The sequence below is a fragment of the Physcomitrium patens genome, chromosome 10 (assembly GCF_059467195.1).
Source record: "Physcomitrium patens ecotype Gransden chromosome 10, ASM5946719v1, whole genome shotgun sequence".
Taxonomy (NCBI): domain Eukaryota; kingdom Viridiplantae; phylum Streptophyta; class Bryopsida; order Funariales; family Funariaceae; genus Physcomitrium; species Physcomitrium patens.
This window is the reverse complement of record NC_143419.1, coordinates 13,458,620-13,530,708: the sequence shown is the minus strand read 5'-3', so window position 1 is coordinate 13,530,708 and position 72,089 is coordinate 13,458,620. Positions and strand designations below refer to the sequence as shown.

Below are 72,089 nucleotides of genomic sequence, written 5' to 3'. Positions count from 1 at the left end.
TGCAAAGAAACTTACTGCCCGTGAAATATTGAGAATATGTATCGTTTAATTTTCAAAAGAATTGAAATATGATTCTATGAAACTGTAATAAATAGCAATAAGATGTGCACATGTTACACTGTCATCGAGACCTTTTGAAGTTTTTTTGAGGGTTTCCACGAAAAATTAGTATGCTGTTTAAAAAACTGAATTGTCAGCATGGATTCTGTATTAAAGATATAGAATTAGCAAAAATCTAAATCTTAAAACAACCATAAAATGTTGATTTTGAATAAAAGTTACATATATATATATATATATATATATATTTGTCAATGCATCGGTTATAGACATTGAAATTTTCTAAAGCAGAAGATGCTGGGGTTTGGTTTTTAAGATGATTATTTTTGATGTTGAACTTCAAGTACGTCAATACAAAAACACATGCAATACATACATCAATATATATATATATATATATATGTATATATATATATATTTCCAGAAAAATAATCATAAAAATAAAACAAGTCTTTTGAATGAATTGAGTGGATACATATTAACGGGTTTTGTTTATGATGCATGTCAGCAAAGCTTTGATAATTCATAACACTACAGTGCACTTTAAATAATGTAATTTAAAATTTTATAATTTATCTTATTTCAAGAAAAGAAATGTTATATTTCTGTGTACACAGGAAGAGGAAAAATAGTTGTGTGTGTTTGAAAAACTATGAAAAAGTTAATTTAGCTAGACAAATTTCAAGTCATGATTATGAGGAAAATCTACAAGCATCAATTAGCTTAGAAATGAATTAGTAAAGCCATAATAACATCAATATTTTTCATTATCATGTTTTCAAAGTGTTTCACTTAAGCTAATCATCCTCTATAACAAATTAAATGTGATGATTGGATGCTTTTAAAGGCAACGATAAAAAAAAAATTGTAAAATAATATCAAGTTGGAGGGACTAAGTGCTGTAGTATGAAAAGCTTTTAGTGAACATTCATCTGTTTCTTTAAACAAACATTTTTATAAAGTCGTTTTTTGTCAAATTCAAGCCCATGATTTACATGTTTCAGGAAAATGTGTTCATCAACCCACATAAACTCATAAAAGTTGCTGGATTCCTACTTTAAAGTATTATATAACATTAATTTCCACAAAGAAAAACAAATCATATATATAGAATTAGAGATTTAAGTCCATGATCACTCACTAAAAACTTTGTGAGTGTTTCATTATTTGAAATGACAAGCAATGTTCTTGATGGCAAGAATTGTTTTTGACACTAATGAATAAACTATGGTTTGAAGTTCATTAAAAAAACAACAATCTTGTTAGGCTTGTTTGGGCATATGGAAATTCTAGCACAAGCATGTTGGGAAATAATTAGATTAACGTTGCATGTTGTGCATGTTAATAGCTTGATAGAAATGGTGGTAAAGTGCACATATTAAATGTCCAAAAAGTCACAATATATATTCTTCATTGATCACAGCACAACTATGTTCAATATACATATTGCATTACATCCATTATTATTAAATATAATCCATATGATTTGGATACCAATATTTTTTTTATGGTGAAAATGAAGTACCATGTGGCAAGTTTGCAATAAGTGTTCTGGTTGTTGAGTATGATTGGCTAGAATTCATCATAAATTAGTAATACATTATCATCACAGGCTGTAAGTGTAAATCAGCTTTTATGACATGGCCATGCATGAATCTCTGGTTTGAGATTAGTGTAACTTAATCCAGTCCCCAAATTTCTGTAGCTTTACTTTAATATAAGAATATAGTATAAATAGTGTAATTGTTTTTAAGCATCCATTTTCACTAACAACAAAGAGGAGGGAAGGATGAACTCAGGATGAACACTCCCCTGTAATTATGGCTAATGTGGTCATAGTAGTTAATCAGCACATTCTAGTGAAGTTTTGTTAGCTAATTCCATTGCTAACTAAGCAACGTGTGATGCACCATTCTGTGGGGGATAGAGAACTTTTTACTACCCATGTGTATGTATTTATTTTAAATTAAGCGCCTTGTGCACTTGGTTCCCAAGGACGTTCCCACTATCATTGATATTCCCAGATTAGAAAAATCTCCTTTTGGAGACAAAACTGAAAATTCATGGTTGTGATCCAGATTGACAACATCTACCCATCTAATTGAGGCTGTCAGAATCACATACCCTAAAAAAAAAGTGTTTGTGTGTAGAGAAACAATGGGTAAATAAATAATGAGGATCAAATTGGGATGGTATAATATGTATATGTATATATATATATAAACAAATGTCACTCTAGAAGTCAAGTATATTTAACACCACAAAATTTGTGTTGAATTGTGTCTTGATGGTTAGGAGTTCCATTAACATCATGTTACAACAACTATTGCTCTCACGCTTAAATCCAAATTCATTGCCAGTTATTTGTTCTTTTGTTTTGTTTTGTTTTGATTTCTTTTTTCATATGTACATAGCAAGTCTACCAGGTCTAAGAATAAGTGTCCTCACATCTTATTTTGTCATAACCAGGATTAGGCCTGCTTTTGGTGTAGAAACAATTCAAATTCCATATGACCTTTGTAATGGGGAAAGAGACACATACCAATCCAGATACTACAGTATTTTGCAAGTAATTGACAAGCTGGCAATCCCCCCCCCCCCCACTTAGCAAAGAAAAATTCAATGGCTCTTAAAATAACCATTCCTTAACATCAGAGTTTGTGGTATCCACTTGTGGACATTGTCATAAAGTGGAAAGCAGTGCCTCAACTAAACTTGGCACAACAGCCACTGAATATACTTCAAACTTAGATTTCTGTGTATTGAATGAAAAAAAATAAAAAATAAAAAATAAAAAAACACCAGAAAATTATATACCTTGCAGGCAATAATCTATTAAATTACATAACAACTCTTGATTAGTTCACTGGCTCTTAGAAACAGAACAACCTTTCATGCACTGCCAACTGACTAACTTGGGGGTGAAGAAGAACAGTTTTCCACAGTTAGGGTTTTATTTTGTGGCCCTGAGAAGAACCATTGAGCTGACAGTGGATAGACTAACTATTCAATAAGTTTGTGTGTGTGTGTGTAGAGTGAAGAGTAATCCAGCCTTCACCTGACAAGCAGCATGGTTAACCTTTTTGCTTACAACTTGCAGGAATGGATAAGGGGCATGGGAAAACTCACAATAAAATAAAATAAAATAAATACACACACACACACACATATACATATATATATATATATATATATATATTCACACACACACAGCCCCCTCACTGGATTTGTTCCAATCAAAAAAAGCATTAAATTTTAAGTTAGTTTAATATTACACTTTGAAGGGTTTGTATCAGAACCTGATGCATAATTGAATATTGACATTAGAACATGCGAACTTCACTGCAGGCTAAGCCCATGTTCATAAATAGACCTTGTGGGAAGTGAGAGCACATGTTCACAGCTGGGCCAAGTGTATCCAGTTAGTTCCATGCAACACAAGCCTGGTTCCCCTTGATAACTGGCTCCTGGTTTCCTTCACGTCATTCCAAGTCACAAGTTATATTCATTTGGCAGCAAGCCCATACTGCAGTGGGAAAGTTCATATGTATATTTATACATTTATACGCTATTGTATGTATATGGTTCCAGACAATTTACATGTTCCAAGAAGAATTAGATGGAATAGTTGCATATTTTTTCTAATGTTATAATATTTGACTGTAAATTTAGAGTATATAGACTACTTTTTTGCAAATCACTTCATCAGTGTAGAACAAACATTGAATAGAGTCAAGATCAATCAGAGTGTTAATAAATAAATAAATAAATAATTTTCTGGGTTATATATAAAAAAGCACTTCAGTAAATTCTTTCAAATGAAAGAATTCACTTTGTCTTATATTTACAGTGGCTAAAGTGTGTCTCTTTTCCCAGGTTTTGTTCAAGCTTTTACACAATTACTGCCTAAATTAAGAGCCATAGAGTTTTGACCCATTTCTCTCAATGCCCCATCAATTATTGGCAACATCAAAGGTGAAACCAAAGCCTTCCAATATATATATATATATATATATATATATATATATAATAAAAAAGACATAAATAATAAAAGAACTCAAAACAATGTATGGCCTTGATAAATGTTTGCAAATCATATGCAGTGACTTGTAGCTCTGAGAGAGCAAATCCCATGACTCTCACCTGGCTTACTAAAAGAAAAGGTGAAAGCCAGAAATTGGGGAGGTTTAGGGTAGCAATGTAAGAAAAGGAAGGCAGCCCAACACACCCATAACTCTCTCTTATCTCCCCATCTCCTTGTGTGTACAAGTCTCCAAGCATTGAAATAATCACATGCTCACTGGTGTTGTGAGATGGTCAAACAAGCAAAGGAGGGGAAGTCCCCCCCCCCTAAATTAATGCTGAGCTCCTCCACTCCCCCTGTTTGTCTTACTCCGCAGGCCCTGAATTTGGACCCCTCTGGAATATTCAGGTTACGGATGAATATGTTCCGACGGATGAAGTCCCATCCAATCGGAATTGAACCCAAAACTGGGGGGTGATTAGTAACCCACGAATGGGAGGCACCCAGGATCTTCTGATGATCCCCACGTTCCCGAAGTTCCCCCATCGGGAGTCCTAGTTGGCAAAATCGTTATTTTCCCACGTGACACCAATTTTTTTCCCATCCCAGAATATAAGCTCCCCATTATGTGCCACGCGGCAGGCTCCTCCACGAAGGGAGCCAATCCGCGGTGCCAACCCACATGTTTGGTTTCACACGAGGGCTCCTGGTCCTGGCTTTTCTTGTTTGGGTCTCGCCCCGCCTGATTTGGGACCTCACTCTGCCCCCTTCTCCAACCACACCTTTTTCCTTTTCCATTTCTCTCTCTCTTTTTTCTTTTTTCGTTTTCAGTGTTTCCTTATGGAAAATAGTCAGAGGCTGGCAGGTTAGCACCGTGAAGGACTATGTTAATAAATCAACTAAAAGATATTTCATAAACAAACTTGGATCCCAACACATGGAATTGTGTGCATTGTGAATAATAAATATGAGGAGCCAGAACAAGCACATGCACTTGTTGCTATAGCCTCCCACCCCAGAAAAAAGGACAGTTGACCTTGAACTGGATAAATGAATATATAATACAATGGATGGATGTATAGTTTGAATAGAGTAGACCAGACTGTAACCACCCTCAAGCACTCAAGACACACCATGTACCAATGGCCATGGACATATAAGACTTGGAAGTGGTTAGGGTTTCCACACATTCATCCAAGTATTTGGATGATGACCCTCATTTGATGAGATTGTAACAAGATAAACAACAAAGGGAATTTTATGAGAATCCATCTCCTTGTGTGCAAAAGTTGGGGATATGTTGACTAAGATACCATGAATTATTTAAACATGAGTTTTTGGTTGAATTTTTCTTTTTCGTTTTTTTTAAAGGATTCATTTATAGTTTATGTTATTTGAACTAGACATGGATAAATTTACATGTAGAATGGTTGTACAAAAGTAAATTGTGTGCATAATATGGATGCACAGTCTTTGGTATGCTAAAATTTAATGGGTATGAAGGTAGATGATTATTTATAATGTAAAAGTTGCAGTTGACATGATTAGAGGGTAATTTTGACAATCCTATTATTTTTTTCCTTCTATTTGTTGGTTTATTCTGATACTTTAGTATTGGCATCATTTTGTTAGGCATAAGTTGCTTCAAATATCACATGAAAAAAATCAAAACATTGACCTCTAAAACTTTTTTCAGTGCCAACATGCTTAGAATGATTTTATTCTACACATGGAATTGAAATATTTGTACAGATAAAGGTTAGCATTGAAAGATATTAAAGGGTATTTTGAGCCACCAAATTTATTTACGTTGAAATACAAACTATATTAATACCATAGTAGGACTTTTTCCTATGTAACAAATGTTATAGTATTTATGTTACAAAAAACAAGTATTTTTTTTTTCATTAAAAAAATCAAAGTATTGTTAAGAACACTGTATATTTTGAATTCATAGTGGCATTTTTTGACCTATTAGAATGCAAATGTGGTAGAATGATAAAAAAAAAAAAAAAAAAATCTAAAAAAAAGAAATCAAAATGTATGCCTTGCATGTGTGTGTGTGTGTGTGTGTGTGTGTGTGTGTTTATTTTTATTTTTATTTTCTTAAAATAAAATCTGCAGATGTGAAAGCACCATGTGTGATAAAAAGACAACCACACTCAAAACCATTTAAACTTCAATTTTGTTTTTCTTTCTTTCGTTCTTTTTCTATATACTCCCTGAAACTGTAACATTTTAACAAGAAATTACTTTACGTTGGAGGAGTAGAGTTTTAATCAAGTGGGTTGCAGCACAAAAATGGAATCTTGGACTCTGTCCAATCTGTCACCAAGTATATATTGAAAGTACTTATTATTCTGTTCTTGAAATTACTCAAATAAATCCCACGATGCATGATATGCAGGACAAAATTTCTTTGAGGTATGTGTAAAATCATTCTAAAAGTAAATCAATAGCTTAGTTGTATAGGTTATATATATATATATATATATATATACACACATGTTACTCAACAGTGTCGATCTTGTGGATACAAATACTAGCAAACGTCTTTCTTATATGCTTCTACTATCTTGCTGAACAGATATTGAATAATAATATTTATAGATATTTCAAATATTCAAATTGATTCTGATATTTACTACTTTATATTTCTTTTTGATATAGAATTTATTATATCAAACGTTTTGATTCTTTACATGTCAAATACTATCAAAATTTAAATTCACATTGCAAGAATATAATTTACCAGAAACTAACATTTGTTTTGTGTTATACTCACTATTTAAGTTCAAAAAAAATATATACAACTCAAACAGTGATTTTGAAAATTTTAGTGCGATAGACTTATTTTTCATCAAGATTACAGTTTTTTCTAATAAATACTACAGTATATGAAACCAGAAAGAAAGGAAGAGAGAAGAATATTCCACAAGTTGCTTTGAGATAAATTCTATCTTATGTATTGTTGCAATTCAATGTGTGTTGCAAATCTTTGTTGGTGATTCATTAAAACTGATAATGTGAAACACTATCAGTTAACGTGTAACTCGTAACCCAACTGAATGTCAAATTTAAATTACGAACGATGGTTCAATCTAAACTCAGTACTCATGGAGCTCGTTTTCTTTGTTTTTATTACTGTGCAGGAATTAAAATATAGAGGCCAGAAGAAAGCATGGAACCACGTCCCCAGCAATGGAAACAGCGCGTGGAACCGAGCAACAAACCCAGCGATCGCCCCTCCGAACCACGCCCACCGGTCCCCGAAGGAAGGCCACGCCGGGTGGGGGGGGGGGGACGCATTAGCACTGAACCAACCTATCAGGGTCTGGGTGGGTCGGGTCGGGTCCATCCAGCCCTCGGTTTTATTTATTTATTTATTTATCCTCCCCCCCCCCCCCCCCCCCCTGCCCAGACCCATTGAAAAGGCGGGCGAGAGAGAAGCAAGCACACAGAGCTGTTCTTGAGAGAGTTAAAGTGGAGGGCTCCACGACTTAAGCTCCATAACTCTACAAAGCAGGTCATATCTTGGACTCATTGACGCATCTGATCATTGCCACTGCGCTGCGGTGGTGTTGGAGCTCTCAATTTGGAGCCTCACCACGATTTTTGGTCTGTATTGCGCCCGTAAGGTCTGTAGTCTGGCGACCAGAAGACGTGAACCTTGAGGACATCAGAGTTTGGAGCGATTATTAGTGTTGTTTCGAGGTTTGCTTTGGTGGCTTTGGGGCTCAAAAGTGCTTCGTGGTTGAAGCGTGCAGGGCGGTTTCTGTAGCGCGTGGCTTGGTTGGTTTTTTGAAGTGAGAATTTGGAGTCGTAGAGCGGGAGTGGGGCTGGAATTGCTTTTTGCGTATTTAGCTGTGGAGTGAAGAATGGAGTGAAGTGTTGTGATGTTTTTAGTGTTCTTTTGGAGAATGCGGTAGTGTCTTGTCGCCCGAGGATATTGTTTCCCATTGGAAACTGGACATGGAATAGCTTTTACGTGGCATGTGGTTTATGTGATCTTGAGATTGATGTTCAGCGTCTCCGTGGCATTGATTTTCTAAAGAGCATCGCGATCATTTGCAGGAGTTGAGGTCTTGCCGAAATCTACGATTCGCAGGAGAGCAAATAGTTTAGTTACGTTTTTAATCTCGGAGAAATTGCTAGAAGGTTTCGGAGGTGGTCTAATTCGGTATGGTGTCCACATTCCCTGGCATCGTTGATTGAAGGCGTCGTTACTGTTCTTGAGATTCTGGAGGGGAGACTTCTGTGTCTTTCTGAAGCGAGTGTCGCAGTCTCCTCCGATTCTACTCCGGGCTTACGAAGTGTGAAGTGTGTACTCTGCTGTGGAAAGTAAGAAGCCTGGAGTATTAATTGCTTCTGCGCACTGGTCAGAGCGCCATAAGCAATGGCGAGGGCGAAAAAGCTTATCAATGATCCCAATGGTAAGAAGAAAAAGGACCTCTACTTCCTGCCGATTCGAACTGCCTTACTTGCATGATTGATACAGAACATAGCTGTGAATGGACATTTTTGAAGTGCGAGTTCTTTTAATCGGTCGTAACCACGAGGGTTGGTGCAATTGGATTGCGTGTAGGGTGTCTATTCTTGTCGTTTGGTCTCCCTTCTTCACCTGACCCATTTCTTCGCCTTTTCTCCTCTTCTGGTTTGTGTCTTTCTCTCATCGGGTTGCAGTATTGAGTCTCGTATCACCGGAGCGGTGTCTTTTGCAACCTACTAATCCCATCCTTTGCAACCCCACCGGATCCTTGTAAGCTTTTCTCTTTATCATGGTACTGTGATCGCGACTCCTTACGGACTTCCTAAGAAGGTTGTTGCATTCCAAAACCTAAACACAACTTGATCATGAAGCATCCTTCGTAAGTATGGACTCGAAAATCTGACCCTGGTTAGACTATGTACAGTATGTTCCCCTATGCAGGATGAGAAATTCGTCTTTCTAAATTGCCTCTTGAAAGTACTCCCTCGATGATCTGTGGTTTCCTCTTTGAATTGTTAGTGTGTGTCCTTATTCCTTTGATGTATTTTCTAACGAATAGCGTATTCCGTGTAATTTGACGTTAATGTAGGCCTGTGCATCTCCCGTGTGCATTTATTGGGGGGCCTAAGAAAGGGAACAGGAAAATGGCTGTCTAGGAAACGAGCTTCTTAGGATCTAATTGAAAGCTACAGTTAAACAAATATGAAAATAGATGTATCTCGCTCTCCTACTATTAGACTACTCGAGTATTGCACTCTCCTGGCGATGCTGCGATTTATTCATTCGATTTCGCTCAAATATGTCTGTTATGCTGGTTCCTTCTCTCAACTCTCTTCCTGTGTGATATTCTTTGGTGGCTTATGTTTGCATTGCCATCAGAGACCAGGATCGCGCTCTGTTATTTGGAAAACGCAGAGCAATGATGATCGTGGTTTTACTGAAGGTGCCGAATAACATATTGTTATCTAGCAGCTCTGATTACCTTGACAAGTCTCCTTGTGCAGTCAGTTCAACGCTTATTTTCATCGTTACAAACTGAGATGTTTTTTTGGTTTTGGCCCGTGCAGACGTCGTCAAAGAGTTGATTGAGGGAATGGTGGAGACATATCCTCACCTTACATATCTTGATGGCATACCTGAGGTGAAGGCTATTATGTTGATAATGCTTTCTGTAGTTATAATTTTTCCTATCTCTACCTCCTAATAGATGATGTCTGCGAATGCGAAACTGGAATGTGCAAAATTAGAATGGAGTACATTGGAATGCAATTCAATAATGTGCTCCTTATCTCTTCTGCACAGAGATTGCGCGATAAATTTTGTGCGCTCCTAATGTTTATTTGGTGATGCGCAGGTGAAAGTGATATTGCGTTCAGATATTAAACGAGGGAACTACAATAAAGTTGCAATTATATCAGGTATATTCATCATTCAACCCTTCGTTTTCTGTATTAACTAGAAACTGATACTTAATACGTCTGCTTCCGGATAGATTTGAAAAGAAAAATCCTAACAGGAGTTGCATTATATTTATTATTGTTTTCGTTTGTCGAAGCACCACCAAAAATAATGTGAAATCAAGGTGATTGTCCTTGTATATAATTAGTCCTGTTCAACTTAAGATTAACTTGACCTCTGCGAAGCGTGCCAGTACCCTTTAAATCCCACTCGATCAAAACTGGACAGTTGTGTATCAGCAAAATCAAATTTCAAGGATTTTAGCACGCTTGTTCAGTGAATTTTATCAAGTAATTACAATATTTTAAGCATTCTTTTTGCCAATACTGGCATGTGAATGCACAGGTGGTGGAAGTGGTCATGAGCCTGCTCATGCTGGATATGTCGGTGAGGGTATGCTTACAGCCGCAATTTGTGGGGAAGTGTTTGCTTCTCCATCTGTTAACGCAATCTTAGCTGTAAGTCTCAAAAATTCTAATACTTCTATTCGTGGCGGATTTTTGTGAGCTTGTTATTTTGATTCCTCTGGTGTATGACTCTTCAATCTTTGGGCAGAGTATCTCGCCTCATATTGTCTTGACCTTCAACTGGTAACATACATTTTGGGTTCAGCCAGGGTGTACTTAACATCTAAATCATCAAATAGTCTTCATGAGATGATTATGAGCTACTCAGCCTCTGTTCTTGTGAATTGTGGAAGAATGTAAACGGACGAAATTATGCTAATTTAGCTGGGGACTTTTCTTAGATAGTATTCTTGCTTCAGCAGAGCTTTACCGATACTCTTCACGATATTGCAGGGAATTCGTGCGGTTACTGGACCTCCTGGATGTCTTCTTATTGTCAAGGTATTACTTCTTTTATTGTCTCGAAGAAGGAATATACCGATGTATATTATGCAGTACTAGTCTACTCGTTATACTATTTTCATCTTCATGGATGACAGTCTTATGTGTATGGTTGATTGTTGGGACATCGTATGCTTGCTTTTCACTACTATTACTACTACTACACTACCGGATTGTGAACAATTGCTATATGCATATTACTGGTTTGTTACGGTTACCTACAAGACTGTAGCATCTGAGTATGGGCACAACCAGCTTTTGGGTTCTGACTAGAACGTGTGATATTTGTGTGCTAGAATTACACAGGAGATCGTCTAAATTTTGGATCTGCTGCTGAGCAAGCGAAGGCAGAAGGTTTCAAAGTTGAGGTACGATTGGAAAAGCTCTGGCAACTTGTAGTATGTATGAGATACTCGTTCACTGCAATGAATTTCTTTGTGGATTGGGGTTTGATTTGATTTTTCTGAATTTAAAAAAATGTACTAGTAGTCCTGTGCACTTTTAAAAAATGTTTATTTTTGTGTTACATTCTAGTTACTTACTAGTTCAGGTTGCATTTCTTGTCGTCTGAATATGGAGGCAGATGGTCTGGTACTTATCCTGTATGCGTATGCTAGTCAAGGAGTACTATCCATTCTTTCTCTTCGCAGCTGATGTTACAAACTGCTTGTTGTCATTTTGAGTCTCGTCATCATGGTGCATTTGGTCACTTGTGGCAGGCAGTTTTCTCGAATGGCACTCCAGTTATGTGTCTCTGTGTTGCATATCCTTCGATTTCTGAATTGTTTTGAAAATAATTTCCAGTAATTAGCATAATGCTTCATCCTGTGTTCATCAAAGCAGATGGTGATTGTTGGTGACGATTGCGCCCTTCCCCCTCCTCCCCGAGGCCCAGTTGGCCGACGTGGATTGGCGGGTACATTATTTGTTCACAAGGTATAATGTCTCCATGTTATTGGTCCTATTTCTGTTTGTAAGCTTCTGTTGTCTTTCTTGTAGTCATCAACCGGTTGGTATATTACAAAGTTCATGAAACAGTTACGAAAATAGTCATGTTGCTTTTTGCAGCACGTATACAAAAGACTTTTTTATGAACAGTGTCTAAATTATTTTGACCCTCGGATTGGGTTGAAGTTGATGAAAGTTGGTTCTTTGACTCTCCCTATTGTTTCGTGTCCAGGTTAGAGCGTTAATTTGACTTGATCCGTGTGTGAATTATTTTGCTAGGTTGCCGGAGCAGCAGCTGCTGCAGGGCGTCCTCTCCCCGAAGTTGCAAAAGTAGCAAGGCGAGTTACAGAGATGGTAGGCACGATGGGAGTAGCATTGACTGTGTGTACGTTGCCAGGGCAAAATCCCTCTGATCGATTGGGGCCTGGGAAAATGGAGTTGGGTTTGGGCATTGTAAGAACATCTTCACATGTTTGGATTGGTGTGCTCTTTTTGATTTGTGCTCCACTTGCATAGCTGTTATAATCATGATGGCAGATGATAAGTAGATTCATTAGTTCCAGTCACTATCTTGGCTACGGTCATGTGGAAAACATACGGCATGGAAATCAGCTACGCTGGTGCGGTTTAACCGCTTTCCACCTGTGCACTTTCTTTGGTATGTCATTTTGAAAACTAATCTCTGTAAAAGGTCACATTTACGTTTGCAGCATGGCGAACCAGGAGCTATGGTAGCTGATTTGCAGCCTGTAGACGTCGTTGTGGCTCACATTTTGAAGCAAATTTTATCTCAGGTACGCCATTGTTTTGTCTCAATGTAGCCTGGTGAGGAGGTTCTCAGACCGAGTCTTTTGAAAATCCTCTCATACTAGTCAATCTCCCATCAGCTATATTAGTTTCAAGCTGTATTAGTTTATTCCTTTTATTGCCGTTGTAAGAGTATGACTATGCTTGTATTATTTATTGGTTTCTTATTTTGGAGTTTCTGTTACATTATTACAAAGTTTGTGATTGGAAAGCTGGAACAGTCACTCCATGTATAGCTTAATATTGGTGGTTTTCATATCATGTGGTGACAAAGGCTACGTTATTTTATGTTTGTTGCTGTCAGTGACAGCAGGTATGTGCTATCCTTGCTTATTAAGTGGGCCATTCGTTGTTTGCAGGAGACAAACTATGTACCTATTACTCCAGGGAGTCAAGTTGTACTTATGGTGAATAGGTACTTGTTCAAATGCTTAAGTAGCATACATTTATTTTGGATTCTATTCTTCCTCTTCCAGCGCTTGTGCTATTCTTTGGCTTTGATTTGTATGTCTGCTAATTATATCCTATTCTTGACCCGAGTATCTGACTGCGTTAGCATTGAGCCATTTCTTCCCGCTTTGCTGGAGTTTGCCAACTAGAAGAACTAAATAAAATTTCTTTGTTTAGTCTTGGAGCAACACCTATGATGGAGTTAATGATCGCTGCGGGGAAAGCTGTTGCACAACTGCAAATAGAGCATGGCTTAGCAGTGGAACGTGTTTACACGGGCTCCTTTATGACATCACTTGATATGGCAGGTAATTGTGTCACTTCAGGAGTTGCCCATTTTAAAGTTTTTTCTGCGAAGTGGTTAGCTGGAAACAATTGAGTTTTAGTATATATTCCAGACCAGACACTGGCGCAATCACTCTGTCTTGTAGTTACGCTGAGGCCAATTGTTCACCCTTTCCAGAAACTCTCTGGAATGTTATTGCGAAGATTCTCACTAAAGAGCTTGTTTTGAGTTGGGTATACAGGAATGTCGCTCTCTGTACTGAAGGTGGACGACTCCATCTTGGATGCACTCGACTCTGCAACTCAGGCGCCAGCGTGGCCTGTTGGAGTTGCTGGTATAGAGCAGAAACCGACTGTCACTTTATCAACCTCGTAGTGTGTAAAAAATGCAGTTATGGACGACTCATAATTATGAATGGCTTCTCTCAAGTATTAAGTTATCCTGATAGATATAAAATGAAAATTTTCTCACAGATGTATTCAAATCGTCATAAGGTGGATTTTTCCCATTTATCAAAAAGGGGTCTTCCACCAGAGGATCTCAGATTCTCAGTTTAGGGATAGCGAGTGCATAATACAATTCTTTTAGCCATTTCATTCCTCGTCATTCCAAGGTTTCTATTAATGACATTAGATAACGTAAGGTACAAATTGGACTTATCCTTTTATGTTTTTTGATGGTATTTTTAGGGCCTCGCCCATCGACAACCTTACCCGTCGCCCTTCCACCTGCACCAGCAAACCTCAATCCGGTACTTAGCTCACAGAACCTTATGTTAACTTTTGGCAGTTTCATTATAGCTGAGTTTAGTTCTTGAGGGTCATGTGCACAAGAATCTCATCTTCTGAAGCTATGTGTATAAAGTTTATGGCTTCTGTACCCTTCTTGAATTTTATCTATACGTTTATTTTTTCTTTACTGTTTTTATTTGATTCCTGATTTATTTTTCTAAGGAGACCTATTTTTTCTTCTTGCGCAGCAGAATTCGTTTAGAAACTGAAGTTCAATACCATTGATAAATGTGAAGGGTCTTAGCTGATTAATTGTCCAATTTTTGAGTTACTGGACATACGACTTTGTCGAACTTTGATTTTGTAGATTGTCTTGCGGCTTTTTCTTAGCACATGATAGTAAAATGAAGATTATTGTGCTTATCCTAACTGGTTTATTGTAATGTAAGACCTGCAGTAGGAGGTGATCGTGTCATCTAGTAATGATTCATTGTCACCTTATGATAGCCTAGAAGTCATTGATGTATCGGATGTTCGAGGGATGTGTTGACCATTTTAATCGGTTCTATCTGTACGCAATTTAAGCATGACGTCCTGTATCGGGGCATATCGGGGCATACTGGTAAACGTTGCCCTTTCTTTCTAAGCTAGTGAGATTTAATAGTCTATTGGCATTCATCTTACTCAGGTTGGAAAGTAATGACAAAGTTGTTCAAGTGTATGTCTTGAACAGGATCCAGTCCGCCCACAAGAATTAAGCGCGCAAGGTCAGAAATTGGAGGCCGCAATCAGAGCTGGTGCCACAGCAGTCCTTGGCCTCAAAGAGTCCTTGAATGAATGGGATGGAGTAGTTGGTGATGGAGATTGTGGAACAACGGTGAGATTTTCACACTTGCTCTGTATAAACTTATCTCCAACTGTTCGTCCTTTTCTGGGAAAATGTCTTTACTATTTGAAATGCTGCTCTATTATCTATTTTGTGCACGTTGGGCAGGTGACCATAGAGCGTCTTCATGTGTGAATTTCAATTTTAAATTTAAAACTTTTCATGCTCATGATGTACAATATGTATTTGTTTTAAAAATCAGTCTTGTACATTTTTGATTGACTAACTAGAAGCAACCAACCATTTCTTGTAGATGGCCAAAGCAGCAAAAGCTGTGCTTCAAGACCTAGATAGTCAGTAAGTGACTTGTGCCATGCTGTCTTTGTTATGTGTTGTGGATGACTATCAAATTACATTGTTTCTTCATTGACAAGCTCAAGGTAGTATATTTGTTGTTTCTTTGGCTAGAAGTTTTAGCTTTTAATTTTTAGTGGTGTTTTTATGGTCTAATACATTGAGGGTTTCTTAATTATCAAGAGTTCTACACATTCTGTTTCTACGTCCTATATAGAAGCTCGCTCTTCATTGCTCTCACCCCGGGGAACTTCTTGTTTATAATTTTATTCTTCAAATCTCAGCTATCCTTTGAACGATGCTGCCGCCACCGTACATGAGTTAGGCTCTTCAATAAGAAGAGTAACAGGTGGCACAAGTGGAATACTGTAAGTTATCTGTGCCATTTCTTTCTTCCACATGATATACTGGCTGTCATGACTTAACCAACTGTTGAGGCTTCAAAGTTTTCTTGCTGTGGAGCAAATAGTGCTAAGGATGCCTCTTTCTTCACCGTTCGTGATTGTAATGTGAACATTTTGGGTTCAGATACGACATATTTACCAGAGCAGCATTTGTTATTCTGAAGAATGTTGGAAACCCAGTCACGGCTAAGAAATGTGAGCTTGTCGTTATGCTTACAAATGACAGGCCTGCAACAATTTTGTACTTTTGCATCCTGGATGTATCAATCAGTTCCTCAAAGTGTTTTTTTGTTTTTTGTTTTTTGTTTCTTTTCTTTTTTCTAGATCTACTTGTGACGTTCTTTCATTTTGACATAGTAGGCTAGTTGAGGACAATTCTTTTATGACTCTAGCCTCATGATGTTATGAATGGATTCATCAAAAGAGAGCGAAAGGCACGTAATCGTAGAATGTACAATAGCGTTGCACTAACAATCATGAGTATTGTGTTGAGATTCTTTTGCAGGGTCTGCAGCTTTTGAGGCAGCAGTTGCTGCTGTAGGAAAGTATGGTGGTGCTTCGGCTGGTCATCGTACTCTTTTGGATGCCCTTTTGCCTGCCTCAACCACCCTCCAAGAGGTAAGAGCGATCTTTGAGAAGAATTATGAAAGAACTAAGTAGGTTATCATCCCGGTGTTCTAGTAACATTTGCATCAGAGTCACGAGTGTATTTATTTTTGGAAGTTAAAATTCATCACAAATATACACCGAATTCGTGCAGAAATTGGCTGCTGGAGAGGATCCGTTGAAGGCATTCAACGCTGCTGCTGATGCTGCGGTAGCAGGTGCAGCAGCTACAAAGTCCATGCTAGCACAGGTGATTTACGACTAGCTATTGAACCTATTTTTGGTGTCGACCTACTTCCTATCTCAGTTTGAATTCAAGATATAAACCAATTTCATAAAGATCATGAACATGCAATGGGTTTGTGTATCCAGGCATTCGACAGTTTCTAAGTTTATGCCTACTGTTTTGCAGAGTGGTCGTTCGAGTTACGTTCCTGAGTATGTCCTTGCGAAAGTTCCAGATCCTGGCGCCATGGCAGCCGCAGAGTGGCTACGCGCAGCTGCCCAGGCTCTATCCTCTTCCCCCTAGCGATCCGACTTCCCATTTGGTCATGGAGATTGGATACCATGTTCCTCCTTTCTTTCATTGGTCTACAGAAATTCATCTAGCCGTTTACCATGATTCAACATCCTGGATGACCATTCTAGAGAAACGTCTTCATGTTTTGAGATGAGTATGCTACTGAAATATCTGGCTTTGACCAGGTTTTGACCTGTGAGAACAACATTCATGATAAAGCTCAAGCGAAGAGGTGGTTTAGATTGTCGCCCTTCCTAAAAACATAAGGCAATTTATTTTCTAAGTTCTTGTAATGGCATGTAGCTTCTGTGATCTAATAATATGTTATTACAGCTGAAGCTACTGCTGCCTGGTTCCCGCTGAGTCCTTGCAAGCTGGAGGCTCTTTGGGAGTTCCTTAGTTTGTTTTCCCCCGCGCAATCGTCTTGGACAACTATTCCACTCGTGGAATGTTGAAAGGATGGTGTAAATTTTGAGGCCTCTAATGACATTTGAGGTGATCCCTTTCTATGTCCAATGCCACCCTTTCGTTGTTGGCAGCCTGATGTAATTTCCATCAGCAATCATTTGTCGGCTTTCACTCAATTTTGTGTCTTCTGCAAAGATTTGTACTGTAGTTGGCTTTCGGTATCGTCCCACACTGTCAGGACTGTCATTAGGACACAATAACTTTGTTACGGTAATATGCTCTGCTCTGCCTTGGTAGAAGTTCGTTGCTCTGTATGCTCTGCTCTGCATGGCTGATGTTGCTGAAATTATCTTCTATTTCAGGAGGTCAAAGCATCAAGTAATTGGTTGATTGTTTAACAGTTGGTTACAGTTCATTCATTTCTTTCCCAGGTTATGTTTCAACCCACAATATAAATGTATGTGTGTGCACAAATATATATATATATATATATACATACATATATCAAATATTAAATAATGTAGAACTTTTAGTGGAATTTAAAGTACATATACTAAGAAAGTAAAAAGAATTATGATCATTCTAGAAACTATTGTAATATTTATTTTAAACTAACCGTATTCTACAATGTTTGAAGCAATTACATGAATATTATCCTAAGTGTAGTAACACTTACATTAGAAACAAACTTTATAATATGTTGCATCTTTTTGGTGTTATTACCATTAAGATATCTTCCCACCCACCACAATCATGACAAATATAGTCTTAATCTATCATATCATAGTAAGAAGTTTCACTTACACTTAAAAACACAAATAAATAAAAATTGTTGATTACTAGCTTGCAATAAAACATATTTGATTCATTGCCAACTCCAACTTGCTAACCCACACCAATTAGCCATTATTTGTATGGCTAAATAATTATAGATTCAATTTGTTAATTAGAATTTATAGTTTATACATTATCAATAGTTATACTTGATTGAATCACCAAAACAAAACATGCCAAAATTTTAAGAGAAATGATAATTAAATTTTAAAATTCATTAAAAGCATGAAATTATTAAAATTAATAAAAAATTAATTCAAATGATATAGAGATTATATAAATACACAAGAGGGAAGTTTTATTGTGTGTAATATTACATTGTTTTTGAAAAGATAGAAAATCATAAAAGAAAATAAATATTAATATGTCATATATTATTTTAGCTTGATGCACTTCTAAAATATGTATAATCATATTGTGTTCTAATTGAAATAAAAAACAATGATTTATAAACATTTTATTTAGAACAATATGTATAATGTTGTCATTGATGTGATCACTGGACTGTCTAAATGGTTGTTTTAAAAGATCCATATATGGAATCTTGTATCCAATTAGCCTAATTATTATCAAGTTGTTATGGCTTATGTTTGTTTCAAATTCATCTAATTCTATAAGTTTGATGCCGCCATGAATCTATAGCATGAATCAATAAGACATATTAAACATAAAATCTTTACTTAAGTATTTCTGTATAATTAGAATTATAGAATAAAAATAATATTACAATAAAATTTAATATTTTTACATTAATCTATTTTATTTTTTCTTAAATCAACTATGATAAATATAAAATTTATTTTTACTGTAATTTAACTTTATCATTAAAATTTGTGGTTGAAAAGTCCAAATTAGATGAATATTAATCTTACATAAAAAATATAAATTAAATGTTAAAATATTTAGATTCATGGTAATATTTTATGAAGCCTCTCTAGTTTTAGTTTGCATATTATAAATCAATTATTTTAAAAAATAACCTCTATATATTAGACTTAAAATCCTAAATAGTGGGCACATTAATATAAGATGCTAAGATGTTTATTGTATTTAAATAACTTACTTAAGTACAAATTTATTTAAAATATTTGAAGAAGAATTTGAATTAATCAAACATGAAAATTACTGGTGTGTTATCCATAAAGTCTAAGACCTTCATATTGTTATTTGCAATAGAAAATAATACCAACTCTAAGTTTTTTGGATTTAAGTTTTAAAGGTTTAAGATTACATAGATGTACTAGATTATTTTGATATATTCTTTTTGAAGACTTAAAAATATATGCGATTTTTTTTGAGGTTTGTAATTCTAAATATGAAATTAGAATGGTCTACAAGTCCTTAAATTTGCAAATATATGAGGTTTGGCTTTTGGATTTTAAAAATATCTCAAAACAAAGTAAGTTTTTGAGGGAGAATTTTGAGATGACATATTTTTTCATTTTTAGAGATACAAGATAGCAAAGGCATGTACAATAAGGATAATATGCATTCATTGTGGTAACCATTGAGTATTGCTAACTTGAGTTTATTTTAAAACTCTAATCCTACAAATAAGCTTAATAAGTTGAATCTATTTGGAAATATATAGAATTGTTGGTGGTATTATAATATACTGCAATTGGAGATAATAGTTGAAATTAAAGATATACCTATTAGAACTTCTATATCTTCTAAATAAGTTTAGGGATATATAGATATATATATATATATATATATACTATAAAATCTCACAAAATTTCATTGTAGTTGAAAAAAATTTCAATATGACAATGATAACAAGTTGGTATAGACTAAAGACACCTTGCATGTGCCTTACTAATATACATTTTATTTTTTTGGTTTAGTATATGTCTAAATGAAGTCTACATGCTTATGGAATATTTTTTTAAAAACTTATTATAAGATTCAAGAGACTATGGTCTTTGTAATAAATATGAAGTTTAGAAATCATATTTGAATTTTATTTATTTATTTTTTACCAAAGTTAACTTTTATAAACTATATTTCAATTTAAATAGTTGTATTAAAATCTCTGAGATTCCAAATTATTCAGTAAATTTTAATATATATGATAAAAATAGTTAAATTTTAAACTAATAGTTATGAATCTAAATAATAGAAATACAACATATATGAGATATTAAACTATTAATTTAAAACCAATATCTTAAGTTAGGATAGAAATCATAGAAAGAAAAAGAAAAAGAAAAAATACCAACATAATTTATATTTAAACACATACTAATATAGCATGGAATAATGCAAAAGAATAACATATCATATATGATTTAGAATATAATTATTATTGCATAAAAATATCTTATGAAGATCTATCTTATTTCTTTTAATATAATTAGATATGTAAATGTACTTAAAAATGCTTCTAAAGCATAACATTTTGATATATCTATTTTATATGCTTCCAATATCTTCATCAATGATTTTAATTAGAAGAAATTTTAATCACTCAAATAAAACTAAAGCTCTAAATCTACTTTGAAATTCCTTTAAAGTCATTATTCTTTATCTATCTGGGTTCTTCAAATGTGTTATGCATTCAACTTTTATGGACAAATTCTTTAATCTCCAATAACCAAAGAATTTTAAAAACTTATATATAATCTACTTAAAAACTATTTTGAACACTCTTATCACTAAATCTATAATGAAGCCTTACTTGATAAAAACTCTAAATCTAATATAAAACTTCAACAATCTTCAAATAATAAGTATGCAATATTTCTATAAAAAATTAGATTCACTATTCTAATTCTAAACCTTTCAAATACAGCAAATTTATAAATCTATTTGAAAACTCCTTCAAAGCCTCACATTTTTACATCCTTAGTTTTCTCAAACATATCAAGCTTTCAAATCCTTCTAACAACTTCTTCAATTTTCTACACTTTAAGAAATTCAATTCTTCCAATACAATAAAATTTAGCAATCCATTTGGAAATTCTTTCAAAGCCTCATATTCCCACATTTGTAGTATCTTCAAACATGTCAAGCTTCCAAACCTTTCTGACAACTTCTTCAACTTTCTACATCTGAAGAAATTGAATTCTTTTAATGCAATGAAATTTGGAAATCTAGTTGGAAACTCCTCCAAAGTCTCTTATTCCTCCATAAATAGTTTCTTCAAACATATCAAGCTTCTAAATCCTTCTGGCAACTTTTTCAATTTTCTACACTTTGAAAATTTCAATTCTTCTAGTGCAACAAAATTTGGCAATCCACTTGGAAACTCCTCCAAAGCCTCACATTCCCACATCCTTAATATCTTTAAATGTATCAAGCTTCCAAATCCTTTTTGCAACTTCTTCAATTTTCTACATCTTAAGAAATTGATTTCTTTTAATGTAACTAAATTTGGTAATCCACTTAAAAACTCCTCCAAAGCCTCACATTCCCACATTTGTAGTATCTTCAAACATTTTAAGCTTCCAAATCCTTGGGACAACTTTTTCAAATTTCTATATTTTAAAAAATTCAATTCTTCTAATACAACCAAATTTGGCAATCTACTTGGAAACTCCTCCAAAGCCTCATATTTTCACATCCTTAGTATCTTCAAATATGTCAAGCTTCCAAATCCTTCTAATAATTTCTTCAATTTTCTATACTTTAAAAAATCCAATTCCTCCAATGCAATCAAATTTGACAATCTACTTGAAAACTCCTCCAAAGCCTCACATTCTTCCATAAATAGTTTCTTTAAACATGTCAAGCTTTCAAATCCTTTTGAAAAATTCTTCAATTTTTTAGATCTTGAAAAATTTAATTCTTCTTATGCAACCAAATTTGGCAATCTACTTAGAAATTCCTCCAAAGCCTCACATGCCCACATCCTTAGTATCTTTAAATGTGTCAAACTTCTTAATCCTTATCACAACTTCTTTAATTTTTTACATCTGAAGAAATTGAATTCTTCTAATGCAACGAAATTTGGCAATCTAGTTGAAAACTCCTCCAAAGTCTCACATAAATAGTTTCTTCAAACATATCAAGCTTCCAAATCCTTCTGGCAACTTTTTCAATTTTCTATACTTTGAAAAATTCAATTCTTCTAATGCAACAAAATTTGGCAATCCACTTAGAAATTCTTCCAAAGTATCATATTCCCACATCTTTAATATCTTTAAATGTATCATGCTTCTAAATCCTTTTGACAACTTCTTCAATTTTCTATACTTTGAGAAATCCAATTCCTTCAATGCAATCTAATTTGGCAATCCAAGTCGAAACTTCTTCAAAGCTCCACATTCCAACATGTATAGTTTCTTCAAACATATTAAGCTTCCAAACCCTTTTGGCAACTTCTTCAATTTTTTATATTTTGAAAAACTTAATTCTTCTAATGCAACTAAATTTGATAATCCACTTGGAAACTCTTCCAAAGCCCCACATTACTATATGTATAGTTTCTTCAAACATGTCAAGCTTCCAACCCCTTCTGGCAAGTTTTTTAACTTTCTATACTTTGAAAAGTCTAATTTTTCTAATGCAATCAAATTTAGCAATCCACTTAGAAACTCTTTCAAAGCTTTACATTTCCACATCTTTAGTATCTTTAAACATGTCAAGATTTGAATTCCATTTAATATTTTTCTCAAACTAGTATAATGGCCGATTACTAATTCTTTTAAAATATTAATATTTGTTCATCTTGTAGGAAGTACTTCTAATGTAGGATAATTTTCAAGGAGAAGGACAATCAAGGATGTTATACTATGTAAGTTGATTGTCAATTCTTTCAATCTCATATAATTTTTCAATTATAAATTTGTCAAGGGTAATGATTTGAATGAATCATTTGAAAAATATTCAAGAAATTTACAATTATCAAGGTGAAGTACACACATTTAACTAAGACCTTTGTGTTTGATAATACTCCAAAACGGATTTCACTTGCAAAGAATATACTTGAGGTTGCTTGTGCAAAACTTCCAACTTATTTCTTAATCTAAGCTTATATTTTCCATTATTCAATTCATCTATAAAACATGTTGTTTCAAACTTGAAGGAGATATGGCTACTTAAAGCCTTAGCTAATGTTGACTTGTCAATTCCACCTAGCCCAATAATTTCCAAACTACCAACTCTTTATAATTTGCTTTCCAAATTAGATAATTTCTTATCTACATCAATTAATTTTAAATTTTTGGTAGCTTCTTTATTGACCTGCAATAATTTACAAGCTTTTAAATTTGAGTGCCAAAATAATTTATATGAATAATAATGTCATGGACATATGCATGTAAACTAATAATTACATGTATAAATAGATAGAAGTAAGTAAAAGTAGGTAAAAATAAGTTAATTCTATAATATTTTCTATAGAAGCTTCTTAGAAGCTATATAGATGCTACTTTAACTTTATAGGTGTCTTTAATTGACTTTTTGAGTTAAAAACGTGGTCAATAAGTTGGCCATGTGCCATAAATGTTGTTAGCTTGAAGACCAAGCTAACTATATGGACCACACGTAGATAAACTTGCCTTGTAAATCAAGGTATATGTTCTACAAAGTCAACACATATTAGAGGTCTTATAGAACATCGCCATGTAGTCCTTACTTAGATAGTATATATAGAAACAAGAGTGAAGCCCTCTTCACTCTTCTCAATTCTTTTCTTGCTTCTAGTCTAGTTTCAAGCGTCTCAAGTTTTCTTGTCTTTTGGCAATAAGCCTTTTCAATTTCTTTAAATATATGTACTTCCTTGTTTTTATTTTGTCACTTCTTCTTTGAGATTGATTTCATTAGTTTATGCATTATCTTTTAGTTCATGTCCTTGACAAATAATGTCTTTATATCAATTAAGATCTAAGTCACATATTATACTATATTATGGCATCTATTACAATTATATTTAAATTATTAAAAAAACTAAATAATAATAATAATAATAATAATAATAATAAAATACATACCTTACTAATAATTTGATTTGATGAACCAATTTGTTTTAGATCAACTATCAATTTTGTGGTGGGATTAATTTTTTGAATTAGAAATACAAACCAAAAGTTTTGAATAAAGATGGAAAAATATTGCCAAAGTAAGAAGAGATGTTGTTGTATAATATTGCACAAATTATCTTTAAGACTTATCTATCAATATTTTGAATCTAAAAAAATATTAATCCATGGTGTATACACTTTATCTTTAAGATCTCTACTTCTCCAAGGATCTTAAAGCAATGTTTTTTTTTAATATTATCAATCTTATATATGTTGTATAATATTGCACAAATTATCTTTAAGACTTATCTATCAATATTTTGAATCTAAAACAATGTTAGTCCATGGTGTATACTCTTTATCTTTAAGATCTCTACTTTCCCAAGGATCTTGGAGCAATATTTTTTTTAATATTATCAATCTTGTATAAATCTCAAGGAATGTACGTCTTTTTAATGGATCCAACAATGAACAATTTTCTATCAATAATTTCAATTCTTTTAGACAAGATTTTGGCAAATTGGATCTTTTATCTCTTTCAATAATTTCTTGATAAGCTTTATAACTGATTATATCAATAAAGGTTTTGTCTCCAAAATAATCTCACTACACAACATGCCAAAATTAAACACATCAGTTTTTAAAGCATCGACTTCTTGCAAGGATTTTCCTTCATTCATTATGGCCTCAAGTGCTATATATCCTAAGATTCTTATAGTGATTTTTCATGTAAGTATTTGTAGATTTATCACTTCAATATTTGAAATACAAAAATCAAGTAACTTCACATATATAAATTCTATATCATTTGCCTTTGGAATGTACATTAGATTTATAATAATATTATCAGACTTTAGATCACAATGTACTACCCTCATGTCATGCATATAGCATATTCTACTTACAATTTGTAGCATAATATCTATTGCAATTGCTTTTGAAAGTGAGCCTCTTTCTTCCAATATTTTGAATAAAGTCATCTTTCCTCATTCCATGACAAATTTAAATCCTTTTCTTTCTTTAGAAAAACCAAAATAGAAAAGCTTGATGATATTTAGATGAGTTAATCCACCCAAAATACCAGCTTCTTTCAAGATAGCTTTATTATTAAAAATAGCAATAACCTTTGTTGTACTTTCTATGTCCAACCATTTTGTTGGATACACCAACACACGATCTCTTCCACCCAATGGAAAATTTGGTCTTTCATATTCAAGATAAGAATATTCATTAGGAAAAATAATTATGTTTAATTCTCCTCCTTCAACCTTTCAGATACCACTTATTTGACCTATAAGATAATGTGCAAGTTTACCATCTTAAATTACAAGTGATGGTTGTTGTATGATACCATCAAGCCTCTCATTCAATGTTATTGTATCTTAATCAATTTCATCAATATATGTTCGAAAAAATGAGATGCTTCTTTTCACCTCAATGGTCTTTTTCCTTTGATTAAGATAATAATAATGAAAGATGCTACATATGTTGTCAAAGCAATAACCTAAGTCCATGAGAAGTTCTTTAAAAGCTTCTTTATTATTGATTTGTATTGTTGCACTTTTTAACCAATCCTCCTTGCAACACTCCTCAATCAAGTCTCTTGCTTTGCATGCAAGCTTAAACAAATCTTTTTTTGCTCCATCAAATACATTTAAACAAGAACCACCAATAATAGTTTGAATTGTTTCAAGACCCCTTAAAAAGTTATTCAACAAATTCTTACATTGCCTTTCATTCAACACCCCTTCTCTCAATAATGTTGAAGCTTTTGTTATAATCTCCATTGATAATTGTAAAAAGTATATTTTATTATATTGTAACAACATTTATTACTTCAATTAAGGATTAAAATAATGTAAATATTGGAATTGGTAGAAATGCACAATAGTTCCTATGACACCACAAAACTTGTTTAAAACACCAACTAACTTTAATCTTGTACCATATTAATTTCTAAAAAAAATCTTGACAAAAACTATCAAATATGAATTTATAATATATTATTAACATACTTACATCCTAATGACAAATTAGTTTGGCACACCAATAATCTATGCCTTCTTCAAGAGAAAATCAATACAATACAATATAATACAATACAAGCCAATAAGCTAAGGTGACTTATAAATATGACAAGCTCACAAACTCTCAATAGACAATACAACATATTGTGTCCAATTATTCATAACAACAAAGTTCAATTATTTTATCATAAGGCATATAGTAGAAAAAATACCTCAAAAGCTTTGAAGAATTATTCCAATATGAATTCTATGAGCAATTCCAATGCCTCCAAAAAGACACAATTTGAACTTTCAAAAAATATATATTCGTTTGAATTATTTGGAATTCTTCAACCTGGCAGAAGTAGACATCTATTATTCACAAAATTGAATACCTAGATATTAAGATTAAACCACCATCAATTTATTAAAATAAAAAGCTCAATTGCTATATATATTTAGAGATATTAAAATATTCTTATTCTAAAGTAAATTGTAGTCTTAAATAATATCTTTAAGTCTTTGAAATATAACTAAATAAAAAATAATGTTATACCAATATAATGATCTAAAAACTTGATCCTATAGTATAATGAAGATGGTTTAATATAGACTTTTGTTACCATCATTCCTTCTTATTTTTGCAACCTCCAATTAAATTAGATAATTTTTTACTTAAATATTACACAAATCCTTTATAACTTAGTAGTTCTACTTACATACAACAAAGCTCAAAAAATCAAATAGGTCCTAGAATAATTACTCTTAGACATACTAATCCAATTTATTCACATTAGTCGAAAAAATGTAATGCACATCAATATACTACAATCAAAAGTCCATAACCTTGAACACACAACTTCACAAATTCTCCATTCCACACATGCACTTGCTTATTTACCATTAAATCTTAAATATCAATTCAAACAATCAAATGCCATATAATATTTGAACAATAAAGATATTATGTGTACTATAAGAATGCTTTGTTTAATAATAAAAGCATTAAAATTACATAAAGAACAAAAAATAATAGTCAACATAAACATAATTTAAATGAAAAGACACAAAAAGAAGAAAACATAACTAGGCAAAATACTTCAACCAATAACATATTACACTATATAAATATAACTTTGACAACCAAATATAATATATTTCAAAAGTTCCCAATTTTAAAAACTAAAAGAATCTCAATTCAAAATCATGCTTGACATTAATGCCATGCCAACATCTTCATGTCATATTTGTCACTCCATTTTGAACAAATCAAAGCTTCAATATCAATAATATAATTATTAATATTCAATAATAAGACTTAAATCTAACTCTAAAACATGTTATAACAAAAATGTTATAATAATAAGACATAACTCTAACAAAAACGTTTTTTTTTTTTTTTTTTTTTTTTCAATATAACATTATTAAATTTAATAACTTACATACAATTAAATAGAAAGATGCAAAACATGTTATAACAAAAATGTTATAATAATAAGACATAACTCTAACAAAAACGTTTTTTTTTTTTTTTTTTTTTTTTTTCAATATAACATTATTAAATTTAATAACTTACATACAATTAAATAGAAAGATGCAAAACATGTTATAACAAAAATGTTATAATAATAAGACATAACTCTAACAAAAACGTTTTTTTTTTTTTTTTTTTTTTTTCAAAATAACATTATTAAATTTAATAACTTACATACAATTAAATAGAAAGATGCAACATCATGCTAATAAAAATCTGAATAACTTAAATTACAAACTATCATACTAATTAAGAATTTTATTATCTAAAAAAATAATTATAATTATTTCAAACATCATCTTCAATACTAATACAATCAATTGAGAATCAAAAATACATATATTGATTGAGTTACAATACCAAATATTAATAGCAAAATACAATTAATTCACTATCAATTCACAACATAATCTCCCAATCCAAACCATCACCACTCCAACCTCCAATTATCACTTATAAGCTTGAAAGAGTTGTTTTTATAGTGCATGTAGTTATCAAAACATTGTAATGCAAAGTTGCATCAGATTTCAGTGAATGAAGAAAAAAATATAAAACAAATATAGAGAAAATATTCTACGACTTATATGGTATATGCTAAATGTTCTACGACATACAAGGTAAACTGTATATAGATTCTGTCTCGTATTGTATATGAACTCGGTGTAGTATGAAGTCGTAATTGAAATCCTCCATGTCAATGCACCTACCTAGAACCAAACTGGTTGACAACCTACTCGAGACTCTGTTCAGGGACATCGATGCGTACAGTATAATCTCAGAATTTTAAAGTTTGTCAAGCAATTCCTCACCATCATGTAAAAAACCACAAATGTGAAGGAAGTGATAAGAAATGATCTACCTTCAAAGACTCACCTTGCATGGCGATGAGGGTGTAGTATTACCCGTGCTTCGACAACAAAACAACGTATGATGTTATCGCCACCTCCACCGCTGTTGTTGGCTCGCAGGTAGCATCACAGTCGTCGATCTATGAAGAGCAGAATTTAACGACTGACACTTCCAGCGCTCATTCAAGAAACCTCGTGCGCCACAAGAGCTCCAACTTCCAGCGTATCGCCTCAAAAACCCCACCACTTGCTTCACATCCAAGAACACAAGCACGCCTCAAGACAAGAGCGGCAGGAAACGACAGAGCCACTAATTGTTTCAACCAAGCCAAGACTGCGAGCGTTTACAGGCGACGATAACCCACAAACGATACTGCTCGAGCAACAACAAATAACCCACAAAAGTGGTGTCTACAAGTTCTGATGAGGGTGAGCGGTACAACCCTTGGACAAGCCGAGGCTGTCGCTGCTCGAGATCCAGCCACGCCAGGGATGGAATCTACACTAACTGGTGGTGGCCGGCCCTCATCCGAGCCGCGGATGAAACCGACCGCAAATGCGGAGAGATTCTTGGTACTCTTTGAAACGTCAAAAATTTGCAATCTGCTAAATTTAGTTTTCCCCTAATAAATCGTTTTCCGCACGGCGATTTCTGAAGAATATTTGTACAGCTTGAGGTTGAATGTTTACAACAGTATCATGAAAATATGTTATTATTAACGGTAGTTTTCATTCTATGGAGGAGAGCATTTCGTGATGCACGTGCTTTTTGCTCACTTGACTTATTCTCTGTTCTGTACCTGCTGCGACGCCTTGACTTTAGCGCTGACAAATTTTTAAGTTATAAGCCTCTTACCAAGTCGTGTTGTATATGTCTCAAACCTCGTCAGCTCCGTTGAAAAATTATCCAGGAGCATGGGCATGATTGCGTTGTTGGAGAAACTATGGTTTTGCAGAATTCAAAGGAGTTTGGCATAGAAAACCCATCCACACTTGGATGAGACCCAACCACTTTCCCCGTCCCCAGGAATTTACCCGAGTATGGATGCGTTTGATCTTTCTCAGACTTCATGAACTTTACATGTATCCATCGGATTATTAGGTACAACCTAGGCAAGCTATATTCTAACAAGGCTATGATCTAATTCGGCGAGAAGGAAGGTGAGCACAATAAGGCAGTGTTGCAACTAGATGGGACGATGCTTCATCGAGAAGAAAGTGAAGTAACTACAACAACACCGGCGACGGAGGAAGCTGCTATGCGAGAGAAACCAACACAAAAAGAAAAAGCAAACTACAAAATAACAGAGATTTGTGTGTTGCATGCATGTAAAAAAATACGTTGCCCTTCTGTAATTTACTTTGAGTGAATTTGCAAAGTTTGCTTTGGCTCAAGTCAAGTATGGGAAGAGCTTCTTTATGAAAGAGTCTGATGTCTTCTTGAGTAGATAGATACTCATGGCTATACCAGGAAGCGTTATTGGGAGCTGAAGAATCCATCAAAGAAACAAGGTGAGTGTCTCAGCACAAAGCACTAGTGTGCTATTTTTAGCTTTTCAGTGCGTTCACTGTATCTTTCCGATGGCAATAATACAGTTTCAAACATTGTTTTTGAACTATATTTTTGAATATCATTATATGTATTATTTATATATGTAAATATAGAAAGAGAAAAGAAACTCTCAACAGTTCTCAACAATTCTTCTTTCAATATCTTTTAATCATCATCATCTTTTATATATATATATATATATATATATACATTCTTTTCATTCATTGAAGTTCAAAACCCAAGATACTTTATTTGTGCCCAACGACAGGGGTTTCCTTTAATATATAAACATACATAGATGGATACACTTTTTTAATTCACAAAAATTTACTCTACAAAATTGCCAAGTTATATCAAGATAATATTCTTGACTATCCATTTATAATGTTATTTCAAAGTCCATGTAGATTTTTTTAATTTTAGACCACTGATTACTCTCAAGCAATAACTAATCCAGTTTTTTTAATAAAAATAGATGATTTAGATACATGTGTATTACAAAGCATGATCTCAATTTTATGCACATATTTTATTTATATCAAGAGATATTAGTGTAATATTGTTGCAATGCTTTGTCATTTTGTAGAAAATTTATGACATTTGGTCGAAACTTCTCTAAAAAATTGATGACTTCACCTTACATTGTAAAAGAATGTATAAGTAGCCGCATGATTCGTTGTTTCACCAGCTGACATTGCCCTCGTATAGAATGTTAATACACTGAAGCCTTTGGCCACACGGTTTGACATACAGCGGATCAATGAGAACCTGGATGAAGGGGTGATGTCAACTTTGCCAAGACCTACATCCAAATCAACAGAGGTCAAGAAATTAGGGCTAGGCCTTGAATCTTTGCATGGCGCTCGGAATCGCTGAAGGGAATCGCTGTATGTTGAATGCATGACATCGTTCTTCTTCTGCCTCAATGACCAATATTCAACCCATGTTGCAATTTTTTCACATTCTATGTTTTTGTAAACCTTTGTGGGATTATTGGCTGGAAGTGAAGATCGTCGCTTGTTTGGTAGTAGCTAGAATGTAGTTTGAAGTGAGTGCTTCGAGTTTATTCATTACGTTGTTTTCTGGTTGTCAATGTTGTGAGTGAGGAGTTGGTTAACCGTCGTTGTTGGGATGGATTTTTTCGGGGATGGAGTTTAGGGATAAGATGTGGGAGTGAATTTTGAGGAAAACGTGGGATTATGATAAGTCAACACCGAGATGTGAGCATGTTGAGTGCATGAATTATGCAAGAAAGGATTACATTGAGGTTGACCTAGCCTGAGTTACAATGCCCCTCATCTATGCTTGTGATAAACAAGTCATCGTGAGAAAGGTCAGGGGTGGGAATGATTGTAATAAAGCATTAACCATGTAAATTTAAATCGATGAATTTATCGAGTGCTTGCAGATTTTTACGAATATAGGATATCTAACAGTTGAACGAGGGCGAGCACAAGATCCGCACCTAGCCGCAGATATAGCATTGAGCGCACATGTGAAGATCTTTGCAGTCTCCAGAAGCTCAAAAGTCTTCCTGCCTTGGAAGAACCAATCGAGTCACAGGACAATTGGCTCTGGTATCTGCAAAGAATTTTTCTTCAATTTTTGAAGACGAGAGTGCAGCATCAAGTTAATTCCTTAGGGTAACCGCAGGGATATCACGATCGCTACTTGGCGCTTTCACGAGTTTATGTTTATGATTTTTGGTGAAGAATTCTTGAGGCGGAACTAGTGGTGTACCCGTTTCAAGAATTTGTTGCTGTCGTTGGATACCCTCTAGGTATGCTTACGACGATGGGACTAGTCGAATAATCAAAAAAGTTTTTAGTTTTCATTGTTATGGCCCTATTAAGATCTAGACAATGTGTGCTTTTAAAAAGTTTTTGACAAGTTTGATCTTTTTGGAAAAAATCGAGGTTATGTTTTCTGAACAATTTTCTCTAAATTGTGTAGGATGCGGTAACATTTCATTTACTGAAGGCGTTACATCTGGGGTTTAGCCAAGTTGATATGTGCATGGGGCTGCTCATCTCATCGCTATTCAGATAGAATCTGCTGTCTATTTAGGAAACAGTGGAGGTTCTGCTCTCAAGGAGAACAAGGTGGTTGGAGTAGTCCGTAAAAACACTTCCAAAGGCAGAAAACAGAAGGTAAGTTCTGTCAATCTTAGTGGATTTGACCCTCTCCGCGGATCTCTGCATAACTTCTTAGTGGTAGTCGTTGAAATCATTCAAGTTTTTCTTTTCTGGTGTTCAGATTCTCGTAAGGACTTTGCAATCTGTAGCCCTTGATTTGCACTTGTGTGTGGTTTAATCGAGATTGGTTCAAGATGGTCGTTATTTTCACGGGTATGTCATACCTGTTCCGGTCATCAAGCGCTTCCTGGTGGACCTGAAGGAAACTGGGGGCTACGTTAGCTTTTGGTTCTTGGGTGTCACGGCCAAGTCAACTGAGATCGTGCCACTAGGTGAGCATCTCAGATGAAAGGTTCTGAACCTTCCTCAGTAGAGTGAATCTTGGACATGATATATATACATTTGGAGGTTGAGTTTGATATTGTTTAATAGAGCTTTAGTTGGACTTACACTCTCAACATGGTTGGTTTGTCGATCTGTGTGGTTTCAAAAAATACTTTTCTTGACGACAGCGTGTATTAGTTGTCTGTTTAGTGTTCATATAATTCGATCTGTCTCGATTACTTATTCATCATCGAACTTCGTGTTACAGGATTGCAACCCGGCCTAACTGGCCTGTTGGTTGAGTATGTATCCTTGCACTGATACCAGTGGATGCCATGATAGGGATGATGTAATTCTGTTTATGGACGATGTACCCATTGCTTATGACGGAAGAGGCAATGGTTATCCACATGTTCGATTACAACGTTCACGGTATTTACCTGATACTTGGTCAACTCAATTTCACAATTATGTATACTTCATATCCACATCCTCACTGTCTGAATGGAGTGCTATTTGCTGCAGGGTAGAGTATGAGAACTAAGTTTGAAATCTCTGCCAAGGTTTCCAGGTCAATAAATTTCAATAAAATTAAGATTTGTTGGATATATTGTTTGGTAACTCCAGGATTTGTCCGTTCACAAGGAGTTCGAAGTGAACCTGTGACCATAAGATACCATTTGACTCCCACGAGCAATGATTTTGTGCAGTTGCAACATTTGGTGCCTATACATCAGTTTGGCATGTTGCTAAGGCATTACATTCTTGCTGACCTTGCCTTCATACCCTTGACTGAGCCTTATTTGCAAGAATATGTAAAGGATTTCTATAATACATCTCCACGGCGTCTTAGTAAGCGTCTCCCGTCTGATTTTCCAACCAAGACCAGCCAACAATTTTTCATCTTCGCACAGATGGAGATTGAAGGCTGGCACGGGGAATTTCTGGGACAAAAACTGATTTGTGAATAGCCTCAGTTCTCCTCTGTTACAGACATGTAAGCCGCATTCCATCTCATATTTACGAATGTTGGAGGATTTGACCTGCTGAGTCTCATAGACAAAATTAATGCTAGTTACGAAAGGTTTCATGAATTTCAGGTAACTTTGTTTCTTTGCGATTGTTGGACTTGGTAATGTTTGTTTAATATTAAGCTCAAATGTCAAAGCCGGTTGCTTTCTTAACATGTGCTTTCATTGCAACTACCACGGGACAATTTTACATTGCATGTCGGAGAAGTTTGCATGAAATGGTGCCGCTTTATGTGTTCTTGTTATCGATGTGCGTTCATGGCAATTGTTCAGGTCAGAAAAAGTTTACGCTGACTGTGATATCGCTTCATTGCTCTCACAGGTGAACAAGGTGAATTGCGTTGAAGTTCATGACCTAAGATATCTGCGTAAAACTGTACAGGAGTGTGCAGAGACGAGTATCCGCATTGATTTGGATAACGAAGTATGAGTTTTACATTTTCGGGCTGCAAGAGAAGCATGTCGGAGAACTTTTCAGCGTCGTCGTATGCCATCACGCATAGTCAAAGATTTTCTGGAGGAAGAGGATTCCAAAGGTGCATCCTCGAGCCGGGAAGAGCCTTGGCACAACGAGAACAAAGATTCTGATAGGATTCCTACTAAGGGGTGCCTGAGCCAGTGAAGCCTTCACCTTGAGCAATGCAGATTTTACTGAGTGAGAATTTTCTCTTAGGCATGTATCCTTTTCTGTTATCTAACATCATTACGGTCGTGTTCTACGACTTAATCACATGTCAGTCATACGGAATCTGCAGTACAATTCTGGTTGAGTATGTGATGTCTTACGTGCACGAAAGACCGATTTGTCCGAGGCGCGCTAACTGCCAGAGAAATACTTGGATATTCCAACTGGCAAAGAAGCATTGTTGTATATATCCTCCTTATCAGCAATGCAAGGATCTGATCCCGGGAACGTGCTTTCTGTTCTGAATTTTTCTGTGACTGACGAAGCTCTAGCTCGCTTACATTGAATCAATCGTTCTGCAAGTTCTGAAACATCTATTGGATAAGTTACGCAAGAAATTGCAACAGTTTCCGAAGTGTAAGGTACAGATTGATTAGTGGCATATGCTGCACGCTCTTTCTCTCGATCTATATAAATATATATATATATATATATATATATATTTCGCTCTGCCCCTGCAGGCTACTGCTTCAGAAAGTCAATGTATTGTGCATTAACCCAATCTTCCAGAGTCCCAAGCTGCCTTGTACCTAACAGGCAGCCCTGGGGGTTCCAACACAGCTTGGTAGACTTGGAGCAATCCAATTGCTAACGTACAAATACTAGGTGTCGTCATCTTCTGCAACATTGAATTGAGGAGAATACTGACGACAGTAAGTCGGATATTTCAACCTAGAATTTCTCCTCCCTCTCGCTCTCTACTCCAGACTTTAATCGGTATGCACCTACTTATTCCATGTCAAAATTAATTTCTACATGTACGATTTTGCAGCCTCATCTACCCAATTGGCCCCATTGCAGGTAGTACTGGTCAAGGTGTAATGTGCAAGCTGTGCTGACCTTGAAGAAGGGAATATCATCCTCCTTGCCTTAAAAACTTCATGCTTCTAGAACTGACCTGCAGCCTTTTTTGCTCCTCATAATGACCTCTCCCCTCCCCTCCCCTCCTGCCACAGGTCAAGGGAGTCAAGGCAACCTGAGCTACTGAAATCTAGTTGGGCACTGCTCTTCAAACAACAAAGACTTACTTACAAAGCAGCAATGGCAATGGAATAAGGTAACATGATCATTGTAAATGATACCCCCCCCCCCCTCAAGGTCCTATCAAGGCAGCCCTCTGACAGCATCAAATTTGTCTACTCCTTTGGTTTCTCCCTATCTGCTCAGGGCTTGATCATGACCCACATAAAAACCTTGTACCAGTAGTAATCAGAAATTTATCAGCTGCCACTGCACTCATCTCCTCATTCATGTTTGGGAATGTGAGTGTGTACACATGTGTGTAAATGAACATATGTAATGTTCTTGGCATGGGGGGTTGGGGATGCTTTTACAGCCTACATGGCAATCTTGTCAATACTTGACAGTGGATGGACAGTGAAGGATTGATTGAGTAATAAGGGGAATCCCATGCTGGTGAGTGCTGCTTCTTCAAAGGAGAATTATTGTATGCTGTTGTGATCATGCAACAAGCTATTGAAACCAAAGACAAGATTTCTAGTTTCTTGTGCCCTCCCCACTTTCATGCCCACCATGGTTGTGCAGACCCACCAGAGTCCAATGTGCTGTGTGCTGGCTAGTTGTGGGGTGAACAGAATAGCTTTTTCCAACATAAATAAGAATTTAAAAGAATAAATGAAATATTAAAATATAAAAAGAAAAGAAAAAGAAAGAAATGACATTTATTGAAGGTGTTCCAATTTGTTTTCATCACAAATTGCATTAAAGAAAGCAGATTTATGAGCCAGACTAGTTACTGTCACACTCACAATGATTCTTTGATAAAATATTTTATTAATAAACGTTATTTTAAAAATAAAATTTTGTTTTTGGTCACTCCCTTGCACAATGCTATCATTTATTTAGCATTCATTTATAGTTGTGTTTTATATATTTTCGTATATAAGGTTTTATTTTTAGTTTTCTTCTTTTTTAGTTTGTTTCTTTCTTTATTTCTGTTACTATGATAACTAATCAAGTGAACTCTTGTACCAACCTCATAACAAAAAGGATGAAGTTGGTGATAATGTTTAATTATCTATAAGACCATGTTTATTTTTAAAAAGTTTTAATAGTTAATACATTCATTCAGATGTTTTATAATATTAAGCTTCATTGGCTCATGTATCCAAAAATAAAAAAATAAATTGTACCCTTTTTCCATTGGTAGTTTTTCTTTCCTTCTATCTTTCCTTCTATCTTTCCTTTTCTTCAATTCTCTTGGTTATTGTTAATCTTATATTTGTTTGCTTTTTCTTGCTCTCCTACATACCCTCTCTCAGAAAATTGTAATTTGTATAGGAAAACTATGTGGTTTTCTATTGTGGCAATTGCATGGCTAAATGATTATTAATATTATCATTTTTATTTTTTTTCAATATTATCCCACACTTAGTGTGTGTAAGTATGTATGTATGTATGCATGTATGTATACACACTTAGTCTTCAATACAGGAATTGTGGGTGTTTGCATATCTCTAGACAGCACAGAATTATTGTGATTGTTACCATTATTATAATACCACAAGATGGAGCTGCTGATGCTACTGCTGGGAGCAGAATCTTTGCCACAAAACCCTAAAAATTTCTTAACCAAACGAATGATTGCTCATGATTTGAAATGGGCTTTCCAAATGTAAGGGGATCTGCAAAGCCATTTGTCTTGGAAGTGGCTCACGTTCCTCATTGTTTCCTAAGAATCAACCCAAAAATGGAAGAATGGACAAATTGAGGCTCCCTTCAATAAACATGGTTCAATCTCTTTAGATTTTGGTGCCATGGATAAGCAGTAGTTTGTGGTAGTAGTAGAGGCCTGATGGCCCTGGGCTGCTGATTCCCCCTGAGAGCCTTGTGCATTTGCCTTGTCTCACAATCTCAACACCACTATGCATCATCTCCTCCACTTCTTTTTAGGGTTTGTGAACATCAGGTGGATTTCTCACTCTCTACACTCTTGCTTTGTAGTTTGGGTTGAGAAACAGGGTCTGAAAGGGGTAACCCATTGTTCCCAAAACAAAAGGGCAAAAGAATACTGTTACAAAGTGGGGCTCATTGCAAGCCAATTTCAGTGCCACCAGGCAGCAGTTCCAGAGTGTACTACAATCTTGTCCCCTTTCCCCCACCCCCCCCCCCCCAAATCCTATTTATATTATATTGCAGATGAATATTGTTGTTGTTCTTGAGTGTTATTGAAGGGAGAACCTTGTGGCTTTCTCTGACCACCCAACCATCCATGTGTGTCAAAGACCTCAAGGACTCTTTGGGGTTGAGTGACTGCAAAGATGTGTTGGTTATTTTTTGCACAGATTTGGTTAGATTCTCTTAGCAAAACTTAGATATGGTTGGACTGTCTTGTGAAAAACTAGACTTGGTTGCAATGCCTTGTTCAAGACCTCTCAGTGTAAAGCAACACCATTTTTACGACACTAGGAGGGAGCATTTGAGATGGACTCTCTTTTTCCCTTCATTTTCTCCTTCTTCTTTTTGTCAAAGTAGTTAATGGGGTCTCAGTGTGCAATACCCTCTGTGGACACATAACTTTTACTTTCCAGTGCAAATGGGTCAAATATGCACTCATGTTTGAGCAAACTCCCAAAAAGCAACTATTGCATCTGGATCAGAGCCTGTCCATACACCAAGGCACCATGAACACACAAATGCACTTTCCTTCACACATACACACACACATTCACAACATTCATTGCACATGCACAGCCTCCCCTGCCTCTGCTCCAGTACACCTTCAGAGCAGAGCCAAGTTCAACACGAAGACCCACAGCAGACCAACCCACACACATACACACACACACACACACACACAACTCACTCACTCTCTCTCTCTCTCTCTCTCTCTCTCTCACACACACACAGCAACACATGCATACATCCATAGGGGAGCATCATCACCCTCCCCCAAGAAACACCCCTCCAAACCAACAACAGCAGCCCCTTGTCATTGTACCGTTTTCCATAGCCAGGGTCAGAGCACTGTGCAGAGCAACAGACAGACAGACACACAGAGAGGCTGGCAGACTGCACACACACACACACACACAGAGAGAGAGAGAGAGAGCAAGCAAGAGACCTGTGGCCACAGCAGACATGCCTGGGAGCCGCTGCTGATGCTGCAGCCACCAGGCTTTCAAAGTCCAGCCACTTCATAATCAACTTGCGTTGCCAATGATATAGAGAAAGGGCTTACCACTTCCAGAAGTATCTTGCTGCCAACTCTAAATGGGCATAACTTAGTCATGGTGGTGGTGCCTGGTGGTGGTACTTCTACTACTATGACTTACTAGGAGCCTGCCTTGGTATCCTACCTCAGCATGACCTTGCCAAGGGCCCTTGAACTGCAGAGAATAAAATCCTGATTCTGTGACCATATTCTAACCATTTTCTCTATTATTGTTATATTATTATACTATTCTTGGTTTCATTTTTGTATGTTGGATGGCAGCATCCTAGACTCTGCCTGTGCGTCAGGCCTCCCTGAACCACCATTTGCTTCATTGCTTTGTGCAACTCACAAGCCAGTGGCAGTCTGTACTAGAGTCACTGATTGGTTGCAGTTTCTTCTTTTGTTCATTTCTGATGAAGTTGTACTTCTGATTTTTCTTTTTTATCTTTCTACACATATATAAATGAGTAAGTTCCCAAACATCATATTACAAACAAAAATTGCAACCATAACTATAGGGGTTCAAACATGGCAGTTTTGCAAAACCAAATAACTGGGATTCAACACCTGGTATTTAATATGATCACTTGGAATATCAAATCCAAAATATCAACATTCAAACTTTTTTTTTTTTTTTTAAAGCTGAGGCATAGTGTTAGGCAGTGTGGTATGGAGCTCGAGTGAGCAACGCGGCCCTCTTTTGATATTTCAATTTCAAAATCACGCACCTTGCAAGGTGGATGATTTGGTGAAGTATCAAGTGATATTTTGAATTATCATGGGATACTTTGAGATCTCATCACAGGTGAAATATCACCCAAAAAGGCCATGTTTGAACCCCCTAATGAGAGGAACTAAACTTCCAATAGTCAATATCCATAACATTATTAGACAATTTAAAGTTAATATTACTTTCACCTTCAATTGCAACTTTATGTAAATTTTGTATGATGTCAAGTCTACTCTTAAATTAGACGAATCTTCATCATCTATTGGCAATTAATATTAAAAAGATAAAATAAAATAGTGTAGATTAATTACTTTCACTGGATGTAGGCAAATCAAGGCCAGCCAAACAAACTATACAAAACCTTTCGATACCACCTCTATCTACAAGTGAGATGAAATTTTAAAAATTGATGTTTTTCTTGCATTACAATGAGATTAAAATAATAGAACTCCTTGTGCCTTACTTTACTAAATAAAATCTTATTGTCCACCATATCAATCTTCACCATCTATTTCTTATTGGCCAATTTATTGAAAGTATTGGAAGAAAAATAAGAACCATCACAAGTTTTTTGTCTTTTAAACAAAGAAAAAGTTTAAAGTAAAAGAAGAAGGTTATTCTAAAAAAAAGCCTGTCTATCATCACAAACATGCTCAAGTCAGATTGATTATTTTGGACCCTGAAACTAAGCATTGCTACAAGAGTATCAACCAATTGATAAAAATATTAAACTATAATTTTGTTACCCCTTACATCGATGCAGTGCACCTCATGCAACAATCGGTTGGTGGATCTCATATGAATCTCTATTAAAAACCAAAAAAGACAACCTAGCTCCAAAGTTTACATAAGTGCTACAAAATTTTGATTAATCAAAATTAAGAATGTGAAGATTTACTAAGATTTTAAAGAATTTAATTCCAAATAAAATTTCAAAATTTGGTTAGATATGCTCAGATTTAAATTGCAAAGAAATGATAAATTGAAACCAATTTTATTATTTTTAAAAAAGAATTGTTCTTACATTAAGAATAATTGTTTACAAGAGTGTTTTTTTTTTTTTTTTTTTTTTTTTAAGTATAAATAATCTAATATTAAAAAAAAATTCCTTCCAACTTCTTTTCTCTTTTCTATCTATCTCAATTATTGAAAAACCTATAGTATTAAGCTAGATACGTCAAGAAATAATACTCAATCAAAAAATAATAATAATGATAATAACATTGAAAAATAATAATTTTCACATACATTGGACCAGAACATGACATGACTTTTATGCAAGCATCCTTTGTTGTATTATTTAGCAAAAAGAAGATGGTTTGGATTATTTTTTGCTAATCATAAATTCCAATAGAAGGAAGTCAGGAAATGGTTTTGTACCGTGATTCTCACCCAAAAAACATAACAGAAATAGTTACACAGATTTAAACTGTATCTCTAAACGTGAAGGGTATACAAATAAGTAACTTCTTTTGTAAACAATTCAACTCCTCTTAGGAGTTCTTCAAAACATGGATTTTTTATATTTAAATTAATTTAGTTTATTTTGGCATATTTTAAATAAATTTTTTAAAACTTCACTCTAAAATATTTCCTGAAAGAACCTATTTTTGGACAATTAAGTTGCAAAAACGGTTAAAATTTTTATACATGTACATTTTGGCATAGCTTATAACTATTTGAATACATTTGATCAATCATGGTAAATTACAACTATCTTACTTAGATCAAAATCTAATTTTAAATTGATTATTTATATTGATAAAAAAAAACATACATATTCTAATGGATAAGAATTGAATTAGATTATCTTATATAAAAAATATCAAAATATAGAAAAAAAATTATTTACTTATCAAATAATTAATAAAATCTAATTTTTATTATAATTTTTAAAATTCTAATAAAAATAAAATTGATCTTATTAAAGGACTTATTATTATTGTGAAATTCCAAAAAAAACCAAATTAAAATTTATTAGTTAATTGATAGATACTTGTGCTAAATTGATAGATACTCATTTTAAATCTTTACACTAATTTATATGCATATCAGCTATTATTATTATTATTATAAATTAGTATGATTTTTTAAATTAGTATTATATGAGATTTTTTTTTCTTCCTTTAAAGCTTGTAGATTTAATCTACATATGATAAATAATTTTTTTAATGCTTGATGTTTAAAGGATTTTCTTATCTAGAAGCTTATTTTGAAAGATTAGCTTATATATATATATATATATATATTCGTAGATAAGAAATATTAAATAGAAGATAAATGTAGGTAGATTTGATAATATATTGTGGCAAAGCTTTATAGATGAAAATTTGACTTTAGATGTGTTTGTAATTGATTAGTAGGTTAGAAACTTGGCCAATAAGTTAGCCACGTGTCACACATGTTGATAGCCTATGATACAAGCTAATCATGTGGTGCACATGAAGTAAACTTGACTTGCAAGTTAGACACATGCCTCACAAGTTGGACACATGTTGGAGGTCTTATAGAACGTTGCTATATAGCTCCTAGTTAGATAGTATATATAGAGGCAAGAGTAAAGCCTTCTTCACTCTTGTCAATGCATTTCTAGTCCTTAGTCTTGTTTCAAGAGTCTCTAATCTTCTTGTCTTTGGCAATAGTCATTCCAATTTCAATATTATACTAATTTTGAGTAAATATATATTCATTCTAAGTGATATTAGAAAGTATTGAAGTTTTATTTGTTGTGATTTATGTCCTTGGCAAAGGCCATGGTTCAAAAGCCATATCATTTTCTTGCTTGGTAAAGTAAAGCCCTCTTTAAAAATACTTGGTCTTTCAATATAGTATAAAATAAAAAGTGATAATAAAATTTATCAAACCATTTTTTATTACAAATATAGTGCCTTTATTTTAAATATAAAAATCACTTTTTAATGGTTATTTTAAATAATTTCTAATATGGCTTCTTTATTTTGTTTTTAAAATCACCTCTTGAAATGAGTCCTATACAAGTTTTGAAGGACTACACTACATGTTTTATATAGAAAAAAAATGCATTCCACCACTTATTTTCTACTTAGACCACCTTTATTTTATAAATTAATATTAAATAAATTTAGTTTTTCTATATTAAAAAAATATGAAAAACATAAACAATTTCATCCATCTATGCTGTGTAGCTAAGTTATACCTGCAAAGACAAATGGAGGCAAGTTCAGTGGTGGAACAGACCAAGGCGTGGCAATGGTTATGCTTGTGTCAATAGTAGTAGTAATAATAATAATAATAATAATAATTTTTAAAAAAGAAAAAAAAATGGTATGGCAATGGAAGCTAACAAGGGAAGTGCATCTGGGTGTGGTATTAAAGTAAATAAAGGAGGGAAGCAAGCAAGGGGAAGGGGGAGAACATAGAGCCTGGCAGGCATGCAGATAGATGATCCACTTAGGAACTGGGCTGCAATAGGCCACTACTATCACCACCACCACCCTCCTCCTCCAATTTTTTGCTTCTCAGTGTCAGAGCCATGATCGTGGTCCCAAGGCAGCAACTGCCAAAAACCATAGAAAGCCGCCTTAGTACTCTCTACACTAATGCCCAGTTTTATATACCTATATATATATATATATATATATAAACAATCACTTGAATGCATATAAACTATATTGTATTATAACTGAAACTGCTGCTTTCTTCTTCTGCTTTCTTTCACAATCTCTCTTTTCATTTCTCTCTCTCTCTCTATACATAAATATATATATAAACCAGCGGTTGATTGAAGGGCTGCTTATTAGGAGAAGAGCTGACAACATAGTATCAGGGTTGATGGCAGTACAGAACAGAACAGACTGGGGGATCCCTGCCCCTGTCTGTGAGCCTGTGAGCCCAGTGTGGTTTATTTTGTATGCTAATCCATCTGCTGACACCGCTGCTGGTGCCCCTTCAACACCCATCAACTCAAACCCCCTTCATGTTGACCATTTTTTGATGGCCTTGTCCTTCAAACTCCCCTGCCCTGCCCTGGAAACCCTGCCACTACTCCCCCATTCAGATCTCGTTTCTTCCCAATCACTCTGGGTTATACATTGCATACAGAGCCTGGTATATGCAGCGACACCCTCCTCAGTGGGACAGAGAGAGAGCGGGGATGTGGATCAGTGGTTCATTTTCCGTGCCACGCGTGGAGGGCTACGACAGATATCGGGCTACTGGAAGGGGATCACGCGCTGGATGGCGATGGAGTAGGGCAGAATGTTCCAAGTTGGATGGGAGAAGCGTTTGCTAAATTGAGGAAAATGCCAAAGCAGAGTGGGTCATAAATGATAAGACCCTCACATGCTGAGTTAGTTACGCATTTATGCCGGCCCGCAGACCCTGCCGCAGCCGCAGACGCAGAACGCCGTCCCGCCAGCCTTGATGATCTCCAACCCAGGCTTGAAGTTGACCATTCCAGATGAGTGTTTTTTCTTTCTAGAATGAATTTGTCAAAAAATCAAATTTTACCTTGAAAGAATGTGAAAGAAAATGAAATGAAAACGATTACAGTTACCCCCTCTTCTGCTTCTTCTTCTTCTCCTTTTGTTAGAGATTGAGTCCTGAATCACAAACATGGCACAGCTGCAATACTAGTTTGCTTTGTGCTCATGATTTGTTTTCCCAAATGTTGATTTGAATAGAAACATCAATGCAAATACATAAGTTAAAAGTTACTTGTTTGAAAAAAAGAAGCCAATACACTTATCAGTAAGGCATTGCCTCTGTGTGTTTTTCCAGCTCATCTGGGTGGATGGCCCATTTTCCCAAACAGTAGCTACCAGTGTGATTGTGTCCCAAAATTCTGTAAGGTTTACAGCTGCAAATGCATTAAGTTTTGTAGTACCCATATGGGAATTGGTAGACCAGTCTTGGCAACAGCAACAGCAATTGATTGATCCATGGGAACAGGAGTGGCAGAGTTTATGAATAAGATCTTGTCTCCAGCAGACACAATCTAAGCTGTTATGTACAGAATATATTAGGTCCCAATAGAGAAAGTATGAGAGCAGTGTAGTTCTTCTGCAGGTAGTACCAAGTGAGTGAGTGAGAGCAAGAGAGAGAGAGAGAGAGAGAGAGAGAGATCTATAGGTCCCAACAAGCATCACCACTTAGTTTGGTACACTGAACTCTGTCACATGGCTGCCTCTCACCCCAGTACCCTACCTAACCCTCATAAGTCATCTCTCACCAAAATTCCCCATCTCAATGCCCATCAGTTTTTGGCAATGAATTTTCAACATGGCATTGTCCTTGCACAACAGCACTGCCAAGAAAAACACTATTGTTCTTATCTTCACAAGGGAGTGACAGTTGCCACATGCAGATGGCTAGTGTGAAAACTACTACTCCCTCAGCCCCCTGAGAAACAAGAGCAAAAATAGATTATGGACCAGCAGCAGCATGGTTTGACTCTTAAGATATTGTGCTAGGAGGCAGAATTGATTCAAATTCTGAAAGGAAGCCTGTAATGCTTCAGCAGAGCCTGGCAGTGTACTAGGCTCTCTTCCACTTCCTCAACATGGACTCTATTGTGCCAATGCCCATTTATGTGCCTGGCACCATTTGCAATTGTCACCACATAGTCCGACATCTCCAACAGGGTTCAGGAATCCATCCAAGTGCATCAAACAGCCAGTAAATGAGAGAGGAAAGGAACAGGGAAAGGAAAAATAAAAATAAAAACAGACAGAAGGTGTGCTTGCTGGTATTCGGCTTGGTCACACTCCCAGAAAGATTGCCTGGCATTCATTTCTACATAATGCTATCTATGTACAAAAAACACTGCCACAAAAGCCATCAGGATAGAATTTGATATCATCACCAAACCATTTATGACAGTGCATGATATAACCACTAAAAGAAGGAGAAGCAGAAGAACAAGAATAAAGTAACAAAATCTACTGTGCTTGACACTTGACAAACATGTATGAAAAAGGGCATATCATATGTTCATAGGCAGCAATACTTTTTGCATTGCAGTGGTGGTGGTCTGTACATTGGGCAGCACATGAGGCAGCTCAAATCTAAGCTTAAGGTCCTATCACTTAAACAGATTCTTTCGTCCTTCCCTAGGTCCAGTGCACTGAAAGGAAGCGTTCAAATTACCAAAACCATTAAGGGTCGTGCTCTACTGCTGATTATAATGGAATAAATACCTACTGTACAGGAGTAAAATTGCAAAGGAAGCAGGGAACGGAATAGTCTACGTTCTTCTAGAGCCACATGAAAGAATCTGAGTACCGCTTTTGTACCATCGGCATCCTCCAGGAGCGAGCACAATGCGGCATGTAGAGTTGATGAATCGGAGAAGAGGTTGGTTCTTGTATTTACTTCGGTTTACGATACAAAAAAGGTTCAGCCTCGGAAGGGGTGGGTCGAAACTTCGAAAACATGAGCAGTAAGGGAAGAAAAAAAGGGAGCAGGCGGCTGTGGATCAAAGAATCGCCAGGTGATCGGTCTCCGTCTTAGAGACGAGTCACGGTTGTCTCGGTGCTATGGTGTCTCGCAAAATTGCTGCTAAGGTCTTCGGTAATACACTGCACGTCCTTGCTTGCAGGCAAGCAGCCGAACTTTAACACACAAGCTTGTGTGGACGTTGAATTCCCTCAAAATGTGGCCTCCAGTTCTGCCGCCGTCTTGATATCTCATTCAAGGCGCGGCATGCGTGATTGATGTGTTTCGGAGCTTCTCATTGAGCTCAAGCTGTAATGCTAAAAAATGAGGATGAGCTCCTACATTCTGCCATCGGAAAAGGTTGCCTGGTTGGCTTCAGTACCCCACTTGGTAGATGTGTCACCATGGTTCCCCATAGTGGCAGGCGGAATCGGCCATGTCTGGAACGCAGCAGTGCAGTTCAAGTCAAATGGACGCACCAAGCTTGCGAGCTCCTCGGCTGCACTGCCTTGTTGCGGGAAAGAGCGTGGATCACAACAATTGTTGCCGATCTGCTCCAACGTCTGTTCATCCAAACCAAAATCACAGCAGCACACACTCAGGAACCTTGCCAAATCGCGTGATTACCATGATATGAACGACGTGCTGTGACGAAATTGCAGATATATCCACAGGCACAAGATTGCAAGTATTGCAAACCTGAAGCTGCAGCTTGAGGAACTTGACGTAGTGGATGGCTTCATCGAGCATCGATGCTGTATCCATTTTGGTACCGCCAGGGACGAGACGCTGCAGGACGCGGATGCGGTCACTGATGCGCTCACGACGGTGGCGAGCCGCCACGCTCTGAGGGTCTTTCGAGATCCTTACGTTCCTCCTCTTGGGCCGAGAGCTTGCAATCTCCTCGAGAGTGGGTATCGGCTGGGACGCGTGCCGGAACAAGATGGCACGCACACTGGCGAACTTGTCTATGTCCACCCCCGACGATGCACCACCAGCTGCAATGCTGGGTAGAAATGACAGTGGCGGAGGTTGCATCACGGAGGGAACCGTAGCGAGGTCGGAGTATTTCCCAGGCATCCCCGCCGTCGAGGCCGCGTCAACGAAACCTCCGACACTGTCTTGGAAGCCGAGTGCTTTCTCAGATTGCTGCAGCTGCGGCTTCTGCTGCTTCCGGCTGCCATGCATCTGGTCTACCATCCAGTTCTTGTCACCGCCGTCAAAGCGGCGCTTGAGACCCGTCATTGAAGCTTCACCGCCATGAAGGGAATCTTCGCTTTCCCCGCATGGTGGTGCTCCTGGCGACAAAGGCCCACCAGGGCTCTCCATGCGGAAGAACTCGCTCTTGGATTGTTGGTGAGCAGCCACAAGGCACGCGCCTGTGCTGGCAGTACGATCAAGCATGTTGGTCAGGACTGGCGACACAGGGCCGCCACCAAGGGAGGAGATACAGTTCATGTGGAGATTGTTCTCCGGCGCACCGACACAGTAGTTGTCTGGGGACGTCATCTCGCTGGTGCTGGAATCTACCATACTGGAGCTATTACTGGACTTAAGAAGCGTATCCAAGCTGTCGCCGCCACCCTGCGAAGGCTGGTTCAGCATGCACCCTGCATTGGCTTGCGCAAATGCCTCCATCAAAGATTGCTGATCCGCTGCACCCATCAGCTGTGGAAACACTGACTGCGATTGCGAGTAATTAAGCAGAGGGTTCATGGAGGTTTCCAGCATAGGGTGATGCTGATAGTTTCCCCACCCTATCTCAGAATTTGACCTGCGCACGCGCACACAAACAGAAAGGGCATCAGAAAAATTCCAAACATCTCAAATTCCATACCTACAAACGAAGCAGTGTGTGCACATGCACGAAAGTTCCCACCTTATAACATGGAGATTGTTTTTATCCATCTGGAAATGATAGAGAATAATTTTCTGCACGTTCCAGGCAGATCCCGACCCGAAATTAGAGAAGATCGTTGCACTTCCTACAGATGTGCAGATGCTTCGAGATAATTCCACAGCTGAGGTGAGTGGCGAACGTTACCATTTTTCCATGGACCTTAGTGCGCCGCGATCATCCGGTCTCAAGCTAAGCGTCATCGCGATGTGGCTCGGACACAATCGCTCAGTCAATCGACTGCAGGCACTCTAATCTGCGGCGTGGGCTGCTTCTCCAGCCTGGACGACTTCTGCAAGTTCTCACTTTGTCACTGTCTCACCGTCCTCGTGTGCAGCGCACTCTACACTGTGCTGCGACTTTTGTGAACAATGGAGCAATCCAAACCACACAGCAGACGAGTAATGTGGCACTCTTTTAGGCAGCTGTTCTAAGTATTCTACTTGCAGGGTCCAACCTGATGGAAATAGAGTATCCTTTCGCTTTTTCCGGATGCGTATGCCCCTCAACCAAAGTCGGCGTGCTGGGGAAAGATTGGTCCTGGAGAGTGAAGAGGGTTCCGAAGACGAAGTCACATCTGAGAGAAAGATGCAATGTGAGACCTGTCCGATGGATCAGCACAACCGGCTTCGCTGGCAGCAATCATAAAACAATTTGACTCACTACTGATGAGTCCCTATATTATAACAGCTTTCGAAATTACAGGACTCCGCGATCAGTTGTCTGACCACCCAACTTCACAGATACGAAGGCAGGACCGCAAGCAGAGCTTATCACAGCTGCCACAGCAGATCACGCCCAATATCACACCAACTGCTATTTTGTTCTCCTCAAACCCCCGAAAAATAACGCGCGCTCTCTCCACCCGAAATAAACCCCCTCGGAGACCCAGACACATGAAGATCTCCCATTACCCTAAGGCCTTTCGACTCTTGCAAGTCCCAACCAAGCTAAAACGAAACTAGAAAAAAACTGCGCGCACAACCCACGAATTTGGACTCCAGTGAGAGATACAGCCCCGCGACAGCCAACAACCAGTCACCGAAAGACGGCAGGCTCTACACACTCACAACGCCTCCTTCTACTGCTGGTGCTGCTGCTTCTCACAAGCTGGGCGATGGATACCAAAACCGCAAAAGCGTGAGCGGCGAAAAAATACTTTGGGATTGTCCACACATGATTGTCACGTAGAAGACGAGGGGCGATGGGATTTTGGTCGGGCTGAGGGAGGAGAGAGGGGAGGATCTTTGCGAGGCGCGATGAAAGTAACAGGAACTGACCCCTCCCTGTTTTATCCTTCTCGTGGCTGCTGCACTGCAAGAAGGTCTGCAGCGTCACGGAAATGGGCTTTCGCAGTTGCGTCTCCGTGTCCCACCCTATATCCTCGGAGAAAGGACCCTGACAAGACTGCAGATTGCGGGCCTGGGGACTGGCTCCCTCTGGGAAACACGATGGGGAGAAGGCTCACCGCGAGTGCAGAGAGCGTGAGTGCATGGCGGCATTATTTTTGTTTAGCAAATTCGCTTCGGAGTTTCTATGTTTGCTCTTGTGGTTCTTCTTATGTTAGCAGTGTAACGCTATTCGGAGACTGGGGTCTGTTTAGATTATTCATTCCTCCCCACCATCCCATGACTTGCTGCTTCCTAGCTCCTGGTTGACATGAGATAATTCCAATTCCCTGCAGAATCTGAGCACCAAGCTTAACCCCCCCTTCATTCCACTCTCTCCTTTCCTCTTCTTTCTTCACACCAGTATAATGAAACCATGACTGCATTGTAGAGATTGATGTTTTTCAAGTTCTTCATTCACATGGGATTTGTTGCATTAGCAGTGCTTTCCTTTCTTTCCAAACCAAGCTAAAGGGCAGACTTAAGAAAAAATGTGCTGATAAATGTGCACACATTGTGCTTGGGATGTAGAATTGTGACATTTCTGATGGTGTTGCAGATGAGTTCCTGCTGTGGGGGGTGGGGTTAGGAGATTGATCTCCTTTTTAATTTTGAGTGTGATATGTTTATTTTCTGCCCCCTCTTTCATTGCAAATTCTGCTTAACTTTTGCATGTCTGTCTGGGACACTTGTTCTCACAACCATGGCCATAGCCAAAAGGACCATGAGGGCTGGTGGGCATTGCTTGGAAGGGAAAGTTTTGGCTGCTTGATGGATAAAGAAGTGATCCCATGCATGACTGAAGGGCATGCTGGATATTTTTAAACTACTGCTCTTAGTTTTAACCTCAGTTGGAGATGATTGCTCATTATTAGCAGGCTTAATTAGAAAGAGTTGGGGATATGCTCTTCAATGTCCCTGCTCCAATCCCATTGCTTAATGCTGAAAAATCTGCAACCAAACTAAAGAGCAATAAATAATTGTGTATGTATCTACAAGTATCTTCTGGTAAATTAAATGAATAACCAAATCATTGATCTTCTTTGATTCTGCTCAATTTCAAAGCACCATGGCTTCCAAGGAAAACACAACATAGGAAAATTGGATCCTTTTGCAACAACTTTGGTTCCTTTTCAAAATTTGGAATTTTGTATGACTTGATGACACTCAAATGGGAGATCTCCAATACTTTTTCAGTTTCTTCTGTTGGCTTTACAGTTGCAAATCATTCTGTGGTAAATATTTGACATTTTTGAAAAACTGCTGTGCCCTGTATCAACATGGAGACAAGCTGTGAGTTTCCCCATCATGTGGTGATAATTGCACCTCATGAAAGTAAAAGTTCTGTATAGGAGTCCTTGAAGCAAAATGATTTTTGGATATCTTTGCTAATCAATTGGATAACCAATACAACAAAACTTAAGATCAAGTGAAATTGGTGAGAGTAGTGGCACAATGCTCTTGGTGGACTGGATGGTGACCAACTGCTTTAGACCCCTCCTTAATTACAACATGTGGAGCCTTCCTCTTTTGGAAAGTACAAATATCCTTCTATGTATGGAAAGCCATTTAGCATGTGGTATGGGTGATTACACATCCCACAATTCCTGGTTTGCAAACAAAAATCACTCACTTTTTGTCAAAGTGCCTCTTAATTAACATAGCTGGGAATGTAGTGTAAATTATGCAACCTGTTGAGAAAAACACTCTGAACTCAACACATCCTCAGAAATAGAGCAAAAACTAGCTGAAATAAGGATTACACACAAGCCTGCAATCTCAAAATATTAAACTATTCATATATATCTATATATATATATATATATATACATTCATTTATTGGACCTCTAGACTAGCATCATTAGAGATTGAGCAGCCTCTTCTTCACCCCTTGTGGCAAAGATCATGATACTTCACAAGTTTGTCAGAGTTCATTTTTTCTTTCAGCCTCTGAATGTATTTTGGATATCTTACCCTGCCCTTTAGGACACATGGACCATGTTGGCAGATTCTCTTGGCTAATTGCAAAATTCTTCCAGCTCCTAAAATCCCCTCCATATCAAGCTGCTCACCAAACAGTATCTCTAAGCATCTTATAATTGTAAGTCTGGATTTCTAGATCCAACAATTCATGGTCACTTGCTCTACCTTACAAGTTTTATGACTGTAGCCAATTGGATTTTCATCAAACACTGGAGGAAATATCATTAAAATAAAAATAAAGTTAAAAAAAAAAAAAAAAAAAATTGCCAATAGCATCACAGAGCCCATTGATTAGAACCATCATGAGTGGTGAATTGTAAGGATGGTGTAGAAGCTGGTGAGGTCATTGAACACTGGAGAGCACCAACACATGGACTTTCTTCCCTTCATAGTAAGAAACCTGTCCTAGATTCCCATGGAATATTCTCCTAAATCAGCAGCGCCATGAATGCATCCCATGTGGGGCGGATGATGATTGGAATCATGTGATTAGCAGTAGAATCAACACTTGGCTTCCACAGTAATTAAGACCCATATGGAAACAGAGGCAGAGTGTGTGATTCACTAGTTCATGGTTTATAATAATATGAGTGCTCAAAGGGGGGTGGGGATGTGTAGAAGGCTTGGCAGTGTGTGAGGCTGAGAACTCTGGGTTTGCATTCATGGCATGGATCAGTTCCTCAATGATTTTTTTTTTGTCTGAGGAGGCTGGGAAGGCAATCCATTACCCATCTCACTGATAGACACTTGAGTTCATTTCCTGGCTTGATTTTCTGGGCCTGATGGGAATGGATTCCAGGATTTGTGCTGAACACGACTGGGGGTGTGCTCAAATGCTCATCATAGGGCTCAAGCCCATGGAGTTCATGGATAACAGTCAGAACTGTAGCAGCCAGCCAGTTTGTGTGCTGTCTCATGCCAACCCCAGATGTCAACAAAATTCTTGTATTGTACTGTATTGATTTACTTATTTATTTTTCATTTTTTTTCTCTCTTTAAAATAAAAAATGAAAATTGGAATTTGTGAGCACAGTTAGAGGAGAATGTAAACTGCCACTGAGAACAATGTTTTTACATCAAATGGTTTCAAATGAGAATCCTAACAATCCTGTTGGATCTGATTGATCCTGATTGAACAACCTTCTTCCCAATCCAACACATGTTGGGCAATGTGGTTTTGGCCCCACAAGGCCCATCATTGGGCCCATTTATCCATATAGAACCTTTCCTCCTCAACATTCAAACTGTGTCCTTTCATCAGAACATTTAGGATTAGATTCTAATGATTTTGAATACAGTTAAATCTTCTTATTATCTACTTTTTTGATGAATAACTTGTTAAAAGGAAACAAGTCCTTTCTATTCTTAATTACATTACCAAATAGTATTGGATCTTGCATTATGAGTTTACCATGGATACAAAGTTATTGTGGAAAAAGTTATAATCAAAATATAATCAACTTTGATTTTGCTCAACTAGTACAATAGAATTTAAATATTAAAAAAACTAAAAATAGAAAACTAAAAAAACTTGATCATATCATTAGACCTCTTGTGCATCTTCAAAGCATTAGAAGAAGAAAAAGAAAGAAAGATAGAACAAACAGACAAAAAATAGACAATAATATGTGTGTGGGTGTGTGTGTGAACATATATATATATATATATATATGAAGGATCTCACATGCAAGCTCTTTATATGAATGGCTGTCACAAATGCAAACACCTACTATATACCCCTATGTTGTCCACCTTCTACACTCAGATTTTGATGAGTAATCAAAACCATTTGCAGTGCACACACACTCCCTTACACACATTTCTCTGGCTTTCAAAACTCACAGCCACATATGGGCATAATAATGAAAACCACAGAGATTGGAGACCCCTTTTGGGGAGTCCCACAACAGCACCATGTGGGCACCACTAGAACCCCAATTGAGTGGATTCCCCCTTTTGAATGCATACCCATGTTGGGTGAGGAAATGAATACACACCTCAGCCAGCCCACTAAGGTTCTCTTGCTGCTAACTCCAACTTGGTGGTCCACACTATTTAGTGGATCAAGCCCACCTCTCCTCTCATCAGACATGGGGTTAATGAGAAAATAAGCAAGTGGGCCAAAAGTTGTTGAAAATAAACACAGTGAAATATTGAAGGAAATGATACATTTTGATATATGTTGTGGCTCCAAGATGTTGCCTTCATAACTGTGGAAACAAATGTCAGGTTAGATGCAAAAAAGGTGTGTGTGTGTATATATATGTGAATTTATTTATATATATATATATATATATATATGTGTGTGTGTGTGTGTGTATTTTTTCCTAATAACTCAATTTATCAATATCTGTTTATGAACATCCCTTGATAGCAGTTGAACATTTGGGGAAACAAACTTCTGAATAACAAACTTCTGAATCAACTTCAGCTGTCAATACAGATTTAAGATCAGGATTCATCATCTTTCTTCCTCATTTCTTGGACTAGTTTTCCAATAGCCTCATAAGAATTGGGATGAACCCTTTGAACTAATGGTTAATGCTCAGTTCTATTATGTAAAAACAAAATGAACTTCAGAGGTGGAGATTTTGGCCCTTCCATGGCTCACTCAATGAAATCATGTTCACTAATTCATGCTTGTGCAAATTGGCACTGAAAGCAGTCACCTAGCTCTGCAGTACTTATTGTTGTTTTTGTTATTATCATTCATGACAACAGAAAATATATATATATATATATATATATTCTATTCAATGTGTGTAAATATATATATATATATATATATATATAAATCTCTGTGTGCTGATGAGAGCTGGGCCAATTACTTCATTTCAGACAAAGCCTAGATTTCCCCCACTCTATATATTCCCTGAGAAACGAGATTTTTCCGTGATGAGCTCTGTTCCAAGTTTTCATTCATCCATGGGGGCCAGAGAAGCCCTGCACCACTGCTAGAAGTTAATTTATGATAATGATAGTGCCATAGTAAAACCACCTCAAACTTCTTCTACAAAAGAGATTGGTAGCTTCTCAATATTGAAGAAAGATTTATTGGAGGCCATGTGGTGTATGAAGGCCATGATGTCAAACTCTCTAACACACACACACACACACACATATATATATATATATATATATATATATGTTATGTAAACACATTCATCCGTTGAATCACTGTGTCATGAAGAGAAAAAGCAGGAAGATTGCAGCTCATAAACACACCAAATGGCATGTGGGTCCCTTGCAGCAAGTAACAAGACTGTTTCTTTTCTTCTTCTTTTTCACTTTCAATTCATGCACACTGCAAAATGGGGCTGTTGCAAATAGCAAGTTGTCACTCACAAATTCTGAAGCTCCTGGGGCACTCAAGTCAAACCTTTCCTTTTCTGGTTTTTCAACTCTACCCACTTTACCTTTGTTTCTACAAGTGATCTCCTCTCCTAAACCTAGAGATGGTAGTAGAATTATACAGTCAAGAAAACCCACCCATTGTATATTGAAAAAGCACAGGGGATGGTGCAAAAAGTCGCTTCCAAATTGCAGTTGACTTCGACTGGGTGACATGCAAATAATGGGTTTCCCCTGAACTGAGGCTTCCAGATCGGAAAGCAAAGGAAGTGGGGGAATCGAGCACGCCACGTGGAGCCATTGACCTCTGGAACCAAAGTCCAGCTGGCAGAAGGGGTCAGAGAAGTGGGGTCAGTTGGGTAGGTCCCACTCCTTTCCCGACGCTACAAAAGTTGCTACAATCTCTCGCTTTGCTTAGCCAGCCACCCCCCCCCCTTTGACAGTGAACCTCGCATTTGGAAAATAGTGAATTAATCTCTTACAGCGCTAATGCGGATGAAAAACTATAACAAACATTCATCCATGTGATAAAAGTAGAAGGCAACCACTGAGAACCTTTCCCTTTTTTTTTTCCTTTTTTTTCCCTTTTTTTTTTCCTCCCTTTTACGTTTTTTGTTGCAGACGTGGACCTTAGGGGCCTAGTCAATGTTTCTCCCTCCCTTAGGTTTCCATTTCTAACACCCTCTGGCAGCTGTAGAAATCTCTTCAAAAGATTAGTCCCACACTCTGAACTTCACTTCTAGCTTTCCTTTTCCCACACTCTCTGAACTTAACTTTTAGCTTTCCTTTTCCCACACACTCACTCACACCCCCCCCCCAAAAAAAAAGCACAGATCTGCTCATCATACTTGTCACTAATCAAGCGAATTAAGATTAACCTAGGATTTTGTTTTATTTTACTGTTGTTGTAGTTGCAGTTATTGCTGGATCACCAAGTTTTGACCCTTGTTGGTACCATGGTTAGAATATAGTGTTGGTTATGATATTTATACATTTGGTAACATATTGCTCAACAAGCAGCAATTTTTGTGTATTATTTATTTTTATTTTTTGGGGGTCTAATAGTGACATGGTCTATATTACACCATTATATTGGGTCCTTTGGAAAGAGTGAGGCTTGATATGCCAGTGAGTTAAATTTTCAATCACCTTCTGTTCAACTACTTTATCACATTATCTTGGAATGAATCCTCTCTTGCAACTACCATCCTTGCTAGTGAAGTTTGGCACTTCCCCACTTAAATATTTAATGAAACAATTGAATAGGACACTGCCTTTACAAGTTACCTCAGGTTAGTTTCAACAAAATTGGTGCCTACTTGGAGGCTTTGGGTCATGAAGGCATGTTTGTTATGTGGTGAAGAATGTAAGTGGCAAGTGATTTTAAAAGCATTGGTAAAAATGATTGGTGGTTTGTTTCTGCATGTGCCTCCTATCTTTTGGTTAAAAGTGGGATATTCTTGAGATTTGTTAGTTTTTGAAATAGGAAATCTAAAAATATATATATGTCCTAAACTTTTTGGATAACTTTGTATAGAGTGTCTTGGTTGTCAAACAGACTCCACATTAACTAAGAACAGAATACATATATATATATATATATATATATTTATTTATTTAATTGTAGAACGAAATTGTGACTATCCATGATTCAGAAGATGGTTTGTCAGACAGATTGCTACAGAGTGTGCATTTTCAAAAAATAATTTATTGATTTTAGAATTTATGTCACTGGTGAAATATAATTATCCAAAATCTATTGCTGTTTCCCTCTGTTTCAAGCATTGAGGAATTTAATGCGAGGGAAAGTTCCAATCTTCAAATGCATCATTGCATGGAATTTTACCCTTCTTTGTAACTCATGGAGTGGTCTACTTTAAACCACATTTTTATTGCATGTACAACTTTCTCCTGTAGAACTATAAATATAAACAAACTAGTGTGACAAATCTGTCAGTGAAACTTAGATGTTGTTCAACTCCCAACATCACATAAATACTTTATTATATATATATATATATATATATATATACATACATACACCCCCCCAAACATTCCAGATCTTAGTTCAGCAGATAAATTTATGTGTAACTGTGAATCTTAATAGCTTTGGTGCTGAATCTTTAACACCATTATGTGCACAAAACTTTCAAACAAATCTTTCAGCACACTTAGAAATTTGGTCAGTGACCTTTGAACATGTGAGATATCAGAATTACTAGGACAAGCAGGAAAAGGCAGAGGAGACCTAGAGCCAGCTGCTAGAAAATTTGCAATTGAATATTTTCACTACGAATATGCAATTTCTAGGTGAAACTGTTAGCATGTGTTAAGGATTTCTGTAAGCACAAAAATGAACTTCAACAAAAGCTTTGCAATTTTATGATCATAGCAACTAATGGTTCAAACTTACATTTCGATTAGAAGTAAAATAATAAAATAAAAATAAAATAAAAATGCATTCTGTTGTATAAAAACATTTCCTTCTATATCAATCCATTAAACTGCATTCATTTCCATTTCTTTACTATGCAAAATGCATATATATATATATATATATATATGTGTGTTTTGTTTTGTTTCATTTTTCATTTATTAATTATATTAATTGTGAGATATATATATATATATATATATATATTCAGCAATAATTAGCTTAATAATTTAAAATTGTGTTTTGATGTGTAAACCAATCATTTTTCCAACCAAAACTTGATTAGAATCTGAATTCTTTTAACTTCATAGAATTATGATTTTTTTTGTATATATTAATTTCATATGTGCATAAAATCCAAGAAGAGGGATCAATTGGATTTAAGTTTTAGCTCAAATCAGAAAGATGTCGGTTTAAATCAAGTGCATGCAAAGAAATTATGCTTATATAGATTAGATAACTTCAAGGGGTATTTGTAAATGTATATAGAGGTTAAGGCAAAGTATGAGTGCATGGAAATTTGTAATTAATCATCATAAGTTTTGGAATTGTTCTAAAGCCTTTGAGTTGGACTATATTTCTCTTGGATGAACTTGTTCTTGGCCATAAAAGATGGGGATCTTGAAGGGCCTTTTTGTCAACAAAATCATTATATACCATAGATATCTTGCCATAATTTAAACAATTCCAAAAAAAAAATTGATTCTTTCTTTGTGAGATTTTTCAATAACTCAAATGAATTCAAAGAAATATATTCTTTTTCTTTTTCTTTTTCTTCAATGAAGATGCATGGATTGATACAAAGACTATGGAAATCATTTCTATACACTTTTCCAGAAAATGGCAGCACTATGTAGAAAATCACACGTGATGACAGTTTTTTTCAAATGGAGAAGAGAGGCAATTTTAAAGTCTTTCTTTATAAATGGAACACAGCATGGTGTTAAAAAAATACAATAAAAACAAAAATAATTACAAAAACCAAGTGACACTATAAAATTCCTCACATTGGTGTGATAATCTCCAAAGAAAATTAATTATTGATCTTAGCTCCATGTGTATCATTGTTCTCCTTTTGAGGTTGAAAACCAATCTCTGCAATCCCCACAGTTCCATTTCCTCCAAGTTTTGCTATACAGCTCTCTCTCTCTCTCTCTCTCTCTCTGTGTGTGTGTGTGTGTTTGTGTGTTTGTGTGTGTGGCTGTACACAAAGAGGGGGTCCAAGCTCCAAACTTATGCTTCCAAATCTTCAAAAGCCTGGCATGATCTCCAACTTGCTGCTTGTGAAGCTTTTGCAGACTTACCTGTGTGAATCTTGGAGCTTGAGAGAGTGAGCTTGTTAGAGTTGAAGTGAAGAGCTCTGTTGGCTGTGGTGTGTACACAGGCCAAGTGAGGATTATGACATCCTCACATGAGAAGAAAGAGGGAGGAGGGGAGAGGGAGAGGGAGTAAGAGAGTACATGTCCATTGACTATTCTTACAGCAAACTGGACCAGGAGAGACAGGACCCAAAACGTCACATGCTTGGACATAGTCCCTTCCATTCCCTTCCCTTCCCATTGTGTAATTCTCCACTCTATGTGTGGGTATTGGTTTATTTTCACTGGCATGCTGCCCTCACTGCCCTGTCTCTGTCAATCTCTCCACCACCATAGATCCATGCCCCTTACTAAGCTTGGTTTTGATTTTGATTTTTTAAAGTTTTTAAAGTTTATTATGCAAAGCCAAATATAACCATTTGGGTGTCCAACGGTGGCAACTAAAGGTATTTCCAGGTTCCTGTGCTATCAGTTACTACATCATGACTGCTCCAAACTACTGATCATTTGCTTGCTAAAAGATCAGGTACCCCGAACCCTAACTCTAAACAGCATACTGAACACTTTGAGAGAAGGGAAAAGCCAACTACTAACTTAAGGTTTGGGCTAACTTTCAGAAAGAGCGGAAGGGAGAGAGATGTAGTTTTCAGCTTGTTTACGTGTGACGGTGAACTTAGGAGAGAGAAAGAACCTGGAGTGGATGCCCCCCTATTGTGTAAATTCACTGTGATTCAAGTTGCTGACTTCTTAATGGAACTGGACCCACTAGATGATGATCCAGCACAGAGGCGAAAGAATTGCTGCTGTTCTCTAGCTCTGGTGAGGCTCGTGGAGTTGCCCTCACGGCTGCGTTATCCTTCACTTATTGTTGTTGTCTGCTTGTTGTTTTTTCTTTTTCTTTTTTTTTCTTTCCTTATTTGGATTACGTTTTCATTTAATGACATCACTTCCGCAGTTGCTTGTTTTTTTTGGATGACCTGCAACTGTGATCTAATATCTTGGTAGCTAAATGTGGGCCCCAGATTGGTGCTTTGCTGGGCCACCACCACCAATACAACTCTCCTCATCGCACTGAATGATGTCCTCGTGTGATAAAGCTGGGGTGTTTAAACAGCTTACTGGGGATTGCATATTCTAAAATTAAAAATCTGAAGAGGTGACAAAGAATGAAAGTACCACAATTCTCTCAACATCCACATGCAATAACCTAGAGGTGTCAAACATCAAATCGCTCATAAAGGTTAACGAAATTATGAGCTGGACGTTCTGATCCACCCTTATCCGGAAGAATTCTAAGGGGGGGTTAGAAGGAAAAAGAAAAGAAAAGAAGTTCCTCTACGGACGAACGCTTAAAACGAGGCCCTCAAACACTGCACAATCACCGTAGGCTTTAGGATTACAGGTTATATACGGAAAAGAGCCAGGCATGCGAATCTGGGCACTTGGATCCGTAATCATATGATAAGTGCTCGTAAATGCGAAACTTTGCCAACGTAGAAGAAGGAGAGGGTCAGATTTACCCCGTACTGATGCTTTATCCGGTTCGACTGTATTGTGGGTCCTGCCAAAGCCCGCACTGTTTGCACTCCTAATATTGGAGGGCCAGCTTCTGCACGGGGGAATGTCACAAAGCGGTCCAGACCCGGGATTAGGCGCTCCTCGCCGGAACCCTCGCGCCAAAATCCGCTCCAACTCCTCAACATCCCGCTACCATTATTGCCGAAATCCATTAGTTGCCAAGGCTATGGTCCTGCGTGAATTCGTAGCTCACAACAGCCATCAATCCTTACGGCGGCACCACCTCCTTCAGTCTCTCCGCGTGCTTGAGTTCCAAGTCCAATCGAACCTTCGAGGAACGGCGATGCCTCCTTCGATTCTCAAATTTATCCGTTCTGAGAAATTGGGGGGGGAGGTCGGTGATTACACATCTATTATGCAAGATAATGAGGTGATTTATGTGAATGAAATCTGCACGTCCTGTTGCCATTGACACTGGATTAGACCCTTATACACATATATCCATTTTATTTCTTTGATTTTTCTTATAATTCATATCTAATGTGTTGTCTTTTTTAGGTTATGAGCACATCTCTTTAAACTAGGGCTTTCCCTAAAATACCTAATTTAGTTTATTTAAGGGTCATGGCCAAGTTTTATTTTAGGTAAATTATAAATGGATGAAATTCATTTATAGAGTTGTCTAAAAATACCTATCTTGGTCAAATTTGACAAATTTTGTCAAATTGTTTAGAATGTAAGATACTCTTGAGCAATAAGTCCACTTATCTTGGTCAAATTTGATGTGAAATTTTGGTTACAAATCAAAGCACTTGTCAATGGCATCCTTGAAGATCATCTGCTTGCAATAGGCATGTACCATGGCTTAGTAGTCATTCTCAATAACCTCGATGGATTGAACATCCCACTTAATTGATTCCAATCCCAACTTATTTTGATGGATGGAAATACATATTGGAGATGCCCGTAGTGCACACAAATTATAGGGTAGTACTTTTGAAATGTCCTCATTACTAGTATCATTGTTGTAATTATGTTGAACAATAATAGATGCATTGCCATTGATGAACCGAATAAATAAGGTTGCCATATTATAAACCATGGCCTTGGCCTTCATTGTGAACAACGAAGCTAAGAAGATCATCACAAAGGTGCCTTAATCTTAAATGAAAGCTTTTGCAGACATGAGAGCCTTACACCAAGATTCGTAAATGACTAGATTTGAGGTGCCATAAGTCATGGCTAGAGTGTACGTATTGTGGGGTCCTTGTACTTTGTACAAATGTACCAAGAACTAAATCAAACCATTGAGTTGGGCTTTGTGTTGATTTAGAAGAGTACTTACTCCTTGCAAGCATGCTATGACAATAGAAATTACCTTTGCAACATTGTTGATTGCGAGCAATACCACCTACTTAGAAGAAGAAGGATATATGCAAACATCTTTTGCGCAAGGTATTCGTAGATCACTATGTGCCTTTGCTACAAAAATCCACTCAATTTTTTTATAGACGACCATTGTGTATATATGAATTTTGGGCATGTATAAACCATCTTTTTAATGAGATTATATTGCTGACAAAGGTAAGAAATGAAGCTTATCAAGATGTTGATGAATTGGTCATGATATAGCTTGATGTACTCTACTTGGACCATGAAGCCAAGTTGGTATAGAGCACACTATATCCATATAAGTCTATCATCAATTGTCTTGACAATGTTAGAAATCTGCCCAATCATCATCCGTTCTTCATTTATGTTAATTCCAACTAATTGTGTCCTCTATTTTGGAACAACAACATCCAAAAGTTTTGCAGCTGCAATAAAGATTATTTCAACTATCTTACAATCAAAAAGCATAATGGCAAAAAGTTAGAGATTGTGCAACTTTAATTGATACTTGAATCAGGTTCAAAAGTCAAGGTAAAATGTGCCTTGCTTTAAGCTACTGTTAAGAGCAAGTAAAAAATGCCCAGTGCATATGAAAGAGCTTAGTGATTTTCTATGAGCTCATAACACATACTACACTCATGAACAAAGCTGCATGATTGTCACTGCATCTATTAAAGCAATCCATATATGACATAGGGTTTATAACATCCAGAAGTCATGCTATTATTTGGAATGAGGCTCCATAGAAGACATAATCAATTATAAGACAAAACAAGTGTGAAGAATTAATCTCCACCTTATACACTTTGCAATTCACAACTTGTTTTCCATCAAACTCAACTTAGTAATTATTTGCATCTTCAAATAACTTAAAAATTAACAATGCCCATTCACATGTCAGTATGGATTCCTTGTCATCAATAACCACATCCATAATGTCCTGATTGATTATGAATGTAAGTACCTTATTGGTCTTCAAATAAACTGCAAGGATATTTTTTAAATTCACTTAGTCAAATAATTGCTTCTTTAAGTCATTTAGAAGGGCATTGTACTCTGCTCATACTTTGGCATGTTGCGACTTCATATGTCCTATGATATTTCTTGCACAAAAAAGAATTGAAAATGTTTTCACATTCACTATTTATTTCTATTGACACTTTGTGAAATCAACCCCTTCATGACTGAGCTTCTCACAAAACAAGCTTTACACTAATTAAACTTAGTCAATGTTTTCAACTCATAGGTTCAGCATGAGGCCAAACTTTGTCTCCACAGAGGATTTCTAGGGGATTTGCAACTCCTTCACCATGGTGAATTTGACATGCATATCCCAATGTGACTATTGTGATTGTAGATTGGTATTCCTTTGCATGGATTGTATCATGCAACACCTCTTTCAACTGTACAAAGGAATACCATTGGGGCCTTATTTTTTGGGCATCTCACTAAGCTTATTCTAGGGAAATTAGGATTTTTTTTTTGAAAAATCCCTAATTTTATAGAGGCCTAGTTATGAGCCATTGATGTTGCTAAGTAGTTATTTTTTAAAGCAACATACATAAAAGGTCCTTTCTTGAGAATGCCTCGATAGGTTATAGGAAAATAAAGTAGGATATTCCTAGTGGAGGATTCTTATGCTTTCAGAACCCCCAGTGTTTCAATATCCCAAAGTAAATATGAGCTCTTTACACTTGTCCACATGTACTTTGACTATTACCATATGTTGCAAATTGCTTGCTCTGATAACCCACTAACACAGGATACAGCTTTTGGGGAAAACTACAAAGCACAGGGGTTAACTTCCACTCCACAGCATCCAACCTAGCGAGGCAAAGAACAAGCTAGAGCCCTACAACAAACACACTGGGGACATGGTTGTGAACCTTAGAACATGAGGGGAAGAAAAAAAAAAGAAATAGAAGAAAAAAACAGAAGGAAGATCCACCGTGGTGTCATATCAAATATCTGTTCATGCACAGATAAGAACGGAATTTTTCAAAAAATAGGAAACCTTGGCGAACAAACCAACAGAGGAAAAAAAAAGTCCCGAAAAACGGAAACAAAAGACGAATAAGAAAAAAGTCTAATTTAGATCTTCTGTGGGCTTAGAAAGGGACTCACGATGCAAACGAAGGTCTTGGAAAAGGAGGCCGGCGGCTTTGGGTCCACAAAACATGCCCTCCATCGTATTGGAAGCCTCATGCCGACGTTTTCGCAATTATACGAAAACCGATATATGCCAAAAACGTATGTCAACCGAGATCGTACGCCCCACAAATCTTAAAAATACATATTCAGAACCGGACGAAAGCGGAACTGGCGGCTACTACATTATGTCACTCTCGTGTATGTACATACGATCGGGTCGTATCGCGGGTTTTATTGAATTATGCCCCGTCAACTGGACGAAGCTGTGGGAGCAGCCACGTCGGATACTGACATGGGTCCCCCACGTACGGATCTGGGTACGGTTTCTTGTCCTAACGCGTCGTATAATTCGATATTCGGATCTCGGGTGGGGGTGTATACTTTTACTTTTCGAGGCCCTGCTTAATTGGATGTATAATCTCCGACACGCCTTTCAATTGAAAATTTAGGTTTGAATAAAAATCTAATGTGATTCAAAAAGTGGGCTGCATAATTCTAACTTTAAGAGAAAATTGGGGGCACGTTTTATGTATGGAATTGGTGAAAAAGAGTACATACTTTTCACGATTGTATGTACGATTGTATGAAATAACTATATGTATGAAAAATCTTCATATCTTAAGTCTTTTTGGGAGTAAATCTCATAATATTTTAAATTCTACTTTAACAATGTGTACTATTTAAACTCTTGTTTCTATATATTTTTTTTTTTTTTTTTGTTTTAATATTTTATTTTTTATTAAACTTTGTTTATTTTTTTGTTTGTTTTGTTGTTGTTGTTGTTGTTGTTGTTTTAATGTTTTATTTAATGTTTTAATGTCTTATATTCACATATTTGTGCATATAGTTGATAAAAAAATACTAAAATAAAGATTGGTTTTTTAATTATTTAAATGTAATTTGAAAAAAACTTGCATGCTAATATATATAAGAATAAATTCCAAGTTTTATTTAGAATAATAAAAATAGGTTATTTAGTATTATCTGTAAATAAGTTAATAGTAGAAACAATACAAAGTTGTGAATAAGTGTGATTTTGAATACAAAGTTAATGTGAAAGAATGATGGATTCCCACATTGGAATAGACAATCAGTTGTCCAATCATACATTATACATTGAAAGACATCAGTTGATACAAGTGAGATTAATAATCTAATTTGAGATAATAGTCACTTTGTACCAATTCATATCCAAAAACCAAGCATATGCCTTGAATCTTTAGAACTCATACACAACCTTTGGGAATTGTGTTTAAAACCTATTATTGCTCTTGAAACTAGATAAATTTAGAGTAGTATTCCCATCCTTTAGACTTCATCTTCTCAAAAGTTAATAGTTTTGTTTTAAAATTATTTATTATTAACATTGATTCTTAGTTTACATTCTGCAGTCTTTAAAGCATTTTTAAAATAATGGTTTGTACAAGCCAAATTGGGTTTAGACTAAACTTCTCTTCTTTTGTCTTTCTTTCAATACCAATGCAACATGTCTTGGTTATGTGGGTTGAATGCTCACTATTTTTGTATGTGTAGCTCATAACAATTAGATTATGACTGGTTTAAAGTTTCATTGTCCTTCTTTTGATTATAAGTTTAAACTTTGTTGTGATGAGAGATACTTGCAAAAGATACTTGCAAAAGACAAGAGATATCATTTGGTTTTTTACAAAAAATTAAAATGAAATGACTTGCAAACTTTTAAATTAAAAATAAACTCATAGAAATAATAAATGATTTTATACTTCGTTTATAGTACTTTATTATCATGTGTTGTGTAAAATTATATCATGAGATTCTAGCTTTATTAGAAACTTTAAAACAAAAGTTAGAGTAGAAATACTATGCTGACTTTGCATTGAAGATTCTACATATATGTTTCTTTTATAAAGTTTGTATTTAATGGCCGAACTATCGAAATGTCTTGTAGTTGTGTGAATTGGGCTGAACCATCCTAAAAGTTTACTATTGCATTTTACAGAACTTCAAAAATTCCTTCAAATCCTTCTTTAGATGCCTAATACTACTATATTATATAAAATGCTTTATGATATTTTAAATCTATTGCCTCTAAATATTTTTCCAATACATCTTTAATTTCTTTTAGGGAATCATTTATCATGGCCTCATTTATTTTTTTTGAATACAAGTTCTAGTTGATAATTTCTTGTAGGTAATACTTTTTTTGCTTTTTTCTAATCATTACATGCATCTTTCAGTATAAACATCAAACGTCATGATAAAAGCTATATGCTTAAAAAAAAAAAAAAAAAAAAAAAAGTTTTTTAGCCATGGTAGAAAAATCTACTTTGATTTTTATATTTATTTATTATTCAATATATTGAAAACTTTATATTTATGATATCTAATCTATTCTATTATGATATATATTATCTTACTTAAAATTGATTCATCATAAAAATGCAATTAATTTTTAATTTTTTTTAAAGTAAAATATTAATATTATAAAACATACTCAGAATAAACAAATATTCTATTCAATCATGCCAAAACAGTATGTATTCAATGGCAGAAAACCAATATATAAGAACTATACAAAGCTAGCAATGCAAAGAAGCTCTCTCTAATAATAAGTCAATACAATTAACAAGAAAAATAACTAACAACAGCATATTTTCAATGTTCAAATACAAAACAAAAAACATGTTACTCATTTTATCATAATTATAATTTTCAAAATAAATAAATAAATAAATAAATAAATATATATATATATATATACATATTTGCCCAAAATCCACAATTGTAAAAAAGAACAATGAACATAGATAAAATGTATTTTCTTTGTCAAAGAACCATAATCACAAAGAAAATCACTTAAGTAATAATCACTTCCAATCTTATCTTAGTAATCAAAATTACAAAAAAAATAATTATATATACATATATATATAATCCAAAAACCATAATTACAAAAAAACACAATCACTTAAAGTTGATTCTTGGTGTATGAACAAGTACAACAAAAAGTTCCATGGATATAATAAGACTAGCTATATAACCTAATCTCTCTTTGGTACTTTTTGTCGTCTTAGCACCACTTTGTGCCAAATTAAGGAACTATATGAGTGTCCTATCACACAAAGACTTGTCTAAAATATTGTAATACATATAATATAATTAATACACATGTATTGTAGATAATATCTTGTGTGATGATATTTTTATATTAATAATTATATCCATTTAACTTAAATGATATCTAATAAACTAAATTACTATATATATAATTAATGTCAATACCATCTTTTTTGATTGATACTTGTTTATTTTGTAATCAATATTTATCCCTCTAAAAATATTGTATGATTATATTTGGTTGACATTTTACTGTTCTAATGTATCTTCACATGATTTCTTCTAATTTCTTCAAACACTCATACAACTACCTTTAATTAATAAAAATTCTAATATTCTACATATTAGATCTATTTATTATGAAATTATTTTAGATGTTTATTCCGAGAATAGCAATATATTGTTACTCATATTCTTAAATTTTTCATTAAATATGTTTAGCTTTCATAAATTGGATATTTGTACTTAAATTGGTATTTTTTTAAAGAATTATAATAAATTAATATAAAAATATATTATAAGTTTCTGACTCTTTTTAATTTCCTTTCTTTTCACTGTCTGAATATTATTTTGGTTTATATGCCAGAAAAAGAAGAAACTATTCAAATAACATCAACCATAGCTTAAACACTTATTTTCAAACCTACTATGTTATATCTGTGTAATTGGTTTTAGAAATATATTGCTAGTTTACTTATTTTTTTATTGGACTTCTTCCTATTCCTACATATTTTTGAAGATTAAATCTTTTATTATTTTAATATTACTATTATTTGCTTATTTTTCAGGCCGTTGATTCTTCAAATTCTAACAATTTTCACTTGATTGTTTTAAGGCCCTTCTTTGTTCATCCTTTTCCTATCTACTTTGTTGCATAGTTTTTATAAAAATTTAAAATCGTACGAGTGATATTTTTGATCTATATACTGATTATTTCATAATATAACATCATTGTATTCACTAAATTATTTTCACTAATAATATTAAGATTTTTTTTTTTTTTTTTTTTTTTTTTTTTTTTTTAAATTTATTTTAGATGTGACAATTCTTTTCTTCTTCTTTAATATCTCTAAGAAATATAGTAAATGTATTAAAGAAAATAATGAAGTAAAACTGGTGTGTTATCAAAATATGTCTTTGATTTTTCAATTATTTTTTCACTATGTATTGATTTATTTTTACTATATCAAATAAAAATGATACATTTTTAGAAGGATTCATATAATTTTTTTATTTTTATTAATTATGAAACATTCATAAAAATAATAAAGAAATATGAATTCTAATACGAATTTAAACAAGAATCTCTTTGTAATTTCTCCCTTTGTCTCAGTGCTTTTTAATATATATATATATATATATATATATATGTTTATTATTCCTTGATTTAATGTAAGGAGATGTTTAATTGAAGAAAATAATAATACTTTGATAGCTAAAGGAAGAAAATGTTAAATAGAGATTTGGTTCTATTTTCTATGTTTATTTAATTATTTCTTATTTCTTGGAAATAAGTAAAAAGGTAACGATTTTTAAAATTTTACCAAAAATCTATTATATTTCTTTACAATATTCTAGTATAAGAGATTTTTGTAAATACATTATTTTATATTATAACAAGTGTTTCAAGAGCGTTTTGTTGGAATATAAAACAATAATTTCCACAAATACTATAATAATAATTTAAAAAAATATTAGTTCATTGATTTATATTCTTTAATATTGTTTCGGTTAACTTTTAAAATTTATTTATTTATTCGTCTTATTAATCTTTATTGCTGATATTGATATGATATATATATATATATATATATATATATAGTTAGAACAAATTGTATAATTGATTGAATTATTAATTCTTTTTCTTATTTGGTTCAGTAATTGGTAATGAATTTTTTGGTATTATATATATATATATATATATATATATAAGAATATTATTCAAAATTCATACAGATACAAGATTATTAGATTCAGTATCTGATGCCCTTGCTTTGACTTGTAATTAGGTCATTATGTAAAAAAACTAAATCAATTTGTTTCTCTTCATTCCTGAGAATCTAAAACATTTGTACTTAAATTAATAATTTGATGTCAGTATAGGTCTTTTATAGACAAAAATCAAAGCAAGACTAACAACTTTTATTTTGAGGTTTTTTAAGCTAGTAAAAGTGTTTACCTTTAATACTACAAGATAAAAATTATAGATGAGTATTGTGTAGTTTTTGTAAAATAAAAAATTATTTATAACATAATTTGTATTAAAAAAATCATTTTTAATATAAATACACAACTTCAATTTTTTTGGTGGAATTGAATAAATTTTTAAATTAGTTATTAAAATTTAGTTGGTATGATCAATTTTTAAAAATAAGTTGGGAATAATCGTATAACCTTTTCTTTTGTTCTTCTAAGCAACATCCTTGTAGTATTAATAATTTTATATTTTTAATATGTACTTTGGTTCAAAATCAACTATCTGAATTGTTTTGAAACAATTACTCTGTTGATCATGTTATTCAATTTTTTGATTGTTGGTCGATTTCTTTTATAACTACACTTTCATTCTAATTTTAGATTTTGAATATCTCTATTAATTAATTCAAAAACTTCAAAAGAAGAAATAAAAGAGATGGGACAATGCAAGTTAGATTGCTATTAATGTACAAATAGAAAAGATTTTATATTTCAAAAATATGGGTAACACTAATTATTTCTTGTTGTTTGAATATAGTATCTTTATGATATCTTTATTACTTCATAGTACTTGGAATAGTTACAGTATCAACTACTACAAAATAAATAGAAAAATGAAACGTGGTTAAAAATATCTACAGTATAAGTTGATATAAGTTTTTTTAATATTTGTCTAAATTAGAGGTTGAGATTTTTTTTAACATAAAAACAGCTTATATAAATAATATCTAATGTGTTCTATTAAAAATAATTTAATATCAACTTTTTGGTTTTTTTAAATACACTAATAGCTAAATTGTTTATAATTAATTGCAACAATGAACTAACTATTGTGTAATTTATTTTTGATTTTTAGAAGAATAAAATTTTGATATTATAATTTTTTTATAGTTTAATTAAATTAAGAATTTATCTTTTAAGAGAAAATATTAATTTAAAATTTATATTTATTTATTTTATTATCAAAATATCAGTTTGTTTTAATTTTTTTCGTTGCCTAGATCATATAGATCACTACTAATTTTATTTATCTATTTTAATTTTATATTATTAGAGTTCTATAAAATTAAAGTAAATATATATATATATATATATATATATAGTTTTATTCTCAAAGCTATTATATTTAATTGCTACATCAAAGGCATAGGTATATACATAAAACTGTTTGATTTTATCGTTGTCAAAGTAGAAAAAAAACATTCTTCTACTAATTTTTGATTTATTAGTACATTTTATTTTATTTTGAGATATATTTTTATTATTTTTATTATTATAAATTAAATTTATGATTTGAAATATTAATATAACATAGTCTTATTATAAATATTTATTAAAATGAACTAAGTTTTTTAGTGCCATTACCTCTTCTGCATCTTTAGATAAAAACGTATTTAAAGTAACTTTAGTTTTTTAAGATCTAATAGTTTACTTGAATGTACTATAAAACGAAAACTCTTGAATAAACCAATTGTTTATATCTCTTAGAAAATGAGTAAAAAAAAAGTTAATATTTTATTTTAAAAATGTTAATAAAAAAAAAAGAGACATATTATGCATATTAAAATCATCAAAAAAAAGTTTATAAATATACACATACTCATAGTATGCCCAAATTCTTAATTTTGGTAAATAGAAAGAATATCTATAGAACTAAAGAAAACTTTATAGATGTAAAGGAGCTTCATTCAATAATAAAACTTGCTTCATACTAGATTTTAGATTGAAATCTTATAATTGATTTATAGGTGAAATGGTCATCTATAAATGTATATATTTTATTGTTACTATTTACCTCAGCCATAGTTAAAGTTAAGTTGATTTCTTTAATTTTGTTTTGTCAAAGTAGTTATCTATATATATATATATATATATATATATAAAAACTTGAGTTAATACAATTCTAATTATAAAAATAATATAGTTTTTATTTCTTAAAAAAAACTCTTTAAAAATTATGAATAAATAGCTATTTTATCATTAAAGAAAAATTGGTAGTATGTATATATATATATATATATATATATATGAACTAAACTATTTTTATAATTAAAATCACAATCAAAGAGATTTTAAGCTAGAAGTAAAACATATGTATAACAAAATTGTGTAACTTATGTATAGATGTTAACATGTATACAAAGATAAGGCATAAGAGTAAAACATTTGGATTAAAATAATCAATTAAGTGTTTATATTATAAAACATAATTAAAGTTTTTAATAAATTTTATTTTTTATTTTAAAAAATATATTGAGATTTTCTAATCATTATCAATATTATCAATATATGGTGAGGATATTAGCTACTTTTTTAAAATTTAAATTCTAAGATAAAAATTAGACATCTAATAACCTTGAAATCTATATAAAATCATTATATATATATATATATATATATTTTTTTTATTTCTAGATTTATATAAAATTAAAAATAAGATGTTGTTTTTATAACTAATTCTTGGTTATATTATATTAAACTGTATAGCTCTCTTTTCACATATTCATAGTTATTTTTTAACATAAGAACTTATATAATATAAATAGTTAAAACAACTATTTTTGTAGGATTAATCCCTAAAGCTTCTTAAAAACCAAAATGGCATTTAGCTGATTTGGGCATTTCAAATAAAGTATCAAACGTTTGGGATATATATATATATATATATATATATATATTTTGTTTTGTTTTTCTGAGAGTAGAAATTCTTATAAAGCTTATGCTCTACTAAAGTTTCTAGAAAAATTAAAATTTAAGATTTAGTTATGGTGTTTTTTTAGATTTTGACCCCAACTAAGGTAATTTGGGTCGGGGTCTATGCCATCACATGATAGCTGTAATTGTGGGCGATTTTGGGGGCTGCATAAAAATTAATACAAGGTAGTGGGTCCTTGTTGGCAAGGGAGATCATGTATTATAGAGCTGCCCAATACATTTTCAAGCTTATATATATATATATATATATATTATTTCTACTTCTTCTAAAACATGTAAAAGTATTCCAACTACCATCCATTTTTTAAATAAAATAATTTTTTAAAACAATTTTTTTGTTATCAGCTTTTCAACTACCTACTTCTTGATTTTTTTTAGTTTATGGTATTGTACATGTCTCTTTGCCCTAAGATTTTTCATGAATATGCTGAACTTCAGGATATCTTTGAAAAATTATTCCTCCGAAAATTTTGTGGTCACAAGTATGAATTGTGTCTAGCTCAAGTCTTACTATACCATTTGGGCAACATCAATTTTTCTTTTTCTTTTTCAACTTTGAATGTTGTGATCTCGTACATGCAATGACATCACCACCTAAGATATAAAAGACTTCTTAATATGAGTTAGGAACACGATCTTATAATTAAAAGTATTGAAAATGCTTTAGATTTTTTTTTTGAAAGAAAACTATTTCAAGTAAATTATTTCAAGTAAACTTGCAAAATGAAAGATGGAATGGTATCAGCAATTGGTGGCAATCTAACATTTCACATAAACATTAAGCCTGTCCTCTTCAACGATTTACCACCTTTCTATTTTACTGCTGAATTATGTTTCTGAGTAGCACAATCACTCCACATTTACGCCACAATACCTAATAAACGTATTGGACAAGATCAATAGAAGTCAATTTTATGGGAATTCTCCGCAATCATCATCAATGGATATGTTCTGGAGTCAGATAACTACCTCAATCTAATGCTATATCAGTCACCATTTATTTTGAATATATGCTAAATTCTCAACTTTATTTCAATAGATTCTAGGTGGACCCTGAATAGTTAAGGGAAACATGCTATGCAGGAAGCTCGCGATTAAAGTATCCAACCTACCATTTATTCAAAAAGATAATGCTTTCCCATTACTACGATATCACAATCTACAATCGCAGGTCTAGAGACGACTTTATTACTT

The 72,089-nt window shown here is 34.8% G+C and overlaps 4 protein-coding genes and 2 long non-coding RNA genes across 35 annotated transcripts in view; 2 read left to right on the top strand and 4 right to left on the bottom strand.

Moving 5' to 3' along the window:
- Window positions 1–7,551: 7,551 nt before the first annotated feature.
- LOC112287859 (putative 3,4-dihydroxy-2-butanone kinase) lies at window positions 7,552–17,395 on the top strand. Its single transcript, XM_024531409.3, has 21 exons — window positions 7,552–7,722; window positions 8,159–8,517; window positions 9,641–9,714; window positions 9,928–9,991; window positions 10,377–10,489; window positions 10,832–10,879; window positions 11,176–11,247; window positions 11,723–11,815; window positions 12,107–12,280; window positions 12,538–12,621; window positions 12,994–13,049; window positions 13,262–13,392; window positions 13,612–13,704; window positions 14,060–14,121; window positions 14,835–14,978; window positions 15,241–15,284; window positions 15,566–15,649; window positions 15,810–15,880; window positions 16,191–16,303; window positions 16,446–16,541; window positions 16,704–17,395. Exons 2-21 carry the CDS (start codon window positions 8,481–8,483, stop codon window positions 16,818–16,820), a joined length of 1,770 nt encoding a protein of 589 aa, XP_024387177.1. The 5' UTR covers window positions 7,552–7,722; window positions 8,159–8,480; the 3' UTR covers window positions 16,821–17,395.
- A 5,811-nt stretch (window positions 17,396–23,206) lies between these two features.
- Window positions 23,207–29,061, bottom strand: LOC141045894 (uncharacterized). The gene is made up of 3 exons (XR_012218443.2): window positions 28,433–29,061; window positions 24,925–26,380; window positions 23,207–24,625 (listed from the first exon to the last, which is right to left on the bottom strand). It is a non-coding gene; the product is annotated as an uncharacterized LOC141045894 (long non-coding RNA).
- Window positions 29,062–30,430: 1,369 nt separating this feature from the next.
- LOC112287469 (protease Do-like 10, mitochondrial) lies at window positions 30,431–35,970 on the top strand. Of its 29 annotated transcripts, none has more exons than XR_012218298.2 (10): window positions 30,434–30,846; window positions 31,368–31,739; window positions 31,913–32,109; window positions 32,216–32,426; window positions 32,687–32,850; window positions 33,046–33,415; window positions 33,772–34,496; window positions 34,672–34,787; window positions 34,936–35,191; window positions 35,471–35,970. XR_012218298.2 is itself a non-coding variant. In XM_090253797.1 (10 exons), exons 5-6 carry the CDS (start codon window positions 32,787–32,789, stop codon window positions 33,387–33,389), a joined length of 408 nt encoding a protein of 135 aa, XP_090109923.1. In that variant the 5' UTR covers window positions 30,853–31,007; window positions 31,368–31,739; window positions 31,913–32,109; window positions 32,216–32,426; window positions 32,687–32,786; the 3' UTR covers window positions 33,390–33,518; window positions 33,772–34,496; window positions 34,672–34,787; window positions 34,936–35,191; window positions 35,471–35,970. The 29 variants fall into 29 exon arrangements, 11 of the variants coding, with proteins under 11 accessions (XP_090109923.1, XP_073392677.1, XP_073392676.1 ...); XR_012218314.2 differs by lacking the exon at window positions 30,434–30,846 and having other exon boundaries at window positions 30,853–31,739; window positions 33,046–33,172; window positions 33,333–33,415; window positions 33,832–34,496; XR_012218311.2 differs by lacking the exon at window positions 30,434–30,846 and having other exon boundaries at window positions 30,853–31,739; window positions 33,046–33,172; window positions 33,333–33,415.
- Window positions 35,971–44,989: 9,019 nt separating this feature from the next.
- Window positions 44,990–48,630, bottom strand: LOC112287226 (uncharacterized). 2 transcript variants are annotated; one of them, XM_024530035.3, is made up of 4 exons: window positions 47,500–48,601; window positions 47,335–47,387; window positions 46,155–47,229; window positions 44,990–46,018 (listed from the first exon to the last, which is right to left on the bottom strand). In XM_024530035.3, exons 1-4 carry the CDS (start codon window positions 47,500–47,502, stop codon window positions 45,794–45,796), a joined length of 1,356 nt encoding a protein of 451 aa, XP_024385803.1. In that variant the 5' UTR covers window positions 47,503–48,601; the 3' UTR covers window positions 44,990–45,793. The 2 variants fall into 2 exon arrangements, with proteins under 2 accessions (XP_024385803.1, XP_024385802.1); XM_024530034.3 differs by lacking the exon at window positions 47,335–47,387 and having other exon boundaries at window positions 47,500–48,630.
- Window positions 48,631–56,893: 8,263 nt separating this feature from the next.
- LOC149988291 (uncharacterized) lies at window positions 56,894–59,945 on the bottom strand. The gene is made up of 2 exons (XR_016505203.1): window positions 59,348–59,945; window positions 56,894–58,945 (listed from the first exon to the last, which is right to left on the bottom strand). It is a non-coding gene; the product is annotated as an uncharacterized LOC149988291 (long non-coding RNA).
- Window positions 59,946–71,904: 11,959 nt separating this feature from the next.
- Window positions 71,905–72,089, bottom strand: part of LOC112287982 (protein TPLATE) — a 6,737-nt gene continuing 6,552 nt past the window's right edge. The window contains exon 11 of the mRNA XM_024531692.3: window positions 71,905–72,089. This exon is cut by the window's right edge and continues 628 nt beyond it. The gene's annotated coding sequence lies outside the window, so the exon portion shown is untranslated.

Excerpts from the sequence above, each read along its gene's own strand:
- LOC112287859 (XM_024531409.3), top strand. The coding sequence starts at position 8,481 with ATGGCGAGGGCGAAAAAGCTTATCAATGATCCCAATG. Across the intron at positions 8,518-9,640 it reads GCTTATCAATGATCCCAATG|ACGTCGTCAAAGAGTTGATT; the intron begins GTAAGAAGAAAA and ends TGGCCCGTGCAG. Across the intron at positions 15,881-16,190 it reads CCCAGTCACGGCTAAGAAAT|GGTCTGCAGCTTTTGAGGCA; the intron begins GTGAGCTTGTCG and ends ATTCTTTTGCAG.
- LOC112287469 (XM_090253797.1), top strand. The coding sequence starts at position 32,787 with ATGTACCCATTGCTTATGACGGAAGAGGCAATGGTTATCCACATGTTC. Across the intron at positions 32,851-33,045 it reads GTTCGATTACAACGTTCACG|GATTTGTCCGTTCACAAGGA; the intron begins GTATTTACCTGA and ends TGGTAACTCCAG.
- LOC112287226 (XM_024530034.3), bottom strand. The coding sequence starts at position 47,555 with ATGACGCTTAGCTTGAGACCGGATGATCGCGGCGCACTAAGGTCCATG. Across the intron at positions 47,230-47,499 it reads CTAAGGTCCATGGAAAAATG|GTCAAATTCTGAGATAGGGT; the intron begins GTAACGTTCGCC and ends GCGCGTGCGCAG. Across the intron at positions 46,019-46,154 it reads TCCTCAAGCTGCAGCTTCAG|ACGTTGGAGCAGATCGGCAA; the intron begins GTTTGCAATACT and ends TTGGATGAACAG.